We start from the raw sequence: 60,948 nt of genomic DNA on the forward strand, positions 1-60,948 counted from the left end.
TGAAGTGTAGCTCGTAGGAGATAAGCTTTCAATATAGGCTTTCCTCTGCCTTGTAAGGAATAAAACAAATTACAAAAAGGGAAACTTGTGAAGAGTATCACATTCACATACAGAATGTAAATTTTGCAGCAAAAAATAGCAAAATATTTTGAATTGCCACTAATATAAATTCTCTGATGCGCACACTGAATGAAAATAAAATTCAAGTATACAGACAGAACACCTACAACAATATGTTCAGGCAATTAAAGAAAATTAGTAGAACTCCCAGAATGAAATATTCCAAACACGTGTTATTTCAGCTTCTAGCTAAGAGCTGATCATCATTTGGTACTGTGTCTTTCTGCCCAAGCCACCGCTGAGAAGCAAATTCTGTGACAGTAGTGACCTTACCAAAGGGCAACCTGCAGTTGCAACCTGCAACACCTTAATCAATACCACTGTTGTGTCCATTCAGTGCCAGACATTTTTGAACTGGGCTAACAGTGACAGGTGAAAGAGTTTATGAAAGATTTCAGGCAGTAATGAATTTAAGTAATCGTGTACAGGGGAAATATTGTGGGGTTTTTTTTGTGTATGTGTGTGGTTTGTTTTTTAGCAAGCAAGGTACTGTAATTCTAAAACAGTGGATCTGACAGCAAAGAGAAGCAAAAGTGGCTTTGGAAAATAATGCTATTTTCTCTATCTGCCCGAGTGCAGCCTCTGTTCTCTGGTAATGATTACAGCTTGTTGCTTTAGAAGGCTGTATTTCTGCTCCCCAATAATAACCTTGCTAATTGTATAGTGTTGTATATAGTGGAAAGATTTTTCCTGACCCCGCAGGGAACTAGTGCTGTGGAGCATGAGATTTGATTAGCCTTATTATCTTAGCTTGCCCAGTTACCAGCGTTGTAAGCTGCCATGAAATTATCCACCCCTTTTAAAAATAAAGCCATACTATTTGTCTTGATTATCTCCTCCCATGAAGCTGAATTCCAAGTGCAAACAGACCTCAGTGACGGAAATAGCATAGGAACTGATGCACAGTCTTTTAACTTTGAAGGTATAGTCTCCTATTCTTTCACACTGCCTCTCCATGTAAGCCAACACTGTCCTAATTGCTGTGGTTTTGCTCACCCCCCTAAAAGAAAATACTTTTTATTCTACCTTCAATATTTGTAATCATCCATGTGATCGTTTAATGAGTTCCTCTGGGATAGCTTGGAAAATTATGCAGTTTCTTATGAAGCGTAGCTTACAGATTTTGCTGTCTTGGCTGAATCTTTTAGAAGATTTTGAACAACATTTTCTGCACAAAGATGAAATTATGCTGTATACCAACCAACAAAGAAACAAACCACCTCAAAAAAACACTGACCAACACAAAAAAACAACCACCAAAACCCAACCAAGCAAAACCTCAGTTCATTTCCTGGACACAAAGAACTTCATACAGAAAATTCACAGCTTTGATGACGACGAACTTGCATGGAATGCCATTGGGTGCACAAACAAATCATCATTATGAGATTGGTAATAATGGTGATAAACACGGCAAAGAAGCTGATGCTATATTGTCCATAATTTATGTGGTGATTAAGACAATATATTTTAGGGTTTATCAACTAAAGAATTAGTCTGGAACTCCAGCAATCTGAAGGCTGTTCATAGTTGATGATGTCAGTTAGACATAGGTAAACTGCAGGACAAAGAACGCAGGACTTGAAGTCTGCCAGCAATCAGCTTAAACCATCATTTACAAAACATACTGTCTCAAAGTCTTTTGTTTGAAGTACTCGACAACAGTTACCCACAATGGCATAAGAAACTAACTCAAAGAAGAAGCTCTTATGTGGGTACATCTGTTCCTTTTGTCATTAAAATAGCCATCAGAACAGTGATGAAGACACTCGGATTTTAGACCCAGAAACTGTGCAGTCCTTAAGACAAAGCAAAAGCTGGAGAAGTTTACTCCATCCAGTAGACAATTCTTTCAGTAATGTGGTGGTGGCAATTATAGGATATTTGTTTTGTTTGTGTTTTCCATTATGTTTTCCACCCAGAACTGTGATGGGACTGAAAACTACACCACACTCATTCCCACATTTTTTACACTGGAGTGCTTGCTCCTCTACACCTTCAACATCTATGCAGGAACCCCAGCCAAACCAAAAGACTCTGGAGGAACACCTGTACCACGCAACCTGTAGCACAGCAGGGAACTGTCACAATATTCGTAAATCCAGTTTCTGCAGTTTTACTGAGAAGAGCATCAGGCGTCAGAGAAGCCACTTGCTTGAGCAAGATCTGTGTCATCAAAGGCAAACTTCAAAGCTCTGCAGAGTCATAAACCCCATTTCAAGTGAATACCAACTGCTCAGCCCTGAAGCATGAGGGCTGGGGCTGATCAGCAATGCCAAACAGCCTTTATGCTCCCTCAAGACTGTGGCTAGATAGAAACCGAGATAATCCATGACATAAAGCAACTCAGCTTTGGCACTATTTGATAGTGCCTGGCTGCCTGTGACCACTAGTGAGAATTTGCTGGAGCATAGGTCAGCCCTGACCACGGCCACTCCCTCTCTGCCCTGAAATGGGAACAGAATGATGCTTGGCTGAAGCGTGGTAACTACCTGTTGTATGGGTAAAAAGGATTTAGAGTCATTTTGCACCTCAGGAAGGATGTAAAGCAAACAGAATGAACTGCACGACCAAGGTTCTAATGGCCAGCCTTGGGTATAGGATTTCTGTTATGCGTGGCATGTGAACATAAGTTATTAAAAACCTGAAAGATATAATTCCTGCCAGAGGATGAAGTCCAGTTCTAAATTCTCCTTTTAAACAACACATCTCTGTTGTTTTTTGTTGTTTTTTCTTTTTTCTTCCTTGACCCTAATGGATCAAATGGATTAAGTTCTGGACAAGAGGTGGTTTGCAAGCATTTGGGGCACATTCCCTGAAAGGCATTAATAGCCAAATAACAGCTGTGGAGGCCAGAATGGAAGACATTCAAAAAGCTTCAGAGCACTCAAAGTGCTTCGTGTTTCAGTATTTCTGTAATAGCCAGAAAAGAGCTGCCATGTTTCACAGATCTGGACTTGAGCTTTGAACTGAACTGTAATAAGGAACTTCATACTTTTGCAGCAAAGTGATTTTCTTTCATGGGCCATGAAGGTAAAGTCAGGTCATCATTCAAGATGCCAGCATAAATTCCCACAGCCCTTTCTCCTTATCAGGAGAACAGGCAGCCTCCCTAATTGAAGGGACTGAAAAGGGAGTCAACACGATGTTGAGCTGTGAAATGCAGAGCGAGATGACATTTCTGTGTCTTGTGGATCTGGCTCAAAAGTTTTCCCATTAGGATATCACAAGAAAATAAGAGAGGAACAGAAAAGAGAGAAAGATGTGGAGTTATTCTGGGGGAAAGAGGATTTTCTGCTCCTGTCAGTTTTTTTCACTGTAGCTGCTGGGAAATGAACACCAAAAGTATGGTAGGTCGTCACTTCGCTGAGAAGCCCTCAAGTCATGTTCAATTCCTCCTCAGCTTAATGAGAAAAAGATAACTGCTTGCGAGGAATTGTATCAAAAAATACGTTCAACTTGGACATTTTTTTGGAGAAACTGCAAGAGGGCTGTCGTCTCTTTGGACCCAGGGATAGGTAATACCGTGTGCTTCCGAAGCTCTCGGCACAGTGACTCGTCATTGTAGAGCCTTTGGTAGCTACTGTATTTTGTAGAGTAAATAAGAATAATTCATAATTACATGAGGGCGAGATCTTTCTTGATGAGTCTTTTACTCCCCACTGGAGTACTGCATCCAGGCCTGGGGACCCCAGCTCAGGAAGGACATGGAGTTCTCGGAGTGGATGAAGAGGAGGGTCACTAAGATGATCAGAGGGCTGGAGCACCTCTCGTGTGAAGAAAGGTTGAAGGAACTGGGCTTGTTTATCTTGGAAAAGAGAAGGCTCCATGGAGACCTCATTGTGGCCTTCCAGTACTTGAAGGGATGTATAAACAGGAAGGGGAATGGCTGTTTATGAGAGTAGATCGTGATAGAACAAGGGGGAATGGTTTTAAACTGAGGCAGTTTAGGTTAGAAGGAAGTTTTTCACACAGAGGGTGGTGACGCACTGACACAGGTTGCCCAAGGAGTCTATGGATGCCCCATCCCTGGAGGCATTTAAGGCCAGGCTGGATGTGGCTCTGGGCAGCCTGATCTAGTGTTGGTGACCCTGCACATAGCATGGGGTTGAAACTAGATGGGCATTGTGGTTCTTCTCAGCCCAGGCCATTCTGTGATTCTATGATTTACTGGTCAACCTGAGAAATGTTGTTCGCTTTCTGGCTGCTGTTCTGCCATTCTTTATTTATACCCATCCTACGCCGCTTCTTTTGACATCTTTGGCTGTACAGCAATCAGCTTATGCTATCTGGTAGGAATGCACAACTTGAACTGGCTGAAATGCAAATCAACAGCTAGCAGATTTTCTGTTCAAATGCACTCAACCCCCGTGAAGTTCTGGCTTTCCCTTCTCCCCCATGGCTTCCACAGCAAAAGCCAGTGTGAGTTGCAGACAGCTATTATTAAGAGTTACCATATGCTACAGCAGGCTATCACGTATTTTTAAGACAGCATAATTACTGTCGACCTGTAAGCTTGGGTTTAAAAATGTTTGGCAAGTTGGTGAGAGATGGGGAAAGGAGAACAGAAACGAGCTGTGGAATGAGGTATTGCTTCGGATAGGTACACTTTCTTTTCTGGGACAAATTCTGCCCTATGAGCATGCTTCAGCTTCCATGAGAATTCCAAATGCAAAAGTGGGTTTTTGCAGCTCCAATTTCATGAAGTCCAAGAGTATCCAAAGGTGAAAGCCTTCATAAAATCGAACAGAAGCAGAAAGTGACAGCCAGTCTACAATCGCCGCTCAGAGCAAATGAAACGTTAAGGCTACGGCCATGGGAAAACCAGCTTCTCCTGCAGCTCGCACCTTGGTGGCCGGCACTTCCCCTCTTTGGGATGCCTGCTGATCCTGTCAGGCCCAGCTTTCAGTCTTGCACACACACACACACACACACACTTGCTGTCCCTCACACGCACTCTCACGCTGACACACACACACACACACACACACACCCATGCTGACTCTCCCCAACACAAACGCACACTCCCGCATCCGTCCTCACACACACTGCCACGCCAGCCTCACACACCCCCCGTCACGCACACACACGCACAGTCTCACACTCTTAGGATGCACACGTGCACTCACATTCGCACACACATTCTCCCCCTCACACGCCGGTACCCTCGTGCACACGCAGTCCCTCCCAGCTCGGCACACACACGCACGGACAGCCGCGCAGCTCCCCCCGCACTCCCCCACTGGCACGCACACCGGCTCCCCCCTCCGTCACCCCGCGGGGCGGTTCCGCTGCCCGGGGCGGTGTGGCGGTACGGTCTCGCTCCCCCTCCCGCGCTCAGCCGCTCTCCCGGCGGGGCGGGGGGGGGGTTCGGAGCGGAGAGGAGGCGCTCGCGCGCGCGCGCCGCGGAGGCGGCAGGGGGCGGGGGAGGAGGAGCGCGAGCGCGTGCTGCTGGCAGGCCGGCGGCGCGCGCCGAGGCGGGCGCAGAGCGGCGGGGCCGGAGCCGCGGGGGAAGCGGCGGCGGCAGCTCCGGCTCGCGCTGCGCCTCCGCCAACCGCCGGCCGCGGCTCCGTCGATGGGGCTGAGCGGCGCCCGCTGAGGAGGGGACGGAGAGAGGAGAGGAGCCGGTGCCGGCCGGTGAGTTGCGATAGCTGGGCGGCGCGCGTGCGGGCGGGAGGAGGTGGAGGAGAGAGAGCGGCGGGCCGGCGGGGAAATGGAGCGGGAGGCGGGTCCGGCGGCCATCCGGCGCGGCTCGCCGTCCCGGCGGCGGGAGCCCCGTACGCGGGGCGGGCGGAGCCGCCCGCAGGTAGCGGCGCCGGGCGGGCCTAAGGGGCGGCGGACACGGCAGCGCCCGGCGCGGGGAAGGAGGGCTGCGTGCCCCGGAGCGGGCTCGGCCTCCCTTCTGCCGCCCCCGGCCGTGTCCCCGCGAGCCCCGCGCCTCATCTCCCGGCCCGGATTACCCCCCGCCCACCCCCCGCCCGCGTTTTTCTCTCCTCCCGTGGATTACCGGAGCTCCCGCCCCTCCCTGCCCGGGGTCCGCCCCCCTCCCGCGGATTATCCCCCTTCCCGGCGGATTATCCCCCCGCCCCACGGCCGGCCGTGCCCCGCGGATTATCCGCGTTTCCCTTCGGGGTGATTCCTCCCCTCCTGATCTCTGCCCGGCCCGTTCCCCGGCCGCGACCCTCCGAGGAAGTCACCCGTCCTCCCCTTCCGTCCGCCTCTACCCGGGAACGCGGGGGGCAGCGGGGTGGGCAGAGCTCCCGTAGCGCCGTCACCTCCCCGGGCTCCGTACGAGCCCTGCGGGCGAGGAGACGCGGTGCTGGGGCGAGGGGACGTGGTGCTGGGGTGGTACCGCTCGCGGCAGAGTTCAGCGGGGAGATGCGTGCACCTCTCGGCGGTGGTACAGCTGTCGGGGAGATGCCGGCTGGTGGAGCCCATCCGGAGCGGTGCTCCATGGAGACGTGCGTGGCTGGGTGGTGGAAAATCCAGTCTAACACAGAAGCTGCACACACAACAGGAGAAGACCCGGCAGCCTCCGGGTCTCTTGAATGAAGGTGCGGCGTTTGGTTGTGACACTGAAACAGGAGTGGGGAGGTACAGGGATGACATTGCTGCTGCACAAGGGTCAGAGCGCGCTTGGACAGCCGCTGTTGGATCACCGGCCATTGAGCTCCGGCTGTCTTTGACCAGAGGGAAGGTACCTTTACATCAGCTCTGATGCTCGTGTGGTTCATTGCTGTCAGTGTGCTGGCAGGCAAAAAATAACTTCGTTCCTAAGGAGCAGAGATAAGGTTTATCCCGTGTGTTTGGCACTTGCGTACGCTAGAGCATTCTCTTATTATCATTCCCGGTCTTACTGCACAGGAGGAGAGTTGCAGAGCTCCTTGCGGCACAAGGCCCGGGATTGCATCCATTAAACTTCGCCGACTTGGCTTGGGGAGGAGGAGGGACTGTGAGAAATTGTAGAGAGGCTGGGCAGCTATAAATAGATGTGGGACTTAAAGGAGGCTTTGAACAAATCTTACGTACTGCTTCCGAACAGATAGCATCTGTTCAACCTGACAGTCGCATCGTAATGCTTCTTATTTCTGCCAAGGTGGATGGCTTGTAACACTTTGCCATGCGACCGCCGGTCTGCACGTTTATCACAGCATTCTTGAACATGCTGTAAATTCTCATTTAATTTCCACTTTCCTCCCTCGAAATGTTGGGGATGGATGATGTCGCTTTCCTCGTTTCTCCAGCCCTGCACTACAGAGATGGCTTGAGATCCATGTTGTTCTCAAAGATCTGCAGTACCGAGCACGGTGACACCGTAAGGCTGCTCCCGTTGTCAGTGTTTCATTTCTTTTCTAGATGAGACACAGCACCACTCTCTTCATTATTAGTTTTGATGGAACCTTCAGCATCTTGCCTGAAGTGTTGTATATTCAGCTTCTCTGGATTCTGTGTGCATTTTGTTTCACATCCCGCGGATCGCTGCTGTTTCTGTTTGTCAAAGCCGCTTAATACAGAAATTATTGACAAATATACAGAGCCAGCTCAGAACGATGCCTGTTCTGCTGCTAAATTAGTGGGCTAACTGCGCATACCCAAAGCCTCCGAAACGATTGAAAAGCTGTTGCAACATATGTGTGATTGGACCTTTCCTGAACTACCTCTTGTTGCTTTTTTTTTTCTTAAGCAAATAATGGAAGCTGTGCACATAAATCGTGGTGTAATCACATACGGGATTTTAGGTAAAATAGAAATAATGAAGAAAGGGCTGAAAATAGTCCTAGCTAACGTGAAGGAATCTTATGGAGGTCTGATAGGGAGGATGAATCTCAAAAAAGAGGGAAAAAACCCAACTAATTTTTAGGAAGCTGCTTATTTAAAGCATACAGTTTTCATCTTTTTCTTCTTCTGAATATATGCAAACCTCAGTGAGACAAAGAAACCGAAATCTGGACAATCTGACTACTTCTGGCATTTCCACTTGATGCTTAACCACAGTACAAAAGGGAAATCCAAGTTCTCTACCAAATAATTTGGCAGGCTGTATTTCCAGCTGTTAAGGATTGAGTATTGCCCTCAAACACTCAACTTACTCTGTCAGAATCAGGTTCCAGCTTGGTATTAGGTGCTCATGTTGGGCATGGCTACTTGTAGAAACAGAGGTCATTGATCTGAGGGTAACTTCATAGTACCATAATGACGGGCAAAAGAGCCTTCATTGCGAGTCTGTTCACACAGTGACTCAGTCCCTGAATCATACCATTTTTCTAAATGTGTTTATTTGTAGAATACTGCTTTAAAAAAACCTGTCCTTTAAAACTGTGCTCGATGAGACCATCGCAGGCTCTTGTGATGCCCTTTGATGCACTGTGCGGGATGCCGATCTGTGGACAAGCGGTGCTTTCCTTGTGCCCTAGGAAAGGGGCAATTTCCTTTGCTTTAAGAGACAGAATTGCAGCTGGAATCATGGTAATGTTTATGGTAGTATTTTAGGTGTTGCAACGTCCACTCAGATGTGGAATGAATTAAGCTGTCCTAAGATTGGAAAGAATAACAAAGTCACGGAGGCTTAAATTATATGGTCTACGTTCTGTGTTTAAGGTAAAAACAGATAAAAATTGACTCATGCTGGTCTGAGAAATTGACTGAGTAGTGATTGGGTTACAAGATAAGGAAAAGTATCTGCTGCAGAAGAACTGTAGCATGGAAAGATGGGTTCTCAACACCACGTGCACCTGAAACTTGCTTTTTTACTGCCTGTTCTTTCTGTTGCTTTGACTCGGCCTTGAATGAGATGTTCATGTTTTTCTCCCGAGGAAAGGAGGGACAGTAGAGGAGGTGATGCGTGAGGAGAAGCCAAACAGCTCACTGCAGTGGTACACAGCCTGTGTCGTGTGAACTCAGTGCCGTGGCAAACTGAAGTGTGTTTGGCCTTGTACAAGTGGTGAAAAATGACTTCTTAGAAATGTCCTGCAACCAGAGCGGCACAGACTACATTGGGGTCATTTGTGTGGAAGGATGAGGTGGAATATGATCACAGGATGAAAAGCGAGCCTGTGGTAATGTAGTTTTAGTGTCCTCCGCAACAGAAAACACTCATAATGTAGGGAAAAAGCGAGCTTGGCTGAGTCTTGCAGGTGAGAGGCAGGCTGAAATACAGACGAGCAGGCCACAGGTACTGCTGGAGGAAGGCAGTGGTTTGTTTTCATAGACATGAAGCTATGAGTGTGACTTTTTTCTTGTCGTGGGACAAATAGTAGGCAGTGATGGTTCCAGAGCTTCAGTTTGATGTAGGATAGAAGGCAGATAGGAGGTAGCTTGGCCAGTCGGTGGCTTTGTCTAGCTCAGTACAGGTGTGACTAAAATCTTTCTAATCTGAGTTCAGCAAGATGCCAGAATTTCAACTTCAGTTCAACTTCAGTTGTGAGGGAGGGAGTTAAGGCCACTCCTAAGTTAAGGTATGATTTGGTTCCCTGATCATAATTGCTAACCATCTGAAGTTCATCTCAGGGTAAGCTATGGTGTTGTGATGTTAACGGGCCATCCCGTGGCTTAAAAATTTCTCTTTTACAGAATAAAGGAAGCCTGAATTATTTAGTCATGGCTGAAGTCATTCTCACAAGAATAAGTGACATGAAAAAGAGAGGTGTTTTTCCTATCAAAGCATTTGCCTTGCTATTTTGTGTTGGTTAGTTTCTTTAAAGTGATGAGTGATTTCACAACCTGTGTTAAATAAGTAAAATAAAACATTGAAAGCTGAAGATTCTCTACTCATGTTTAATTACTGAAGATTGAAAAAATGAAGATTCTTATGTTTAATTATTTCCAGGATCTTTGTGGTCTTGTCCTCCTTCATTTGTTTTTTAAAAAAGACCTTTGCATGTTGAAAATATTACAATATAGTTCATATTAACCACAGTTCTGTGTGTTTAACCCAGTTGACTAAAGAGCTCATCCTAGCATTAGTGTTCAGCTCTCTTGAAAACACAGTGGAAGGTATTGCAAGCAGGTGACTTTTTATTGGCAGCAAACGTTAGGTAAGAAATCACTCGGGTGTGCTATTTGAAACACATTGAATAGGCTACCGTTTGAGAATAGGAACCTTATGAAACCCATACTGACCTTGGGAAAAGTCAGTAATTGCCACAAGGTTTTTTTGGTGGCGGGGAGAAGGGAGCTGGTTCTTAGCATCTCTCTCTAGGATGCTGCTGTGATGGCTTTTGCATATCCGAACTTTGAAGGATCAAATTAGTATTGCAGTTAAATTCACTTTTCCAGTAGGTGGAGACACAGCCGTTGGTTCCAAATTAACTTTAGTCTTTTTCTGTTTATTCCAAACGTTTTTATCAAAATACTTTTCAAATAATGGAAATTAGGAAGTAAGAGAAAAACTTCAGGGTCGTTTCATTTGAGCCGCTTTGCTGAGGTAGTGTTGGCATCCAAGTGTCATTTCTGTAGTAAGAGTAGCTGCTCAAATAGTTTGTTTTTCACTTTCTAATTAAAGCTTTATCTCCACCCACCGGTCAAATGTGCATTAATGAAAAGTTAAAGGGATATCACTTTAAATACCTATACACAGGATAGAGGAAAGTAGATTGAGGGGAAATAGGCAGGCTGAGTAGACTGAGTGTGAACAGATAGCATAAAGCTTTTTCTTACAGCTAATAACATAATGAAGTAGGCTTGTGGAGAATGAAAGGAAAAATGTATAAACCATTCAGACTTTGTTATTATGTACTTCCATTTATATTTTATTTGTTGATATTTGATCCCGTGTGCAACTGTCACGTGAAAGCTTTTGCGTGTGATGTGTTTAAGGCATCTCAGCAGCTTCCCAAGTGGAGCTGTTGTTTTAACAAGTCAGTGGGCCAATTGGTAAGTCAGCCTTTACATGTCTTCCTATTAAAATTCCTCCCCACGCCTTTCCTCATCCACTGCTGGGAGTTCACAGAAGTCTTTTTGGCAAGATGGAACTGCTTATCCAGCAGAAGTTCTCAAACCGGGGAGACAAAGTGCAGCCCCGTGAATGAACCGATTGAAAAGTTTTACACCTTTCCAAGCAATTCTGGCTGAACAGCATCCTGCACTGTTGTGCTGGTTAGAAATTACTTGAAGGGTGCTAAGTTTCCTGCAGTCATACTGCTTCACTTTCTTCTTTGGTGTCGGTGGAAGAGCAGGAGGAGGCGTAATTAACAATTGAAAGTTCAGTTTATGCTTCCGTTAGTAAAGAACATGCTGGCAGGGAGAAACTGTTAAGTGAAACGTATTGTTTATATGACTGGAAGGCAGTCGTCTGAATGCAAATCATGCGGATAGTCGCTTTCTCTTTGTGAATCTGCTGAGACAGTTTTGCTATTTATGTCAGTTTGGTAAATGAGAGCAAACTGGGCCGAGCAGTGGTCGACTTGGGCAGCTCTGAGCAGTGAAGCTCTGTATAGATTTACTCAGCGCAGCAGAGAAGTGACTTCCAAAAAGCACTTGATGTAACTGGCGTTTGTCAGATGTGATCCTCTCTCTGAGGATACAGCTCTATTTCGTGTGCACTGCTCTATGCAGTATTTAAAGCAGTCTTCAGTGGAAGCTTCATGCTGATGTCAGACGCTGGTGATATTTGGGCTGGCTCTGTGCTTCTTTCATTTCTGCCTGCAGGGATGGTGTCTGGTTCATGCTGCCCCTGTCTGGGCAGTTTTGAGGACGGGCCATAAACACACTGAGAGAAACATTAGGTAAGACATAGGAGGGCACTGAGTTGACCATTGTGTTCTTTTAGTTTTTGCATGTAATTATGTAGGAAAAAGATCCACCCAGCCCTCAAGGTCCTTGGGATGAAGGCAGCATTCCTAGCTAGCTACTGGAATGGGGGAGTTACTAAATGTGAGACATCTGTGAGAAGGTGAGTGGGAAGATGGTGTTGGGTCGGTTCTGTTCCAGCTCGGAGCAGGAGGTGGGAAGGCCGGCCCGGAGCCCCCGCCGTGTCTCGGTGGAAATGTGGCCCAAGCTCTCCCTCTGCTGGCCGCGCCGTGGCAGCGGAGCCGGCTGGCTGCCCGTGCGCTCCATGCAGGCGCAGCCAGTACTGCTCAACGCACTGAAGAAACGCTCTGTAACCAAAACTTGGTACTTTCCAGAATCTCGGTCTTATTATTTGGATTTCACAAGGATTCTTCCATCCGAGTATTGCTTGGGGAGGTCACTGGGAGCATGCTGGTTTACTGTCTAAGGGAATTTATTGGCTGTGAATTGAAGGATATGCGTTAAACTGGGAAGTCGTGGCAAACTGCTCTGGAAGCAACACAGCCTACGTTAACAGTGGCAGAACATGCTACTACAGTCCAGGAAAGCTGTAAGCAGCAACAGTGAAACTGCTGAATGGAGTTCAGAAAGAAGTACTGCGTTGGTACTAATGAATGGGGAGTGGAAAAGAGAAGGGCTGACTTCAGCAGCTGGACTCTTATGCTAATAAAGTAGAAAATCTCAGATGTATTGACCTAAGTCAAGTGATAATTAGAAAAGAGGTAAACGCTTCCTACCTGATTCAGAGCCTCCAGTGTTGTTTCACATCGTTTCTTTCTGGCTGTCCAAAACTTGAGAAGATTCCAGAAAATCTGGAGTTTTTGTAGATAAGGCATAAGACTGGAACCTTCTTTAAGTGTGCATCTGATTGTTTTCTGTAAAGACACCCAAACTGTTTTGTGACATTTGATGTATCACAGGGGGAATGTCAGAATAGTGCTGTTAGGTCTTGCTGTATGTGGATATGCTGTTGGATTAAACTCTTTGTATCCATTTGTAGTTGACTTGGGCTCTGTGACCGACCCCATTACACATATCTGATTACTGCCACCGAAGGCGGCTGTTACTCAGCATGTATACTCTTGTGTACACACTCAAAATTCTTTTCTCAGTCTTCATGGCATTATGAAACTTCCACACGTTTCAAAATGAGAAAAAGAAAATACTCCTTTGGGCCTCCCCACCCCAGGCGAAAGTGATTTTACTTTACAAATGTAATTACTGTACTTCCAGAAGGTAATCTCTCTGGACAGCCATAGACTAGTTTGAATTAGATTACTCTGCTTTTCTTCAGGGCAAGTTATCACATGGAGTTTTATTTTTCTGTAATTAATTCAAAATTCAGATCACTTTTAATACTTGCCACTCTTCCTTCTTTCTTGACTAGGATTACTAAAGATACTTGCATTTTAAAGGTTACATTAACTTTGAGTTTAGTAGTAGAGTTTCTTAATTTGCAAATATCGGAAACGTGTACTTAATAGTAAATGTTTCACTAAATCTAATATTAAATCAGCTTTGATTTTCAAGAAAGTCTGGCTAAAGAGATGTTTTTCTCAAATCTGGTTCTGCTAAACTGAAGTAGTTTGGTAAGAAGCTGTGTGAACAAATTAAGTCATTTCTTTTTACCTCTATTACAAAGTCTAGGGACATAAAGCTAGTTAGCATGAAATAAATAGAGGTAAAGGGGTTAGTCTTTGGAAAGAACAGTCAAGAAGATGTTTTTTCCCATTTCTGTTTGTGAGCTTCAGCAGGAAGGATAGTTCTTTGCATTTAACTGCTTAACAGGGAACTCCGCAAAGATGAATAGACGTGAACCTTGTTGTTGGAGAATAATGTGCTGTACTGAAATAGGCAGAAGGAAATCTTTGTCGTTCTCAGGTGTGAAGACATTGTGCTGAGTACAGTCAGAATGTAGGTAGAGGCAGTCCATCTTAATTCTGTAGTTGGCACCTACTGTCACAGTGCAGGAATATTATAATGTTCATGTAGGTTATTTTTTGTTAAATGTAACATTAATGGATGTTTGTTACAAACATCACATTACATTTGTTACATACAAGTGTTTCGACTTGTATTGTTGAGTTCTGCAGCCTCGCTACCTAATGCTTGGTTCCATTATCAAATTGAAAGTATTTGCTCACTCTTGAAAGTATTTACTCGCTATTAAGGTAAGTTTTCAAATAATAAAGAGTTTTCATTGGATCAAACCAAAGGTCCATCTAACTCCGTATCCTGCTTCCAACATAGAATGCAACTTCTGAAACCATCCGAATCTTTTGGGAGCTCTTAACATTATTTCTGAATAGTTTTTCCAAAAAGACAAAGGAGAAGCCACAGCACATTTATTTGAGATGTCTGTATCTCTTGATAAGGGAGAGCTGGGGCCAGAACGTCTAGTGTCCAGACAGCCTTAAATTCAGCTTCCAGATAAAGAAGCGTGTAACTGTTCCCAAATATCTGAGCACCATTAGCATCAAACTTGAGAAATTTCTTTATGCTAATCTGCAACAGTGACAGAATACAGAATTGAGTGCGTTTTTCACAACTAAAATAACATCTTATGTAATTGCCCTGGGCCTACACATGACCAGCTATCAAAGAGATGTGATTTGTTTTGGAGGGGACTGGAAACTAAGAAAGGGGAAAGACTGCTAAAGGCACGCAACTGAAAATTTCCAGACAGAAAGTCCACCTAGTGGACAGCAAAGGCAACACATCTGCTGCTCTGCAACACTGCGTGCAAGTAAGCAGCTGTAGGGGTGGGCTGCCTGGGAGGGAAGAATTCCTAATTACTGATGTTGCCCTCAAGAAAGACCCTGCAGGACCTTTCTTCTTTGTTTTTTGCTCCATGTTGTTACCTGTCTGTCTGAACAGGAGGGGATGGTTAAGATTAATAGGCTGGAGCAGTCAGTCTGTTAAATGCTCTTTAAAAATACATATTTGTTACTGTTTGTGTTTGTACACATATGCACACATGTATACATATATAGTGTTTTTTATATAGCATTTTATATGCATATTAAGAATATGTACAAATATATATATGTATAAAACAAGAGAGCACTTGTTTATAAAGAAAAAGCCCAGCATTCATAACCTGTCCAGGAAAGAAACCTCAGGGGAGGTTCAGGTTGGATATTAGGAAAAAAATCATTCTCTGCCAGAGTGGTGCTGCGCTGGTACAGGCTGCCCAGGGAAATGGTGGAGTCACTGTCCCCAGAGGTGTTCAAGAAGCATAAAGATGTGGCACTGAGGGACATGGTCATTGGGCATGGTGGGGATGGATTGGTGGATGATCTTAGAGGTCTTTTCCAACCTTAATGATTCTATGAAAGTATCAAAATGAACTAAGCATACAAGTTATTTTCCCTAAGTAATCTCCCAGAGTCTAGCTTATCTTTAACTTGAGGATGTTTTAAACTGGATTGGGTTTGAGGGCTCTTCATGTTATTTATATGGTATACTTTGACTATTCATGATGCTTCCATTCAAAACTAGTCTCAGCTTCTTCCTGGACTAGTATTCATACATAAATTGCTACTGTGCACTGGAGATCTGTTTGACTAAACATGAGAAACTCTTATCCTGGATTACTCTTTAGTTTCTTTAAATAATTGATATGGATTTTCTTTGCAGCACTTGCTAACTGAGATGTGATATCTGTATCTTTGTAGCCTACTATAAGACTGAGCCTGTACTGGTTTTCATTTTGGTAATAGAGCTGGAGGTAAGTTTGCAGCAGATTAATGATTACCCATATATGTAACTTAAGAAACATGTCAGGCTGACCAAGATGTCTCACAGATTTTGTTGTCATTGACAATTGCTGTTTAAGGACGTGTCCAGTTGAAACAGCAGAAAGACGCTTAGCCTGCAAGTGTAGGAGCACAGTTGCCTCTTCGCATGTTTACCTGCTCTTCAGAAACTTGTCTGTTGCTATATGACTTCTTTCTTGTCAACACATTTGCCACACAGTTGTCCTGTGTGTAAGGTGGCCCTAGCCTTGGCTAATATCTTTGTGTAGTTTTAAAGACTCTCCTGTGCCACTGGTGTGTTTTAATAAACACAAAATGATGCAGTGTGCTGGGGTTAATCCATCGTTTTAGGAGTTTGAGTTTTGGGTTGGTGGAGAGTCCTGCATGAACCTACTGTGCTCAGAAACCATTGTGCTTATAGTGGGTGGTCATCTGAAGCTGAAGGAAAGACCACTAGGTTAGCAAGAGAAATACTGCCTTAAGTTTGTCAGTACTGTGGTCCACAGGGGCTGCAGAGATACCCAAGGCCCATTTGGAAGCTCACCTCTGCGACCTGCTATAGGGAACCTGCATTAGCACAGTGGCTGGGCTCAGTGATCTCTTGAGGTCCCTTCCAGCACCTAGAATTCAGTGATTCTGTGCAACTATAGCAGCTGTCTTATCTTTTACTCACTTCAGTCATTCTGCAGGCAGCTAGCAGTTTGATACGTTCAGTATTGTTTGGAAAACACTTCCATTTTTACAGTAACACATAATGACTTTTAAGATGCCAGGAAATACATTTTTTCTAAGTTCTTGGTTTAGTCATCTGATGCAAGTGAAAAGGATGGAGATAGGAATTCTAGACCATCCTGTGGTAAAGGTGAACAGGAAACGTACTTCGATCAGTGAAATCAGCTTGATAAGAGGTCTTAGAACCCTATCAGAGGCTGCTGTACAGAGTAGAGACATAGTGTTACAAATAGTTTCTGCTACCTGTGGGAATGTGATGACAATGACCCAGAGAGACAAAAAGGGCCTTTTTTTTCTCTTCACCTTTCAGTATTTCATTCTTTTCGTGCTTATTAGCAAAAGTCGGAGTTCTTGTGTTTAATCCCTTCATTGGTCAGTTGAACATGTAAGAAAGAAGCAGCACCCCAATAAATATGTTAGAAAGTATTTTTTTTCATGGTGAGTTTCTTACTGCCTCTGAACAAGAAATGTAGTCACTGGCAAAGCTGTAGTTTGGGATAAGTGGAATATATTCTATAATAAGTTCTCAGCCTTGACATAAGTTGTCGAGTGTATAAAAGTACCAGTGGTTCCATTACCAAGAACAAGAATAGACTTCTTGAAGTGTGCTTTCTCCTTGGGATGAGACATTTTGATTGTGTTGGATAAAACAAATAGTCCTTTTTTTAGTTCATGAATAATAAAGCAACTGAAATTGCACCGGAAGGGCAAGTGTTGCCCTGACTGTCGATTGTCACTCAGAGAAGTGACAATGTTGTATCTAACTTCCATTCTCAAGATCGCTACATTTGATCTGAAAGTCAGGGCCTTCTAGAGGTGTCTTTTCTCTTAGTGAAGTAACATATGCTTGGGAAGGAAGCTGAAGTGCAGTATGCATATACTTCTTGTATAGAAGTGGGGTGAGAAGAGAATGGGAAGTAGTAAAATTTCTTGCCAGCATTAGATTGAATACCATCTCTTCAAGCGAGGCTCAGAAATGCTATCATGCATTTGAAGATGTTGGATGCATCATAAATTTCAGCAAATGTTCTCTAGAATTACTGGGTTATCTGTGATCAAGACTGAAGTCCTAGTAAAGCTTTTATTGCATTGTTTTTAGAGTTAATTGGCAACTTGTGCCTGAGTTAACTGAATGAAAAAAGGCAAAAGAAGTGAAGAGTCATCAGGACTCTAAAAATGCGGGCCATTTGTTAAAGTAGAATTCAAACATGTTCAGCAGATCTCCAGATGTCTATAGCACACATTGTTTTTAGTCAAAATACTCATCCTTCTAATTGCAGCTAAGAAGCCATTTTGCTTTTAGCCTCCACAGTGTTTCCTGAGTATTTAGGTGTACTTTGGAAATAGGAAAAGTGTTTTCTTAGGTGAACAGAAATAAGCAATGAATGGAAGGATGGTTGAAAACATTTTATTAGGCATATATTAGTATGAATAACCTTTGAGAGCCAAGTGTGTTGATCAAGACTTACTTACTCTGTGTGCCATTTCACAGTTTGAAGTTAGATGTATGCAAACACTTCATCAGCTTCTCTTGAGGGGATCTGAATGTAAACCTCAGAACGAACTTTCCATTCAGTAATTCGCTTCCTTCTCTTTTGCTCTTTTTCTCTGACCTAATTCTCTAAAACAACTGTAGTGAATATCTAAACTTTGGAGTCACTGGAACTACGTACCTGCTTGCAGCTGAACGTATACTTCTTCTTTTTCAGTAATATTTAGCAAGAACTCATGCCTCCTATGTGAATCTCACTTCCCAGTAATATTGTCTAAAGACATACATGGAGACAGGTGGAGCAGATGGCAGTCCCATTTGAGTGCTCCCCTTTACAGCATAGCAAAAGCACTCTTATTCAGTGCTAGACAGTACAAAAAGGACAGCTGTGTTTCCTTTGCCATCACTTGGAACACGCCATGTGATACATTTACTTTTTTCCTTCTCAGCCACTCCTTCTGCTGTACCTAGTTTTAATAACTTCATCATAATGTGTTACTTTCCAGTCTTTTTTTTTTTTTTTTGCCTTTTATTTAATAGAATTTGAAATTATTCGCTGCTAAATAGGTGTCCAGGGCTTTGGGTCCTCAAACATTATTTTACTCTTTGTGTTAGAAAGGTGACCAGCTTCTTCTGTTTGTACTAGGGTTTAACTTCTGGGTAAATATTGTAAACACTGATGGTGGGTGGTGGAGTATGAGTGCATGCGTTTGCGTTATAATAGCTTGTATAACTTGGAAATGCACAAAACAGATGGCTGCGGAAAAACACCAGAGATAATCTTACACTAAGTCCAACTTGAATTGCTGCATCCCAGTGATGATCGAACTCAAGAAAATGTTTTCCATCCCTCCCAAATGTCTTATCCAGCAAAAACCTCCAAAGGATTAAGATCAGCCAGCTTTTTTATTAGAAGCTTCTTTCTAGTAGGTATCAAAAATAACACATCTCTTGTTTTGGGTGCTTTTATTGTAGCATGTGTCTTTCTTTGGAATCTGTTTCCCTTCCTTGGAGAATATAGAACACTGTGTGGTACATTAGCTTTGTTGTTAGCATGCTGGACTCAACTGTGGATAATTCGAGCATGTTGTTTGTCCTGAGGTAATCAGTGGATTTGCTAATGCTTAATTTTATTTGAACTCAGTGCTTGTAGGATCAGAGAAGACTCACCTCTTCAGAAGGCTGACACCTTACAAAGAGGTGTAAAATCCATTGGCATCAAACTCAATTTAGCGCTGATAGTAAAAAATCTGAATTGCTGATTGTGAATCATAGTTCACGTAACTAGTCTTGTCTTTGGACATCCGTGTGTCTGCTTTCCACACTACATTCCCTTCCTTTAGTGCACTATATGCCGATAATATAGGCAAGAGGAGCTATATGGTTTACAGATTCTGTCCCAGGCACACGGGACCAAGAAATTGCAGTGCACCTTGTTTTATGCTGCCTGGATTTGATACATTTATTAAGTGTGCATGCACACATGCACACACACACAGGTGTGTGTACACAAATGTACACTCACTCAGAATAAATTTGAGCATGTAAAATTTTAAGTAATTGCATTTTGAATTCCAAGTAATTACAATCCGTTTAAAATATTCACAAGACTATTTAAATTCTCAACCTTTTTGGCCTTAATTTAATCCTATGTCGAGCTGAGATGATGCATACTTGATAGTATCTTTTTCCTTCATGGCCCTTGATGCCCATTGCACTGGACAGGAAGATTGTGATTTGAAAAATGAAATTTTAAATATAGAGACTGAGCTCTTATTTTTGAACCAGTGCTGCAGGAGCTATTTTCAGACCAGTCTCTCTGGTATTCAAAAGAAAGCGTTGATTCCTTCTGTGTAAAAGCTGGCCTATGTGGGTCTGAAAACTTATGCTGAGGAGTGATGTGGTGTTTAAATCCTGACACTGTGTTTAGAAAAACAGACGTTCTGCCAGCACTCCTGCAGCTGAGAAAAGCCTCTTTCATATTTCAGCTGCTTCAGTCACTGAACACAAATTCCTTCTTACGGAATTGAATGCCATTGCTATTTGCTACCATGGCAAGTTTCTATAGAGAAATCCCTGGTGCCATCAGTGAGCTTGATTCGTGGAATCAGTGAGCTTGATTCGTGGAAATGATATTGTATTAATGGGAAAAAAAAAAATAAAATCCAAGCAGTGTACTGTACTATTTTTACTGCTAAATACTCTTTTAAACTGCATGTTATTAAAGGAGTTTCAGCATGACACCCTGCTCCTTCTAATGGCTCCCTGTGTGCAGACAAACACTGTGATGTGAACCAGTAATCCACGGAGCTTTTGGGTGACTGAGCTTGTGCTTTCATTGCAATGCCATTGGATTTGTCCAAGGATGATTTTCTGTCTGTCTTTCTACATATAGTTTATTTATATCCATTTTCTCAAGCTCTGTTTCCCTTCCCAGCTGTGCCGAAAAGCAAACTGAGGTCTGGCTTTGCACACTCATGTAGGTTATGTATCGTATGCCTGCAGCTGAGCTGATGGAATCTGGTAGTTAAGAGAAGTGCAAACTCAGGCTGCTTAAAAATTGCAGCTGCTTTTTGAGGAGGGGACTGCTTGCCTGTGTCAGACTCTAATGTTAGTCTTGTTCTTCCTCCCCATGAGCAGTGCAGTGTGTGAAGGTATGCTGTGGGCCGTGCTAACAAACATGGTGTCCTAAAAGTTGAAGCAGAATCCAGATTTCATAGAATCATGGTATCTGGAGTTGGAAGGGGCTCATAAGGAGCATTGAGTCCAACTCCTGGCTCTGCACAGGATGACCAAATGTCTGGGAGTGTTGTCTGAATGCTTCTTGAACTCTGGTAAGCTCAATACTGAGGAGACTGCCTTGGAGAGCCTGCTCCAGTGCCTTACTACCTTTCTATTTGAGTTTTATTTCTATTTCCTTTACCAGTGTAGAGGAAAATCAATTAAAAATTGCAGATTTTGGTGGAGGGGTTAAAGGGCAGTGGAACCAAAGAAAACCAACTAAACCAATCAAACGGATTGATTTGCTTTTTATGAAAAGGGATTTGTACTTTCTGAAAATGCATAATCTCGTCGACTAGGTTTTGTTTCAGACCTTTCAAAATGATGGGGAAAAATAAGGCCATTTAACTTCAATGCTGAGTTTGTACTAGCCAATGACTACTTCATCTGTTTGATTCTTGTTTCCTTTATGTTCTGTATAACTTGTTGGCCAATATAGTATTTGTTTCTGTTTCTGGTAGCTGTGATTGTTATGAATGACCTTGACATTCGAACACCCAGAAAACATTGAGTATTTTAGTGTTATGGAAGAAGCCATGATTGCCCTTTTAAGTTCACTCAGGAACTTGAGGGTAACTTTATGTTAAATTATTCCACAATCTTAAAGCTAGTTCTGTCCAAAGAACCAGTTTATCCACAGGAGGGTACATTGCTCTCTTTTTATATATCTCTCAGGCCCAATACACTTCTGGTAAAGAGGAATTTAATGGGGAGTATAATAAGCAGAAACTACCGTGGATGGGACTGACTGCTCTGAGAACTCATTTAGTGTGATGAGACAGTCCTCTTAACTGCCATGCTGAAGACAGTTGGCAAAGCAATTACTCTTCTAGGTCAAGACCCCTGGCTTCATAAAACCTTCTTGTGGAAAAGCCAAAACGTGAAGTTATTTATCTGTTGCGGTGGGATTCAAAGATTGGAGATGGAGAAGAGTTGTAGTCCCTAACTGGCTGTTTTTGATTTTGCAAGGGGGGATTTTAGTAGGCTATTTTGGGAGTCCTCTCCACTTCTTTTCTATTGATGGAGTTACATTCCAAGTCATTCTGGATACTGATACTGAAGTCACTTACTGGGCCTGGAAACTTGTGCAAATCTGAGAGATCCCATGGCCAAAAAACCAGTGGGGCTCATCACTCTATGAGGTACTGCTTGAACTAACATTATATTTCAGGGCATGACATTTGTTCTCCTCTTGCTTGCTGCGGCCCTTCCATGACTCTGAAGTGCCAGGTATGTTCTCAGGGTTCTGCCAACTAATATGTTTAAAGGGAGAGCTGCATGGACAGGTGTCTCAAATTCACTGTGTGATTAAAAAACTTATAAATATTTAGTCACAAATTATTTACTGTAAGCCTTTGCTTAAAAGCTCTGTGGTTTGGGTTGCATTTTTGTTGTTGCTTTTTTGCTTTGGTTAGAATGATCTGATACATTATTGAAAATTCAGAAGTGAATGTGCAAAACTTGATGTAACCAAACTTGGTGTTCTGAGGAAATAGAGTAGAAAATTTCAAACTTGTCAGTATGCATCACAGGTACAAGCACAGAGCACTGTTTTGAAAGTACCCTTTGCAGTTTCCATCTCTGCATCCACCTTATAACATGCGGAAAATTGTCTTTCAGTGTTCACAGCAGTAAGTTGCAAAATGACTTGAAAGTGAAGGTGGCGAACATTTGAAACCACCATTTCCTTAAAAATGTGTAGTTCTTAATGCAGGTTGTCTGAAAACCACTAGAAATAACATTTTCCCTCATTGGTGTGCCTAGATATTCTTAAATTGAGCTTTAGTTTCCCCATTTTAATCAAACATTTGTGAACCAGAATAAATCATGATGGTATACTTTGGGAAAGGAGTCTGGGAGTTGAAATGCATAACTAAAGGCAGTGTGACTTCATCTGGTGACTTAATTTCGGTTCCCTTCACAATCTGAGTGTCAAGGTGATCTCTTTATTACTTTTGCAAGGTTCTTGAGCATCTGCTTCCTTGGGCTAAAGTAATGTAACTGCTGAGAATAAGGAATAGTTGTGCAAAGAGTGACTGTGGTTAGTTGAAAGAAAAGGTTTACAGTGGAATCTTGCTGGGAAAATGTTTTTCAAATGGTAGATGCACTTAGGACAGTAATGCGGTTCAGTCATTTAAGAAGCCATTATGTTTTGCCATCTCTCTTGAAGTATGAAAAATTTCATGTGGCGTTCTTCACCATTTTAAAAACATCAGCAATGTCATTCTACAAAAATGTTAGGAAAAGCCATTTTCTATCCAGTACATCCCTGCTAGCAGGGATGGGATGTGCTTGAATAAAGGAACTGTTTTAGTGGACGTGTTAGAGGTTGTCTATTAATAAACTGCAGATGAAACTTCTGGAAAGTATACTGTGTGATGCTGTGAAAGTGAGGTCCTCGTCCAGAGACAACTACTTTTAATACAATAATTCTTACAGTTTTGTCTATGTCTTAAACTGTACGTTCACTGGTTGCTTTGCAGGGGAAAACTTGGAGAGAAATTAAGTAGGCTTTGAATTAATGGAAAATTGCTCCGTACGCCATCTTGCATGGCAGGTCTTTTCTTCTAGAACAAGTGGGGTAGGAATCATATAATAACCATATGTATTTTCTACTTTCAATTAGAATTGCTTTCATTTCTAGATACAAAATGGTATGTTCTAAATCTTTTCTAGTGCACCTTATATTTTGCTTGTTCCTGTTTTTGTTCTTTTATGTATTTGTTGAGCAATTTTCAAATGCTTGTGCAACATCTATAACAGAACATCAAATAGAAGGATTTTAATGTCTGTATAGATGCCAGATTGATTTAAATATTCCAACAGTTTAGGTTAGAAGTAATAAAATTAATTAAACAAATACTTCATAATAACAGAATGTGCAGCAGGTCATGTAATACATGGATATGATGTATTGAAAAGGTATGGGTGTGGATTTTGGAGTGCCTGCATCATAGTGGGACGAGCTGGTTTTGAAAGTGCTGTGTTTGAATGTTTTGTCACTAAATAATGCCTTCTGCTATGAAATAAATCTGAGAATGAGTTAATACAGTTTTACATCACTGAACATCAGAATCTTTCATCACAGAATTTTTGGTTGTTAGATGTCTCCTACTGCAGCTTCAAGCAGGTGGTAGTGTCAACAGCAGCAGTATCTGAATGAAGGATGGTTTCAGTTGAAGTTCCTTGTCTAAGAGTTTGCACAGAAGCTAAAGAGGATAAAAACCAACGTGGAAAGAAAAGCAACTTGAAGCCTGGAGTGATAGCAGTGGGACAATATATACATGTAGTGTTTTGCACCTAAAGGAAAGGACAGTTAAGCTACAAATTAAGGTTTAGAGGAGACAGAAGTCCAAAATGATATTTGACACTCCTTTGTGTCAGACCAGCAGGTTGAGCTTACCATATAGTGTGACTGTAAGTCAGAACAGACCATACGATGTGCCTGTATCAGTAGAAAGGGAAATAGCGCTGGTGTTGTGCAAGGAGCTCATGGGACTCATGTCCAGTTTACTTTAAGCAGTTCTGACTGTTCGTACTGGAAGGAGGTACAGACTGGAAAAGACTTGGAGGAGTTATTCAAGGTTTGCTTCTTGCCTTATAATACAGGAGAGGCTCAAATGCATTATTTATGTTAGAGGAATAAAAGCTGAAGCATTGTCTTCTAGCTATAAACTAGGTTTGGCTTAAGAAAAACTGCTCAAGCTCAGTTACGTGTTGATGAAGATTCAGGAAATGTCCAATGGCTTTTTTTTAATTGAGTGGTAGAAGTCATTAGGTGATTTCATGTGAAGGATTCAAACTTCAGTGAAAACAACAGGATCTCCAGTAATGGGATTCATCATGGGTCTCTGGAGATGCAAGGGCTGGAAGAATCTCACTGTTCTTCAAGTGAACACAGTGTTGTTACTTTGCAGTATATAGAGTTTTATATACTAAAAGATTCCATGTCTTATTGGCAGATTTAGCCGAAGCATGTTACCTAATAGCTCTTGAGTATTGTTCTGTGCCAAGATGTTTACATTGTCAGAGTAACTTAACAGTCCTTGTGAATTCTGGCTTTCACCTTTGGAAGTATGCCTGTGTAGTGGGCCTAGATAAATGCTTCAATAAACATGTTCATAGTAAGATGCAAACTGCCTGTTGAGCTGTTTCTGGAGTGTCCACTCTTAGAAGTGCAGCAGAACTTGCATCTCAGAGCTTCACAGCTCACATTTACCCACTAAGGCACTATTGAAACCAAGTGACAAGATGAAAGTAAGTAACTCACACAAAGTAGAATTCTCCTTTCCATTTGGGAGACCATTCACTCTTTTCCCAAATTTAATGTTTGTTTGAAGAATGAATCTGGTTTAGGAAGAGTTCTTCACTGATTTCCAATTTGCCAGGCCATCGGTGTGGTAGATGGCACTGCACACGTTCAACAGCTTTTCCTTTGAGAAAAGTGGTGCAGTGATCTGAGTAACATATATTTTGTAATTTATTCCTGGGTAGACGTAAGTAAAAAGTAGTTTTTACTTGTGATGTTTGTATTTTGTTGGTTAGTTTTGTGACAAAAATACAGAGATTAAAAAACTTGGATTCCAGAAGGTTGCGCATAAGAGCTGAAAAGTTGAGATAGAAAGGAAAGGCCACACTTCAAAGGATGTACTTTGTTGTGTATGTTATGCTGGCATTTTGAACTTTAGAAATAGTGGCATTAATTGCCTGTGTACGTGACTGCAAGGAAAACACGTTTCTTCATCTAGATGTTTCTTTCAAAATAGTGGGAAAGGCAACTGGTGTGATATTATAAGTTCAGCATGTTCTGTCTGTTAGAAGTGGAGGGAAGCGTATGTGTCCCAAAAGGTGCTGAATTTCTACTGGAACATTGTGTATTAAGTAGGACCTTAGGTTGCTTATCCTCCTTTTTGCCTTCATTTAAAAATAAGTAACAAAATTATCCTTTAGAACCTGAAGTATCAATTGATCTAAGTACTAAGGGGATGTATTCTTTGTTCGCCAAAACTGATATTTAGTCTGGGATGTATGCTAGTGTTCATTTAAAGTTCAGTTGTCTTTGTGTGGCATCATTACATACCTTTCTAAAATCTGTGGTTGAAAAGTAAGAACACTTATGAAAACAAATTAATTTAATTCATCCTTTTGTTGAAGTTTTTACTGGACTTGCTTTAGTTTGTGCTGTAGTTTGTGTTGCATGACTGAAGCTTTTACATCAAATTCAGTATTTTATTTCAAATGCAATTACTGCCTTGCAATTTGAGGCGCAGTGCTAAGGTTTGGGTTTCTTTCCTATTGAAACACATATATTTTTTTTCCTTCAGTGGAGGCTTATGCATATACTGTCCTACTTGTCTAGACTACAAGTAGTGGCTTTCGGAAGTATGGAATATCCCTTTCCTTCCACTGTCCTCTGTGGCCTCCAAAAGATTTGGGTTTCTGAGTTACTTAAGTGCTTGATAGCAATTTCTTCAGTCTCTGCAATATTTGGACTTCCTATCAGTGCAGCTCAGCAGGTTCAAATAAATGTATATGTGCAGAAGGTTTGCTTAAAGTTCTCAAAAAATATTTCATCAAAACGGCAACATATTACAGTGAGAGAAAAAGTCGTTTCTTTTAAGCTATGTCTTATTTTAACTGTGTAATATAAAATGTTGAGGGGGAAACAGAACTGAATTCAAAACGTGGCACCTTTCTAAGTACTGTCCTTCAGGAAGATTAACACGGTCATGAAAATTCAGCTAGAACAAAAGCTGTACAGATTTAGGGCAACGTGTAATCTTCTCCGAAATTTGGAAGTAAATTTATTTGCTGGCAGCGGTGATGTTCAGATATTCAGCAAAGACTCACTGTAGTCATTGCATTTGTAACGAACAGGATTTAGTTGTAAAACAGCATATTGGCAATTCAGTATCATTCCATAAATGGTTTGGAGGCAAAGGTCTGCTTCTTTTTTTTTTTTTTTCAGTGTTGTGAAAAACCTTACGATTCACTCGAAGCCACCAATTGCAGTGCATCTTCTTCAGTGTCACCTGAGATGCCCTAGGGAGATGCAGGCATCCATAAATGAGCCAAACTGGGACCTCTTATATCATGGAGACAGCGGAGATTTCTGTCTTTCAGTGTAGTTATCAGTATGAGTTACCAGCATTTATTTGAAGGTAGTATCTCCAGGGATGGTGATTCCATAGCTTTTCTGAGTTGCCTGTTCAGTGTTTGAGCACCCTCACAGTAAAAGAATGTATTTTCTTGTGTTCTGTTATTTTCCTGAACATACCTCTGGGGAGAAAAGATTTATTTTTTTGTCATCATTTTTTGTAACTGTTGTTTTCAAACATTCAGATATGTTTTAATTCATTGGAAAATGCTGCTTATTTTTGGAGGAGATTGGAAGCTATGTAAGCAGAAAAATGGAAAAGTGAATTCTCTTTTTAAATAAATAATTGCACCTCCTGAACCTTTCAGAGGGTATCTTCTGCCTTCCTACCTCTTTCAGTAGCAAAAAATGCCGTAATAAAGAAGCAAATTCAATAGGTCTTTCTCTAATGAGTATTATCAAGTTTTCTGGTGTTACTATCATTTAAACACCTGTATGGGCTTATCATTGAAACATCAACATCAGTGAGCTTCACATTAAGGCAACTGCCTTTGTACTTTATGATTGAGATGATTTCTTTACAGTTCTTCACAAAAGGTCCATCACAACTTGCTCAGTACTAAGTTTATCTGTTGACAGTATCATGTTGTTGGTCATGATACTTCTCTGCAAATGGAACATAGCCTTTTTATCCAGCTGGGTTTGGAGGTGTGATGCCGTGTGTGTGCCTTTTTTTGTCTTGACTGAAATAATTTTAAAGTACTGCTCTTCTGTCCAAAAGCTGCAGCTGTGAGGTCCATCTGTTCATCAAAAAACATGTGCTTCTTCATTTTGTAGCTGAGCTGAATAGCCCAAAAGAAGTGGGGCTGTAGTATTTAGGAGGCGCAAGTGTTGTTTCCCCCATGACCTGTGACTGTAAGAGCCATGACAGAAAGTGAGCAAGTAAAATGTACTTGAGCTGGGTTTGTTAAGGGTATGGGCTTCTTGAGCTTCTGTTTCTAGTTATGCTAAAATAGTTTAGTCTCTGCTTGTCAGGTGATGCTGAGGAAATGAAGTGAAAAACAAAAGCAAAAACATCTCTAGTCATTTGTTACTTCTTTTCTCCATGCAAAAATTCAGTGAGTGGGCTGTAAGTTTCCAGGGGAGCATTCAGTCTTAACGATTAGATTGTTCTTTCTTCTTTTCCTAATTCACTGCCAGATACGCTATTCGTTTCTCTGATTCTGCAGTCATGGTATGCATGTTGCAGACGGCAGCTTCCTTAATTAAACAGCCTGGCTGTGTTTCTAGAGGAAGTCCACTCGTTACTGAATGAAGAAGGGGTCCTGATTGGAAAACGTGCCCACATGATGTTACAGCAGAGTGCTGTCCAGAAGAACTTCAGTGGGTTATCAGTAGGGTTACAGCCATGTTAGTCCAGTGCTACCTGCCTGGAAAACAGCTCATGCTGGTCTTGGATGCTTCAGAGCATCACTGTACCCTACAACAGTAACAGCATAGGCATACTTTGTGTGGCATTGTGTAACCGATTTGTACTGTAGCAGAGAGACCAAATTGTAGTTGTATGTTGTGTAGCTCTTATCTTGTTTCTGAATCTGTTCTCTGCTTGGTGTGTGTGGCTGCTGGCTGTGGCAATGAGAGCACAATGCCGTGTGCTCACTGCACAGTGCTGTCCTGGAGATTATATCTTACCCTGGTTTCTGGACCTTACCCTGACAAAGCCCTCTGTTTCTAGTTAATATTTCAGGTATTCTTAATGAATAGTCTGTTAGTGAATAACTTGTGCCAGTTCAAAATGTTAGCATGTTCAGTGGTATTCCTATGGGGAGAGAAGCGGACAGTTCAGATAACCGAATAACCTGCAGTATAAATCTTCTTTCTTGTTTCTTTTTTTCCTGTGCATATTTGGGTGTCTTATGAAACTTTTCTTTTGGATGTATCCCTCTTGAAAAGAATTTCATTTCCCCACGAGAAATTGTTTCCAAACTTGTATATGTGACAAGACTTCAATCTAACTTTCTAGATTTCCACCGCTACTCTCACTAATAGTCCTTGAGGTATTTATCATACCTCCCTATCCAAACGAGTGGGTCATGGGAAAATAATTATGCATACATTTATTTAATTATATTACACAATTTCCTTTTAATTCCCCGTTCGTTTGTTAGCTTGGAGAATAATAAAATGAAATTAAGCTAAAAAATCTGTGCAGAGTATTCATTCTGCAAGGCTTTCATTTTCCCCAGTGAGTGACACATTTGTCTTCTGTCTGCAAATCTGGAAAATTTATTTAAATGTATGCTTCCTTTTTCCTCTACATAGACTTAATCTAGTCAAGAATTAGGCACCAAAAGATAAAGTAAAAATCAAATTTGATGGAAGAGTCACACTTGAGAGATTGTTGAAAACCTTTTTTTTTTCCTTAGGAAGAGTTTGTCACAGTAACTTCTACTTCTATTTGATCTGAATTTACTATTGTAAGGTGCAGCATGTAGATTAAGCCTTTGAAGCGTCTGCCTTTGGTTATCTGAAGAGCCATACGTGAATTAGGGATGAGTTAATTCTGGTTAGTGAATTCTGTATTCATAAGTTAATTTTCCTCGTTCTTAGACATGCGGATGCATGGTAACTACTACAAAGATCAGTTAACACACCTTCTCTGTGCATCTCCTTTTCCCTTTTTGATACGGGGTTGAATGACAAACTGGTTATTTTGAGCACGGACTCATCAGTTCAGTAGGAATAAAATGTTCAGTGCATGTACACGATGGAGTAGTACTCTCCTGCTGAGTCTTGCTTCAGGCTTTAAACTTCCAGTGTTTATGAAAATGTTATTTGAAAAATTGATTGTGGGAATTAGGTGTGCATGTCTTTTCCCTGTCACTAAGCCAGGGGCTGTAGCAGAGGATGTCCCATTGTAATCTCGTTTTCTCTTAGGAGTCCTATCTCAAGCTCTGTTCTGTTGGTACTTTTTCTTGAGAGTCCTTTACTTCAACACCTTGTCTCAGCTGAAAGCCTCTTGCTGCTGCTCAGTTCCGATGCTCTGTCTGGAGGCTGCTGTCAAGGTGTGTTTTTGTAATGTCGGTAATCCTTACTCGTTTCTTCTTATTACCAGTTATCCTCACAAAAGCAAATCCTTTGTTGTGGTGAAAATTTAAGGTTTTACCCGGATGGCTCTTAGAATATACAAAAAGGTTGCTATTTGGAGGGATAAGGAAGTAAACAGTACAGCTCTTAAAGTTAATATACCAGTTTCCTTTAAAAGATGGAATGTGAGAGACAAGAGACATAGTTAATATATCCCCCAAAGGAAAAGCAGACACTTCTTTTTTTTGTTGGACACCAAAATATTCAGCAATGTGGAGCACTCCTGAGAACCTGGCTGATGCAAGTTGACGGCTTACCAGGCTTTCTACTTGTTCGCCTTGGTTCTTGAATGCCTGTCTACATAGAAGTTCTACTCACCTTTTTTCCCTGTCTCCCCCACCTCTCCCAGCAAATAACCTGTGTCAGCATTTCAAGGGCAGATGCACAGCATGAGGAGAGATGGGAGGCTCAAAGGCAGCGTTTGATAGGATATCTAGATTTGGTGATCTCTAAATTCCTTAGTTCCACCTATTTCTCAATATCTCCTAACTGTAGCTTTCCTTTGTGATTATTTGCCTTCAGCTTTGATTCCTGCTGCTCCAAAGAGAAGATACTTTTCTAAAAGAACTCAGGTGTCAGTTAAGACTGCTGCTTGAAATTCAGTGTGTACCTACATTGCTTTGAAAGGTCATTATAATTAACCTTGGAAACAGTGTATCTCCTGTTGATTGTGGATTAATAAGACTTTTTCCTAGAAATAAGTTGACAAAATGCTGATAAATAGATACATAAAAAGGAGCTCTATATAAAAACATTTATCAAAGCGTCTTTCTATTTCCTCTCCTCCCTGCTCTGTTTATAGATCGAATTGTTTGAAAGTACATGTATGAACATCTAAGGCATATGAAGGAAAATATGTTGCTTAAGCTCTCAAAGCTATTTTCATACATGAGCAAATGTTATCATTCCACATGGAGTGTGTTGAAGTTGGTCTATGACTTGTATAATAATTATTGAAAAGATGAGATTAACGTGCTTCTTCTGGTCCATCACAGAAAGCCTCTGTGTGCTGTTGCCTTTTATATATATCAACAAACAAGATTCCTGCTGGAAGATGCTCTTGATGACAACATTTGCTCATGTTCTGAACTTTTTTTACCAGGTGAATGTAAAGCAGTAAAGAGTTAACCTTATGAAGACTGGTATCTTGTTACCATTAGTAGATAGCAGGCACAAAATCTCTGTTGTGCCTAATACTGAAGAATCACTGTTGTAGCTAAGAGAGCTCTTACCATTAGAGAGCACTAGGATGAGAAAAGGCAACCATCAGGTTCATGGCAATGTTTTGGGTTTTGAGCACCTGGAATGCAAGTCTGCTTTTGTGGATTATTGTATATAAAGGTGTCTGCTGCCTTCCAAGAGCGCTAAAGGATGCTTTGGCAGTTTTGATGGTAGAGTTTGTGAAACCATTATTAAATGTAATATTCACTTGAAAATATCCTGCACAAAGGCTGAGAGTCATTCTTGTGAAGCATGAATGATGCTCTGAACAGCTTCTACTTGATGACAGTGTTTTAGTAGAGATTTTAGTTTTAAAGTTGATCATCTAAGATTGGCTGAATTCTGAAAGGCTTACATAGGAAGCAGTTTATTAATGTGGAGCTATATAAGGAATGCCTTACGCATTGGTAACTAAGTTCCTCAAGATATAGGACATACTTGGCCTGAGGAAGGCGGACATCTCCAGGTTGGTTTGGTGACTTTATCCAATGTGTGATCACTAACAGCACTTCTCCTATTGAAACCATAGGAATAGTATTGCTTCAGAGTCTGAAAGCACAGTCTGTGTCACTTTTCTTCCTACTCATGGTTTCATGGAGGATTCATGTTTTGGAAGTGAGAAGTGTGGTTAAAGCATTAAAAAAAAAAGAAGTCTCTTTGACATTCACTGCTGTACTTAAAATGCACCATACAAGATGATTTGATTGTTGAAAAGTCAGCTCTACTTGAGGGAAAGTACGGCCAGAAAGTATTTTCTTGGAATGGAATTGTCTATGAAACATTCAAATTAGAAAGTAGGTGTTGAGAAATGCTGTTGTTCTCTTACTTTGCCGTGTTTCATAATAACGTTCATTATAAAGCAGTGAGGAGAGCTAAGGGTGAATTCTTGTGTGGGAGAGGGGGCATATAGGCTTTCTGATTATCTTGACATATGCTGCTACGCAACATGCAGAGAATTGAAGTTAACAGTATTTTGTTCTAATACTATTGTTGGGGAGTTAACAGAAAATTTTTTAGTAGGCCTTTTTTAGTAGCCTTTAGTATGTGCCTGTCTGAATATGCAAACAGAACTCTGCAAGAGTTTGACAGTGTAGCAGTAAAAACAAAACAGTGTAGGTATTTCACTACTGAGGTAATGCTAACAAGATGAGTGTATTTAAAACTGTGTGTTGGAAAAGGTAAAAAAGAAATGATTTGCCTTGTGACGGACTTTATAATTTTCTTCAGTGGTGTCCCCTTTTGTGCTGAGCCTGATCTGGCATACTCCTGTCTCTGCAGACTTGAAGTTAGCCTAGGAACTGCCTGCAAAGGGCTACTGCGCACATTCTGAAATGCATGAGAAGTCTGCAGCGTGTGAATGTGCTGACTCTGCTGTCTCACATAAAGGATCTGTTTTGTTCAATTCTATCTTAAATGAAAGGGTTGAAGGATGCGGTTATACAATAAATTGTCATCACCTCATACATGACATTGTGAGATGGGACAGCGGGGATGGTAGGATTTATGGCACAGAGCTTTTTTTGAGCACCGTTGTTCTTTGTGGGGCTGTTGATAGCCAGGAGTATCTCCATTAGGAAAACCATGCAAATAGAGTATGTTTCAAGTTCTAAGATAACACTTCCTGGTGTTGTGGAGCCAGCTTGGTGCTAGCATTTGCAGCGCTTACTCCTAGTGCCAGAGTGCAGTAAGTCAGAACTGTGGGCTGTAAATGACTGCTGGGAGTGCACACAAGTGTTGTCAAGAGCTTTCTTAGCAATACATTATTGGTTTAAAAAAACAAATAAATTGAAGTTGTGCTCATTATAAAAGCAGTGACATCTGCCTATAGAAGCATTCTAAAACTTACAGTTGTTTGGTGTATGTATGAGGGCTGAAAACTTTCCATGAAGGGGAGCTGAAACCAAACTATCACGAGTTACTTGCTTTCATTGTATTTGGATTTTATGCGTATCTAGTTTATACGTGAGATTTTTCTCAGTCTTTAAGTAATGGTTAATGTTTAATTCAGGCCCAGAACAGTCCTTCAAGTTGATTGTGGTGCTAAGGATTTGGATAGATATCTTATTTTCATCTTTCAAATAAAAGAATAGTAGTTGATCCATTCTGTCCCCTTGCACTCAGTAGTTAGCTGTTTAAAATCTTGAATTCTAATACTGTGGTGTTTTCTTGAATATTTGCTATTTATCCAAGGCTATTTTACTCAATTCTTAGCTGGTTTTGTCATTTTTTTTCTCTTGTCAGCAGCCATGCAGCAGGTACTGGATAACCTTACTGATCTGCCGACGTCGACAGGCGCTGAAGAAATAGACCTGATTTTTCTCAAAGGAATCATGGAAAACCCGATTGTAAGATCGCTTGCTAAGGTATTTCAGCTTCCTGCTTTGAGTAGAATATGAAAATACTGTAACTGGTAATGATAGGTAGATAGGTAGATAGATAGATAGATAGATAGATAGATAGATAGATAGATAGATATAGTTATAGATATAGATAGATACAGATATAGATATATAGATATATATAATGTTACATGTACACTGAGTATGGATTGAGGTGTCAGCTGTGGCTTTGATGTATGGTCTGTCTTGTTAGAAGGCTTAAAGGTGTTCTTGAAAACAGAGCATATTTGCTATAATTTCTGCGTACAATGATTTATTGATACGTGGGAGATCTACGGGAAGGAGTAAAATTCGGAGACTCTGGTAGTAATGTGTTAAAATTATTTATGAAAACAATGTTGAAATACTTGAAATCAGAGGTATTTGGTTTCAATGGTGTTGTGACCCCTGTTGCACACAAAACGTATATCCCTTGTCTTCTAGCACTTTTTCCAGAGACGAAAAGTGAGAGCAATAATCCTCTTTCCCCCATGGCATAAACAAGTCATCTTTATGGCTCGGAATGACTTTCTGATCAACCCAGTGAAGTATGCTCTCCAAGCCCTTTCCTAGATCTCAAAGTAATAGTCGGGCCTTTGATCGGCAGCAGTGGGCTAACCGTAGTTGTGGTCTTACATTACAACAGCTACTTTATTCATAGATGGTAGTATTCATTTATAAGTAACTACGGTGATGTTGACAAAAATTCTTTGGACCGTAAAGATAAAATATAGCTTATTTTATCATAAGAAATATCAAACAGCACTTGCATTCTTTCTTATTCTTCATAAAAATAAGTTCCGTACATGAGAAAAAACAGTTAACTGAAATATAGCTGTCTCTTTAATATGAATAAACATCTGAAGTGATGCCCTGTGGGCAGCCAGGAAATAGTCTGTGAAGCTGGAGGATCATTGTGTACAGATTTTGCTCTATAAAAATCTGGGAAGGAAAACATAAGAGTTTGTGTAAGAATTCACTTTAGTTTAACTGTTAGTTGCAAACAGATCACAACTCAGAAGAGAGAAGCAGCAATCCGTTTATTGATATGAAATAGGGATTTAAATAAAATGGGGATTTAATGGGGTTTGTGATTTCAAGGTACACTTGATTATTTAATTCATAGAAGATAAGGTTAAACACACTCGTCCAAGAAAATCTTCCATTGAGTCTTGAGGTTCAGGGTGGATCCCCTAGTTTTCTAAACTCCTTGAACTACAGAGGTAAGGAATCTAGGTGTGGCTGAATTCATTCCTAGCCCCAGTCTTTATCAGTGGTTTATGTGTGTACAATCAATCTATGATATAAACTTAGCAAACTGCCCTTCACCTACAGAGGGTTTGTAGCAGCAAGGAATCTCTCGATGCTGTGAGGGGTCTCTGCAGCAGCGGTACCCTCCAAAACTGTCCCTACGTGAAGACAGATCATTTCATGCAGCCAGCTGCCATGCAGGAGGGCTCAACAGGCTCTTGGGCTGCTCATTATTTATGGAGTAGAATGACTGATTACTCATATTTACATACTGACTACAGATGTTAGTTTCTTTCAGATTTGTCTTGAGTCAAACATAGACTAGCGCAGTTGTTGGGTGGGCAAATAGCTCAAATTATCCCTTGGCTATTTTGTTTTATTTCCCATCAATGTGTTCTCAGCCAGATGCAGCCTTCATAACCTGTTTCATCCATCACGATTGCCACTGGTGGACATCTGCTGAAGTCAGATGCAACCATCACAACCATCCATGGTGTTTATCACTCAAGCAGGGGTAGGACAAATGAAAGTCAAGTTGGACAGGGCAAGAAGAGCACGCCGTCGCACTGCTCTGAAACATTGGTTACAAGTTGAAGAAGTCGCGTGGGAATAAAAATAGAAACAGTGGAAGTGTCTGTTGGTGGGAGAACTTCAGAGGGGAAAATTTGTGTGCTAACTTTACTGGAGTTAAGTTAAAGCATTTTGCCAGTTAGAGTTGTTTCCAGCTGTAGAATCTGTTACATACTTCATTTATAATATTTGTCATGAAGAAAACGTTCACTGCAAAGAATTTGTAGTTTTCCAATAATTCCCAAGAGTTTGTAATTGTCCAATTATAATGTAACATTTAACTAGCAGGAACTTAACTGGCGGATGTTAAAATAAAAAAGTGTTTGTAATGGGAGCAGACACGATCTTAACTATAAACTGGCTTTCTCAAGAATGATGAAGTTTTAACTGAGTCCATATGGCATGACCACACTCACATTCTTTTTTAGTGATTCCTTCTGCATTAAACCCCAGACTTCCATCCCAGACAGTAGCAAGCATATCTGACAGGTGCTGCTTATAAAGTTTGTCATGTCACATTGTTAAGGACACAGAATCCTTCAGCAGTTACAAAGACAAAATGCACAGGTTAGACTACGTGTAATTGTTCCTGTTTCCCCACTGAAAGGGGTGCACCAAGAAATTAATTAAAAAGTTTAAAATTTAGAAGTACCATTTACTTGAAACTTAATTACGTTATTGTCATAGGTTACCCTAAAATCTACCGGCACCCATGACAGGGGTATAGACGGCCTGCAGGGCCGCTATCCCAAAAGGAAAAGAAAACAAGGAAAGAGAAAATAAATACAGCGGCAGCGATCTAAGGAGGCACACTATTTTACTAAATACTATATCGGAATACAGAATAACACAATATAATGCAATATAATTGGAATTAAGGCTAACAAATCAAGTAAAATAAGAGAGAGTGAGTCCCGAAACCGAGAGGCCTACTGTAACTCTAGGCGAAACGGCTGGAACGCTCCCACACGGCTCTCCCCCTGGCTGGCAGGATCCAAGAGCGCGAGTCCAGCACTGAAGTGAGATTATATAGTCCTGGTCATATGACTGACCGTGGTGCTCCCTGGGACATGTAGTCTTCTTTCTGTGAGCAGCAGATTCGTCAAAATTATCTATGCTTAACATGATGTTATGATGTGGAATACTGATAGCAAAATTACAAAATTGCAAAACCATGACATTCCACCCCTTATTCTACATCATTACATTATGCTTATTACACACACACACACACATATATAGTTGTGAGTAATCAGCAACCTTATTTTCTTAACAACTTATATCTATTTCATGCAAATCCATAAGCTGAAAATAAAACTCCGTAACTTAACACACTATTATTTACTAACTCGAGAAAATGGCAAAACTGCCGGAAAGAGGAACATGATAACGGTGGAGGGAGAAAAAGGGGAAAGGCAGCACTAGTGGGGCCTCCCCCACATCAAGGTGCACTCATCCTTTCCCTAAGCTACAGGGCTGCTGCACGGAGGACTTCTCGGGACTGTCCTCCTCTGTCTACATCAATCTGGATGTCAGGCAGGAGCCCAGAGCATAAGCAGAGGGGAGAAGCAGACCAGCATCACTGCTGGTGGTATGGCCATCCTCCAAGTATCTGTTCCCTCCAGTGGGACAGAAACATCAAGGAGAGGCTCATCAAGAAACTCCCCAGCAAGTGATCATAGTATCACAGTATTGTGCGAGTTGGAAGGGACCTTAGAGATCACTGAGTCCAACTCCCGGGATTCGAGACTTCTGTGTAGCAGAGCGGCACTTCTACCACTTGCGCCACAGGGAATTTGAACCCGGACCTCCGGCGTTGCAAGTAGCACTTCTACCACCGCACCACCGGGGCACACGATAGTGCCAGCAGCTTCACATCCTGGCCTGGAGAGTTCAGCTCCAAACCCTCATAGGGGAACAGTGAACCCAGGCCTCGTGGCTGCGGGATGACCCCCCTCACTGCGGGGTGGCTCACTTGGCACATCCACACCATCCTCACCATGAGCTCCTGCTTCTTGCCCAGGTGACAGGGATAGGAGTGGAACTGCTGGGGCAGTGTCTGGAGTACCATGCCTCCATAGAACTTGCTTCTCCAGCCCTAATATGGTATTTTGGGCGGTAGCATGGGGTACTGCGTATGTTTCAAGCCACCCAGTGGTTGCCTCCACCATGGTGAGCACATAACGCTTACCATTGCGAGATCATGGCAAGGTGATATAATCAATCTACCATGCCTCCCCATATTTATATTTTTGCCATCGCCCTTCCCCCCAAAAAGTTTTCATCCTCTTGGCTTGTTTAATTATGGCGCATATTTCACAGTCATGAATGACCTGAGCAATAGCATGCATAATTAAGTCCACCCCTCGGTCTCTGGACCACTTGTATGTTGCATCTGTTGCTTGATGGCCTGAGGTCTCATGGGCCCATCGAGCTAGGAATAATTCAGTCTTGTTCTGCCAGTCCAAGTCTATTTGAGCCACCTCAGTTTTGGCAGCTCGATCAACCTGATGGTTATTTTGATGTTCTTCAGTAGCCTTACTTTTAGGCACGTGAGCATCTACATGGCGCACCTTTACAACAATGTTTCTTATTTGGGCAGCAATGTCTTTCCACAGTTCAGCAGCCCAAATAGGTTTACCTCTTCGTCGTTGCCAGTTGTCTTGTTCCCACTGCTGCAACCACCCATAAGGCATTTGCCACCATCCATGAGTCAGTATAAAGATGAAGCATTGGCCACCTCTCCCGTTCAGCCACATCTAAGGCCACCCCTCATGCCGGACAGCCGGGCCTAGCGGGCTGGATGGGGGCAGCGCGGCATAGCGGCAGGTGCCTGCTCAGCCCGGAAGCGCACCAACCCCTTCCAGATATGGAACAGACCCACCGGGGGAGCCGAGACCGGTGTTGTCCGCTTGGGATTGCGCTGCTCCGCTACAGGCTACCTTGTCTGGGCTTGGGAAGGAGCCTTGCTCTGACCAGAGGTTGTTGCGCTCGGACTGGAGGGCGTCGTGCTCAGACTGGAGGGCATTGCACTCGGATTGGAGAGTGTCATGTCCAGACTGGAGGGTGTCACACTCAGACTGGAGAGTGTCACGCTTGGACCAGAGGGCATCTCGTTCAGACCGAAGGGCGTCTCTCACAGACTGGGGTGCGTCTTGCCTGGACCAGAAAGCATCAAGTTCGGACAGGAGGGTGTCACGCTGATATAGGAGGTCATTTCTCTCAGCTCTGAGACTCTCCATCTCAGCTCTGAGACTCTCTCTCTCAGCTTCAAACACTGTTTCCCTCTCTGCCTTTTCAGATCTGAGACTCTCTCTCTCAGCTTCAAAATTGAATAAGGCCCAATAAGCATTAGCCAGGCCCCAAGTCATTTGTGCCTCCTGAGATCTGCCTGTGCCGCAACATTCCTGCCTCAAATATGCGATCAAGCTCTCAGGATTCTTCAAGTGTTCAGGAGTAAAGTTCCATGACACTGAAGATGTCTGCCTTTTTAAAGTCTCCTCAAAGCCTCTCCACACTCCCTGCCACTCAGTATTCTCTGGTTCTGGGGAAGACTTCCTCAGAATGTTATAAATCCAGATACTGAGTGAGATTAATAAAATAACCAACAGTATGTTCAGGGAAATTAACAGTGTGGTCAAATGGGCATTCAAAAACTGCATAATGGATTCAGGGAAGGGACAAGGAGCATGCAGTCCCCTGAAAAGCAATTTTACAAGCAGTTTTAACAGAGCACACATTTTTTTTTTCCTCTCTTCAATAACGAGATAGCAGAGCTAAAAGTTTACAAAATATTCTGGGGTATTGGCCGTCCGCCTGGACATTCAAGGTCAAGCTCCCAGGTGCAGAAACGTAAACTTCAGATAGCTCCTTAACGAAAAAAAAAAAACTCGTAGCTCTGTAAAAAACTAAAAGGACAGCAGGAAAAACAGCAGCTTTTGCAGTTTTTGCCCACTTTTGCCCAAATTATGCCCACTTTTGCTGGCAATCTGCCCGCATTCTCCACCAATTATGTCATAGGTTACCCTAAAATCTACCGGCACCCATGACAGGGGTATAGACGGCCTGCAGGGCCGCTATCCCAAAAGGAAAAGAAAACAAGGAAAGAGAAAATAAATACAGCGGCAGCGATCTAAGGAGGCACACTATTTTACTAAATACTATATCGGAATACAGAATAACACAATATAATGCAATATAATTGGAATTAAGGCTAACAAATCAAGTAAAATAAGAGAGAGTGAGTCCCGAAACCGAGAGGCCTACTGTAACTCTAGGCGAAACGGCCGGAACGCTCCCACACGGCTCTCCCCCTGGCTGGCAGGATCCAAGAGCGCGAGTCCAGCACTGAAGTGAGATTATATAGTCCTGGTCATATGACTGACCGTGGTGCTCCCTGGGACATGTAGTCTTCTTTCTGTGAGCAGCAGATTCGTCAAAATTATCTATGCTTAACATGATGTTATGATGTGGAATACTGATAGCAAAATTACAAAATTGCAAAACCATGACAGTTATAGTCGTATGTAATTATTTTATCTTACAGGCTCACGAGAGACTAGAAGATTCTAAACTTGAGGCTGTCAGTGACAACAACCTGGAGCTGGTGAATGAAATTCTTGAAGACATCAGTCCCTTAATAAATAAAGATGAAAACATTGCAGAATTGGTTGGAATACTCAAGGAACCCCATTTTCAGGTGCCTCCTTTTTACTCCTTTTCACTTTATACAACCCACAGCATTACTGTGCGCATACGGATCTTAGTATAATAGTGAAACTAAAACTGAACTATAGCCAACTTTAATGTAGGATTTTACTCTGAATGCAGGGAAAAGAAGTGGTCATGTGGAGTTAAGAATGGACATGATTTTAGTCTTTAATGCTTCAAGTATATCTTCATTCATGGTGTTGTCTCTAATGTAAGTCTGCCTGTGTACTGGAGGTTACTCCAGTGCTTTATTTTTAGCTTTTCCAGGTGGTCTCAGTTCCTGATACATTCTGCATTTCAGTTCAGATGTTGCATTCATACACGTGTCAGATGTACAGTCTGCAGAGTGAATGAACTTGGTTCTCTTATGCCGTGTAATCTACACTGAGCTTAAGTTGCATCTTTACATTGTTCTCACTTAGCATAATTTACTAAACATAAATTAAATTTTGCCATATTCTTGTTTTCCCATTTCTGCTACTCTTATTACCAGTTTCCATACTGGCCCTTAAAGATTAGAGCTTGTTAATCCTCACTGGATTCTGGGCTTTCTAGACTGGCTTCAGCTTGTTTTGGTACTTTGCAGTCAGTCTCCTGAGTAAAAAAAAATAGCAAACCTTTTGCCACAGCATAAACACATCTTTTCGTGGACAGGTATAGAGCCATATATACATTTTTTGTTGTATATGTTAAATCACGTTTGGTTGGTTTTTGTTTTCTAAATTTTTCAGTTGTATGCTATACACACATAGTGGTGTGCGTTACTGCTTAACATGGATAGGTGATGGAAAGGCTGATAAACTGTGCCATGGCCTGTTGGAACTGGGGAACGCTTCAATACCTCAGCTTTCAGTGTTGTAACTGCTGTGAATACTGTTCTGAAAAGCAGTTCGTTGGCCTCCTTTGTGCTTTTATTTGTGCATCATTACCAAGGGACCAGAGGCTTTGATTTAGAAACTTACTGGTGAGTGACCCTTGAAATCAGCCTTTAATCTTCTAGCGAAAACTGGGACTGGAAAAGGAGAGGATGAGTTTGGAGGATCTGGTAATTACAGTGCAAAAATACTTCGGTCATTCTGGTTTTGTTGCTGTTGTGTTTTCATTTGGAAACTTCTAATTCGTTTTGTACCATTGTCTGATGTACAGTTATACTGCTTGATTCTTTTTTGGAAACTGATTTTAACAATGCATGTCACATTTATTGCGTGTTTCTAAGAAGATTGCATCTTCCTTCTTACACTGTTCCATGGGTATCTAAGAGAAATAAGCTATTTTTAGGGCTCCCTGCCTCATTTGCAGCAGAAACTGGATGGTGCACAAAGAATCAGGTGGGAATCTAAAAGAAAATACTACTTAATGGATATGGTAGTTAAATGTCGCCTTTTGAGAACTAAACTATCACTCACTTTGTCAGAGTTCAGCAGTTCAAAATTACTGAGTTCACTTAAAACAAACCAAAAAAAGCCAGTGTAAAGCAGCTTGAGATTGTGTTTTTCATATTGTGCGCTGTCATTTGCAGAAACAATAAGCATGCAGACAAAACCAGCTACTTATATCTGATGTGATTCAGTTTGGAAGCCTGAGTTCCACCGTATTGATGGTTTCCTATCAGGGCAGTGTGCACAAAAGAGCCATACATTGCATAGGAGAAGCTACAGTAAGTGTTGACAGTAGTTGGAGAGCAGAAGTGGTGAGAGAATTTGCCTCAAGGACAGAGCGAGGAGTTGGAAGAACCGCACTGTTGGGGAGCTTAAACATGCAGAAAAATCACTTCTGCTGTTTATGGAAGAGCTCATTGAGTTACTTTCACCTTTCTCAGAGTTATGGAAAAAGAGAGCCTTGGATGCTTAATGTTACTTTGTTCACAGAATTTAGAACTATGTTTTTCTTTTTAACCTGGCAAATAAGTGCAGCCACGGAAAACTAAAGAACATGTTCCAAGTTTGTGGATTACTTTTTGACAGTATCTTGCAGAAAGGAGCCATGCTGTCTGCCACAGTACTGTTTCCAGTGCACTGTGTCTCTCGTGAAGTGCTGAGAATTCTTCTAAGTGCCTTATTCAGGCACCATTGCTATTGTTTCCATGAGAACCTTTCCACGGTTACCCAGTGTTGGCTAGTTACTGATGCTGTTTATTTATAAGATACTTGGGAAAATTTGAATCATTCATGGATGCAGACTGTTCAGTCCATGTTGTTTTGCAGACTTTGCCTGTGGTTTTATAAATGTTCTATCACCAGGGTGAGAAAGGTTAGATTTCAGGGGAGCTTTGGAGTTGCAGGAGCAGAAGGTATCTCTTTCTCAGAGACCATAGGAAGGAAAAAAGTCAAATCCATATAACCGTGTTTCTCCAGTCACTCAACTATATTACTAAAATAAGAAAGTAACTGTGATCAACATAAAATGTTGGAGAGTGCTCCGACAATATTTGCTTGGCCTCTCTTGCCAGGTCACTTTCTCTTAAGTGTTCCTCAGGACTATACGTCGTCTTGATGGAAACAGTCCTTTAAACCCGATATAGAATCATAGAATCACTGAGGTTGCAGAAGACCTCCAAGATCATCTAGTCCATCTGTCCACCTACCACCGCTATTTCTCCATGAAACCACGTCACTTATTACAAGATCTCAATGTTTCTTAACACTTCCAGGGACTATGACTCCTCCGTGTCCTTGGGCAGCCCGTTCCTGTGCCTGATCACTGTTTTGGAGTAGAAATTTTTCCTGACATGCCGCCTGTGTTTTCCCTGGCACAACTTGAGGCCATTCCTGTTAATCCTATTGCTAGTTACGTGGCAGAAGAGACCAACACCCACCTCCATAACCTCCTTTGAGACAGCTGTAGAGAGCCACAAGGTCTCCCTTGAGCTTCCTCTTCAGCAGACTGTCTATTTTTGTGTTTTGGGAGTGAGAGTTAATTATGGAAATATAGTAAATGAACTATACGGGGTTGTTTTTTGGTTTTGTTTTGAAAACTGATACATTTCTTGTCTCAAAGAAATCATTTTGTAATTATGGGCAGCAGTTTACAGTCCCTGATAGTCCTTCTGTGACTCAGCCATCATGGAAATAGCAGGGAAAAGATTTAGTGATTGACAGATGGTTAAGTAGCAGTTGAAAGAACTCATGCTTGTCCACGAAATGGAGTGAATAAATAGGATGGAATGTGAGCGATGAGATGAGTTTTTAAGAACTGAGGAGTGTTACGGAGCATGTTAATTTGATAAGAATGGCACTGCTTGTCTAGTAGTTGTTTTTTGGCTGTGGATCCAATTGTAATCCATAAATTGGATAACTGTTATGGGCAATGAGCTGTACAGCATGCTTATGTGTGAGCTTCATGAGAAACCGAGTGGTTTGTGGCCAGAAATGCTGGCAGCAATTGTTTTCTAGTGTGTGACCAAAAGAGAAAACTAGAATTATCGCACGGGTCCATCTACTTTGTTTGGTCTGTGGTAATGTGTGAAAAGACACAGCTGATACTGGTTGGGTTCATTTTGGAAATGTAAAAAGGATAAAACGTGTTGCATACACACACGGACAAATGGAGATCTCCTGTTTTTTGGACTGGACGTATCTTGGATAATGAAGAATTAGAAACTGCTACTATCTGATTGCTGCGTGATTTAAATAAATAATTGTCTTCTCTATTTCATTTGGTTTGGTTTATGTCCAAGATATCAGAGCAGCCACAAGCTTTCACAGTGCTGAAGGCAGGAGCAAAATTAGTAGCAGAAGTAGTAGCTCCTCTAATCTCAAGTTAAAACATCAGCGGGGTCATTTTGTAGTGGGCAGTGTGAAGTTGGCTGTTCACAAACGGTACCTCGAGGATCTTCATGTTGAGTTTAGCACTGCATTAACGTGGTTGAACAGCTTTTTTAAGTTAGAGGCTGCTTGTAGAAGAATGGAACAGGCTGCGTAGCAGAATTGTTAAATTCAAAGGCCTGTCCTCCTGCTCTATTTTCTAGTACTGTTTGCTGATTTCCTCTGGCATGTGTGTCATTGCCACTGATGGTCCCTATGGTGTCCTGTTCTCTGTGACTTCTCTTTATCTACTTAAATTTGACAACAGCCAGTAATGTAACTTATGACCATATCTCATCAGATCGCTGTTTGAAACAAGGCTGTTTACGTTGCTTACGATAAGATAGGCCTAAGAGCCATCTCTCCTGCTTTCTTGTTTTCCTTCTGCTGTATGGGTCAGAGAGACTGTGCATCACAGGACACTTCTTGCTGGACTACATTATGTGGTTGTAGTGTGTCCCTTTTCTTCTTTAACATAGAAAGCCTCTGCCATCCAATTCACAAGTTTAATCTTGCTTTACCTCTACATGTTTTCTTATAAATATTTTAATAAGAAAATAAAATCTAAATTTCTTAATCTTCCAAAGATGGTTTTATTTGTTTGGATCTCCTCCTTTATGTCAGTACTTACACATGTGAACTGGTGAAAACACCATAATTTATAAGATCTAAGCTCTTGCTTTCCAATAGTGAGTTCTGTCAACTTGCAGATTGCTAGAAATTCTTACATACCTGCAATTATCTTTAATTTACCCTTACTTCCAAATTAATGTGGAGGAAATCTTTTTTACATTAGACACAAGTATCTAATAATGAGTCATGTTCATCTTTTTGCAGCTGCTTGTTTGTTTACTTCAACCATTTGCTTGAATATTGCTCCATTAGGTGAAGCTCTGTTGTAGGTATTTCTTCTTCTTCCCAATAAGTTCACATATGCCTCCCACATAATTTCCCCTATAAGAAATCATATTTCTTCTGTGTTTCCTTAAGAAGAATCATTTGTATTTACGTAAGAGAACATATTTGCCAATCTAGTGGGGCCATCAGGACATGTGAGTGCTTCTGTTTCATGCTAATATAAAAATTGATTTCTGGTGCATGCCATATGAAACGTGTTTTAACATCAGATTCTAAAATGGCAGTTTCAGAGGTTGTTCAACACAAAACTCTCTTAAAAAAATAATTATTTCATTATTTTAAGAAGAGCTTTTTTCTGTTCCCTTGTAGTCACTCTTGGAAGCACACGACATCGTGGCTTCAAAATGTTATGATTCCCCTCCTTCTAGTCCGGAAGTCAATAATTCTTCAGTGAACAACCAGATCGTTCCAGTAGATGCTATTCGTATTCTTGGAATTCACAAAAGAGCAGGAGAACCTCTGGTAAGTGATTGAAGATGAGTAAGTCTTTAAATTAGAGTGTAAGTGAAAGCATTTGCATGTGCCTAATTTCTCGCATTAAGTTTTAATTCTTAGCTTTATTATATTATGTAATTTAATGGGTCATTATTGAGAGGTAGAACTAGGGAGATCTGTGCGTTCTCTACCCTGTTCTCTTTAGGAAATTACAGCCTAACAAACAGGCAGTCACTAGGCAGATTTACCTGCTGGCATAACTGACTAATGCAATGTCTGGTCCTCATACAGAATGACAGGACTGCATGCAGTCAAGAAACAATGAAAACCTTGTCTGAAAGTACTCTGCCAGTTGATACTTGCCTGTACTCTACTTTTATGTTGTATTGTTGTCTGATTTCACTGGGGGAGACAGTGTCCCATAGATGTGTATTTTTTTGCTTGAGGTGATGGTAAAATGCAATTGAAATTCAAACAATGGTGAACTGGGTGTTACATCTTTCAGGGTGTTACGTTTCGAGTTGAGAACAACGATCTGGTAATAGCACGAATCCTCCATGGTGGAATGATAGATCGACAGGGTCTTCTGCATGTAGGTGACATTATTAAAGAGGTGAATGGCCACGAGGTTGGAAACAACCCAAAGGAGTTGCAGGAACTGCTGAAAAATATTAGTGGCAGTGTCACTCTGAAGATTCTCCCCAGCTACAGAGACACGGTTATTCCTCAACAGGTCAGTAGAGACATGGTTATTCCTCAACAGGTCAGTAGCTCTTTTCTAACACTTGTGTCAGAAGATCTTCTGCTTGGTAATTGAGTGAGTAAGATTAAGAGCAGCCATGTTTTGAGATTTCTATGTGTGTACTTAGTGCTAGCAAAAGGGGTAATACCTGTGTTTACTTTTATGTACATATTAGAAATGAGATTATTCACTATATGAGATGGCATATCTGCTTAAAAAATTATCAGTATCTTAGACTGATAAGCATTTGTATTTGTGCAAATCAGTTTCTTTCACCTCTGACGACTTAGCCACAGTCTCACTGAACTTCAGTGAAGTGCACGTGTTTTTAACGTGATCCGTGTCCAGGTTCCATGGAATTCAGATACACATATATGATACATATACATAACGAGAGCATTTGAAATATCCTGTAAGACTCCTTCAGGTAGTGGGTGTTAATGCCTGTGAATATAATAGGTTGTGCTTACATTCAGCATACTTTGTTTGTCTTAAAACGTTGAGTTAATAGCAAACGTGATTCTTAGGATCAAACAATCCTTGAGGACAGTGTTTGAGCTTTGAGAAATGTTTGTGTTTCTAAGTCAGAGTTGGATTAATAATTAATTAAGTGGCATATACTGAAGTGAAAACGCAAATACATTGTCTAGTCTAGCAGTTGGCTTCTTATTTTTGTCTTGAAGCTTCCTCAGCTAAGGTTTGCACTGCAGGTTATTTCTGCTCTCTCAGCTGGCGTGCTCTTTGTCAGTGTTTTCTCCATAACTTGCACCTTACTAGCAAAATGCAAATTTGATCATGTCGACCTTGTTATGAATCATAGAATCACCAAGGTTGGAAAAGACCTAAAAGATCATCCAGTCCAACTGTTCACCTATTACTAATAGTTCCCTCTAAACCATGTCCCTCAACACAACATCAAGCCTTTCCTTGAACACGCCCAGGATCAGTGACTCCACCACCTCCCTGGGCAGTCCATTCCAGTGCCTGACCACCCTTTCTGAGAAGTAATACCTCCTAATGTCCAGCTTGAATCTCCCCTGCTGTAGCTTGAAACCATTCCCTCTGGTCCTATCACTAATTACACGAGAGAAGAGGCCAACCCCCAGCTCACTACAACCTCCTTTCAGGAAGTTATAGAGAGCAATGAGGTCTCCCCTGAGCCTCCTCTTCTCCAGGCTGAACATTCCCAGCTCCTTCAGCCTCTCCTCATATGGCCTGTGCTCCAGACCCCTCACCACCTAGGTAAAGACATCACTTCAGCTCGACAGATGAGTCAGTGAGAATGTATTTTGTAATGTTTAAGCACTGTAAATTTTTCCCACGTTTCAGGTTTTTGTGAAATGCCATTTTGATTATAACCCGTATAACGACAACCTCATCCCATGCAAAGAAGCGGGGCTGAAATTTTCTAAAGGAGAAATTCTTCAGATTGTAAACCGGGAAGATCCAAATTGGTGGCAGGTTGGTAAATAAATTTATATATATAAAGTTTATGTATATACTTTATATATATACTTTATATATATATAAAGTTTCTTTAATGTCTTTGATAACAAACTCTTTAATTTAAACTACTTAACAGTAGATAGAAGAAAAATATTGACATGGTAATCCAGCTTCACGCTCTTAGTATTGAAAGTGAGAATACAAGCAATTGCAGTAATGAACATTGAATGGTATAAATTGCATATGTAACACTGTGATCAGCTTGTAACTTGTGGCTCTCCAAGAGCAGTAGATCCATTGTGCTCATAAACACCCTTGATGAGAGGCAAAAGTGAAACATCTTAAACAAATATAAGAGTATTGTTGCAGGTTATGCCACTGGGAAAGAAAGTTAGGCTTTTCCTTGGCCATTCTATAAATGGCAGACCATTGCTGGGAATTTATGAACTGTGAAAAATCAGTGAGTCACTAATAGGTAAAAGCATCCATCTTGAAAAGCAAACAGGTCTTGTTAGCAAGTGAGAGGCCAGCTAGCTATGGCAAAGTGTAACTTCTCATAACTGTGTGTTTGTATGTGTTGAGCTTGCAGAGAATTGGGCCTGCCATTAAATTCAATTTTAGAAATTCTTAGCCAAGCTTTCATTACCAAGCATACTTTTGTTACTCAGATTTAAATCTCTAGTTATATAGTACAGAAGCTTGAAGGCGTTGATGAGATCTGTTCTTAACATTCCCAGTTTGTAAAATGACAGATACTAAGCTATGCTGAAACCTGCTTCAAGTTGCTCAAGAATACAAAACAAAGGTACCATGTGCTACAGAGTCTTGAGTTTTGTCACTTGAGAGCTGTAGCTATTGAATTCCATTTGGGATTGCTATGCTGAAAGTTTACGGCTGGCTACAGGAGGCTAACAGGATGGAAACCAGTTACTTCAGAGCCTTTACCACTCAGAAACACGATCAGCATAAAAGTCAGGCATCAAGATGTCATGAGAAAAATGCTTCTCACACATTACCTCTGATTCTTTCTATTTTTTAACTTCCAGGCTAGTCATGTCAAAGAAGGAGGAAGTGCAGGGCTCATTCCGAGCCAGTTCCTGGAAGAGAAAAGAAAAGCTTTTGTTAGAAGGGACTGGGACAACTCAGGTGAGATTTAAGAGGTTTCAGAGTTACGCTTTGCTCTGATTCAGTTTGTTTTGCTTTTATTTTACTTTCTTCTCAGATACTTGAAAATTGTTGTATGGGAATATTGCTGAATGCCTATGACTATGTGTGTATGGTTTTGGCTTTGAGTAAAGGATGAAAACTATAAAATACATGCTTAGTCTTCATAGATACATGAGCCAGTTTTACTACCCGCTAAAGCTAAGTGAGGTGGGAAGTAAGGACTGCTCTCTTTTATTCAAGCTGATTTTATAAAATGCATTGAAAGTTAATAGGTGTTTTTGAAGGATTTTTCTGGGATTTTTCTAACTTTCTTGGAAAACTTCTGTGTTCTGTTCTTACTATACTCTGTAATGTATATGGAAGTAGATGTAATGTCCTTCCCTAGAATACATGAATTTGGAAAAAGGAAGGTTTGTTTATTGAAAATAGCCTTTTTAAGTGCAATTAATGTAAACTCTCACGTGGTCTTGGAAATCAGATATCTAAATACATTCAACAAAAATGTAGAGCAAGAATGATGATTTTGTCTTGATTTTTATTTGTAGGGCCCTTCTGTGGAACAATAAGCAGCAAAAAAAAGAAAAAGATGATGTATCTTACTACAAGAAATGCGGGTATCTTTTAATTTTGTATATCTCTATGCTTTTAACCTTGAGTTAGCCTGTGGTATCCAAAGCTGAAAGATTAGCGGAGAAATATTTGGCTATATATTTAATAGGTCAGGAAGGTTTGTTGTTTAAAAGGAATTGAGGTCAGTGTAGATAAAAATGATGCCAAGTACATGTTTCAATAAGTGGAAGTCAGAGAAGAACTTTGTGTTAAAAGAGTGAAAAATGTATAAGTTACCTGCCAAGGAACTGAAGGAGATGGTCCTTCTCTTCTCAGCTCTGGTGAGGCCACACCTAGAGTCCTGTGACCAGTTCTGGGCTTCATAGAACAAGAGAAGGATGGAGTTAGTGGAGAGAGCTCAGTGAAAGGCCACCAAAATGTCAGAATGGAACAGCTCTCCTGTGAAGAAAGACTGAGAGAGCTGGGAATGTTTAGGCTGGAGAAGAGGAGGCTAAAGGCAGAGGTGTCATCAATGTGTAGAAATACCCAAAGGAATGTGCAGAAGAGCCAGGCTTTTCTCAGTGGTGCTCAGCAAAAGGAGAAGAGACAGTGGCACAAAATGAAAGGGGGTTCTGAGCAACAGGAAACACATCTTTATGCTATGAATGATTAAATGCTGGCACAGGCTGAGTGCTGGTACAGAATGGCTGTGGAATCTCCTTCTTGGAGATACTCAGAAGCCACCTGGGCATAAGTGGCTGTTAGTGGCTCTGCTTGAGCAAGGGGATTGGACCAGATGGTCTCCAGAGGGTCCCTTCCAAACTCAACCATTCAGTTACTCTGTGACAGCTCGCTAATGGTTAATCACAGTTTTCCCATTCAGATCACCCTAATAATTTCTCCTTGGAAGGAAAAGCAATAATCTGACATTACGGTTTTCACAAATATCTTCTATTCCCATATGAATTTAAAGCAATAAGGCTTATATCAGACTTTGTCATTTGACTACTATTTGTATATCCATTTTGATCTGTTCAGATACAGTAGAACTCATTTTTTTTCTTACGTTACTGACTAGGTATTAACTATTTTTTTGTTTTTAATATAGAATTTGATCGTCATGAAATCCAGATCTATGAAGAAGTAGCCAAAATGCCTCCTTTTCAAAGGAAAACACTGGTCTTAATTGGGGCCCAAGGAGTGGGACGAAGAAGCTTGAAGAACAGGTTTATAGTACTGAATCCTACTAGGTTTGGAACTACAGTGCCATGTAAGTTGTCAGCACTCCTGTTGTAATACCATGTTTTGAGTCTCATCTGGAAAACATCTAAAGTTGATCCCATTCTTTGGTGGTAGAAGTAATTTCTCACACTCATTGAAACTTGTTAATATATTCCAGAGTTCAAATGAATTAAATGCAAACAGTGGGCAGTAATACAGCAAAGTAGGTAATAATCTGGTATTTTGTTTCATAATGTAATTTCCACATTCTTGCTTAAATAATATCTGTACTGTAAACTGTGGGCTGATATCTAAGCCAACCACTAATGTTTTACTTAAGTGTGGGCTTTAATTGCTCTGCAGTGAATATTCTTTGCTGTGAAGGGTAAATTGTCCTGGAAAGTAGCATCATCTGGCCTCCACTGAGTTTCTCATTGCTGTGGCTGGGTTGCTCTAGTATTGGAGCTAACCTTTCCCATAGCTACCTCAGGTGATTCTGCCTTGAATAACAGTGAGTGACGTATGTGATAATATTTCTGGGGGGGAGGTAGAATGGGGTGGGTCTTGCTGTGTACTCGGTTAGTTTTCGAAAGTCAATTTGCCATTTGAGAGTTCCATTTCACTGAAGTTCCATTTCATTTGCAAGTCATTTAAATAATTATTTTCAGTCGGTAATTAAGAAGATGGTATAAATGCATATTGTATGTGGTCTGAAGGAGTAATGCAAAGGAAGAATAAGTATCCAAGGGTAAGCAGTGTATAGGAAAGAACAGAAATAATGTGAATGGGAAGGGCTGTGCGCAGATCTGGAATGTATGCTAGAATAATTGATGAATCTGTACATGGAACCATGAAAATTACACTTTATTCCTTATTATCATCTCCATAATTTAAAGGCAGCCCAGTCTTGCACATGTGTTTCAATTATAAAGAGATTAACATTCAGTTTGTATTTTAAATGTTTTTCAGTTACTTCACGAAAGCCAAGGGATGATGAAAAGGATGGACAGGCATACAGATTTGTGTCACGAGCTGAAATGGAGATGGATATTAAAGCTGGCAGATACTTAGAGCATGGAGAATATGAAGGAAATCTTTATGGAACTAAAATTGATTCTATCCTTGAAGTTGTTCAGACAGGAAGGACGTGCATTTTGGATGTGAATCCACAGGTAGATCATTCGTAATGTTACACTCAAAAAGGTGGAGTGTAATGTTAATGAGGCATGCCTTTAAATCTGAAGGCCTCTTACCTGGCTGAAAGATTAAGCTGCCAACTGGATTTGTGTGTTTGTGGAACTTAGCTGGAGTAAGTTGTGAAGATGGTGGGGAAAAAGCAGAAAAGGCAATGTAGGAGTTTCTGAAATAGAGTTAAAAATCTTCACCTATCTTGTATTTCTGCTGACTGTAACGTAATAGTTTTCAGTGCCCCTTAAGTGAAGGGGATGTTTGAGCCATTCTCATACTGTTTTTTCCCCCTCTTTTTTTGTTGCTTCCAGGCCCTGAAAATACTGAGGACTTCGGAATTCATGCCCTACGTAGTGTTCATTGCTGCTCCAGAGTTGGAGACTTTGCGTGCTATGCACAAGGCTGTGGTAGATGCTGGAATTACAACCAAACTTCTCACTGTAAGTAGATTATTTCCTATTTCCTTTGATTTGAACGGGATGTTCTGAATTTATTTTTGATTTTAGATAGATTTCTTTTTTTTCTTGTAAAATTCTAAAGTCTTCAAGAAAAGTAAGGCAGGATATTTGCAGATTGCTTACTGGTAATGAATCAAACACTATGTGTAAGGCAGGGTGCTTCTTCCTCAAAAATAGTCCTCTTACAGACAGCGTCGATTACAGGAACTACTTGGAATGTGTTCTTTGGGAAGTGCCACCTTTGATTATTTACAGTGAGTTATAGCAACCTGGGTGGCAGGAGATGTTCTCTTATGTAAGTGCTTTTCCTTCACTTCACCACCTCACCCCCAGCACAGTTGTTATATCAGGTTTGCCTTTATGTTGGAGGTGTGCCTTAAAAACGTAATGTGCAGTCCTTAGGAAGGACACTACAGACTGAAAAGAACAAAATAGGATCAAAATAAACAAACAAAAAAGCCAAACGAAGCAGCCGGCATTCAGCTGGGCCTCATTTCATTTCCACTGCTGCAGCAGCACACGCTGCACCAGAAATGGCTGAGAGCTGCCAGAAAAAGAAGCGTTGAATGGCTTCTCCTCCCGTGATGTTCTTTGGACTTGTCATGTAAAGCAAAGTGGCACATTTTATTCCTCAGGTCCTGGCTCCTTTTCCAAGACCCAGCAGAGGCAAGTGAGAGGCATAGAGAATGATGAATGTTCTCTATGGCTTTGAATTTTCCCACTGCAGGACTGGTGCAAAGATCATTAGAAACAATCAGGCTGGGCAGTAAATGAAATCATTCTGTGCGCTCAGCAGCGCATCTTCCTCTTCTGAGAAAAGCCCTGGCATGCTGACAACCCAGCTGGCGTTGTGTAACTTAGATGGTACTGGTACCTTGTGTGATGCTGATGGGGCATTCCAGGCTATAAAATGGGAAGTGATTTTACTTATACTGAATTGAATATGGGATTTTTTGGCTTTTTTTCTCCTGAAACCTTTGAGATTCCGTTCTGTTAACAACATGAGAAGCTGTCCAGCCCTAGTTGTGGATTCAGGTTGTGAAGGATTCTACTATGTCTGTGGGTGCTTTGTGTTTCCTCCTTCCCACAGACACTGACTTTTGCCTTGTATAATCAAGAGACAAGATTAAGACGGCCCAGACAAGTATAAAAGTAATTTCCTGCACTTCCTAAAATTTGATTCCCTAAGGGACATCCTTGCTTTTGTTTTACTTCCTCTGTGAATAAGAAAGAGGATGGTTGCATTTAAAGTATGCATGTTATGAATCTATGGATTCCGCATTGTAATGTTGGACATCTTCAGCTTCCTGAACAAACAAAGAAGAAATGTGCATTTGAAGTATTGCGTGCATCGTTTGCTAGTGGGTCTGTCTCAGTTAATCCTGGCTTCCCAGTCCTTTGCAAGAACTCTGGCTCCTGTGGTGCTGCATTTGCTTGCCTCCTTCTCGTGCTGTGAAGGAAAGGCTACTCATATAGTTCTTAATTTTGGCTTTTCTATTTACAACTGCAGTGGCGCTTTAAAGATCTGAGATTCATCCACCAATGTAGCTTTGGTGATGTTTTGTTTCACACTAATTTAAATCCTTGGGGTTTTGGTGCTTTCTGGAGGGAAGAAAAAAGAGGCATAAATAAGTGCACATAACCAGTCAGATTATTCCCAAATGTTAACTATTGTGATTGACTTGCCAGTTGCCTACACAAAGCAGCGGGCTGTCTGTTGGGCATTCAGGGCCCCTCTCACGTGCCTATATTGACTTCCTTAAAAATGGCAAGATGTACAATATTTGGTTTCCATATTAAACATCGTTGACGCTGAGTATAAAATTGTCGGTCCCATCAGTGCATTTTAGCTTGAGGGTTTTGTGGATTCATTATAGATATTTTATCTTTTTAATGTGTAGCGGTAAAGGAAGCCATTCATCCTACGTCACCAACCGGTACTTGTTAATTGGTAAGGATGTGACAAGACTTGCATTCTTAGTGATTTCCTAATGCTTCCAACAGGACACTGACCTGAAAAAAACAGTGGATGAAAGCGCCCGGATCCAGAGAGCGTACAACCACTACTTCGATCTGACCATCGTAAATGACAACCTAGACAAAGCCTTCGAGAAGCTGCAGACTGCTATAGAGAAACTGAGGCTGGAACCGCAGTGGGTCCCCATTAGCTGGGTGTACTGAGATTGCTGAAGATGAGCTTAAGTAACAAATAAAATCAACTGCAGCAACCAAACTAACGTGACAGGATGTGGTGTAGATAGCGATGATAACTGCGGCGCCTGCGCATTTTTACTCTGTGTATATTCAGAAGTACACTGCTCTGACTTTTTGTAATAACGCCGAAGGGAAAGTGTACTTAAATATGTAATTTATTTTAATTTTTCTAACTTTTTACAGATAACCTTTCTATTCATATCACACGAAGGAAATGCGTTTAAGCATTTTATACGTTTTGATTTTAGTACCTTTGCCTTTTTCATCGGAGAAACTTTCAGTCCTTCACTTTAACATTTACATCTCGGTCTTACATTTTCACTGTGACTAAAAAGAGGATACTTGAAACAATTTTTGTCGAACTCGGTCATGTCAGTGTTTAACCGCTCAAAAGTCTGTCGCTCTTATTAGGGAACAACAGATTTGTTTTTCTTTTCTCCTTAAAAAGCAATGATTTGACAGGAGTAGAATCTCAAACGCTAACAGCGACAAGCGGCACAGCTCCATTGCTCCAGCTTCTTTCTGCTGAACGTTGAAGCATTCTTGATGTTTCACGAATTCCTGACGTCTCTTGATTTAGGCAACTGTCCTGTAGGTTCCCTTATACGTCCCTTGAAATCACACGAAGCAATACCTTGCAAGCTGCTCATCGGCTGTTCTTGGGAGCCAGCCCGTCAGAAGCCTCTCGTGGTGGAAGTACCTGCAGCAGGGAGCGTGTCTGCAAGGTAATTCAGTGCAGTGGTGATGTAGCCAGAGAGAACCTGATAGCGGAGCCTTGTAGAGCAAAGCTTAATATTCAGGACTGTTGTATTCGTGCGTGTGGAAACACATTGATTTGAAAAACAAAACAAAGAAGAACCCAAGCCAGCATTTTCTTTTCTTAGGACATCATTTGATGTTTATGTAGTGATCTGTGGCTTAATTTCCTGAGAGATCTAGCTGAGTTTTGTGTTCTCTTTTGGAAAACTTGTATTTTTGAGTGTGATGTAATGGAATTTCTGTGCTCTTTGTTGCGTTGTGCTTTTAATTGATTTTTTCATTAGATAGCTTGTGAATTGGAAGCCTGCTGCTAAAAAGCCACCCTGTTCATCATTTTCGAGCTTTACAACGTACTTCTTTTTGTGTTTGGTGACAGTTGTCCCCTTTGTAGGCCCATAGACATAAGTCATATTAGGTTCGTCGATCAAAGCTTATGCTAATGTAAGTTTCTGCTTGACAAGAACAAAATGAAAATACAGCCTGTCACCGAGACTCGCTCTTTTTGTGATCACATTTTATATTATCCTGTTAGCTGTTGTATATAGCAACGTTCACCATCGCTTAGCAGGCTAAACAGAAGTCATCTATATTTGCTTAATTCCTCTTCCATCCGGTGACGGGCACCTCGCTTCTGAATTCTTTTTCAGCACCAAAGTGTGATACAGAACACTGCAAAAAGCAGTTCATCCTGTTTCTGAAGGAAAAGAGGCCTGCATGCTGTAAAGCAGCATTGGCTCCTGGGGCTCTTAAAGCCTTCTACGTGCAGAGCAGAAACTGTTGACATAAGAAAAGCTTACATCTCAAAAAGCAAAACCACCCTACCTGTATGCTGCAGGTGAATTTTAAAGCTGATGGAGTTGGTTGTTTGGCAGGGGGCAGCTTAAGATCACAGTGTGTTTGGAAGATGTTTGTCAGAGCTGTGTGAGCACGGGGCATCTTGGCGGCTCTGAAGGCTGAGATCTCAGTCGTATGGAGGGACTCTGGAAGTGTCAGAGGAAAATTTGTGCCACTGCTTTGCTTGCTTGGTTTTGTTTGTTTGCTGTGGTTTTATTTATGCTGGGCAGAGCTTTTAAGTGCGGCAGCATCAGCACCAGCCCTTTACTTGCTTTGCCAAGAGATGTGTTCTGTGATCCTGTCACTCAGAGGCTGCTCTGAGAAATAGATGGAGTCTTTGATGGAGCAGCAAAGACAGCAGAGCTGTTGCTTAACTAGTTCAACGATTTTGTTTTGGCATTATAAGCTTAACGTGACGGGATCGTGTTTGTATCCTGTGTCATAGAAGACCTACACGTGCTGTAAATACGATGTGCTTCCTGGACAGATGCGATGCCTTTTCATTACGAGTTTGTGATGCCAAAAGTGGGCTGAGCTCACTCTCCCTTAAGGAGCGGAACGAGATGATTCTTCACTTTCCACCCCACGGCAGTTCATATTGCAAACGTTACCTCTTGTCATCACTTTTCAGACATGTACTCAGCCAAAAGAATCCCACAAGAGATGGGCACCAAGGTTTAGTCATGAAAACCTCGCTACTCCTATTTCCATCTCAGAGATCATGCTGTGCAAAGAGCCCACATAGTAAGCAGTCTCCAATTTGCCGTGTATTTGCTGAAGCCTGAAGCTTTTAGCTTTTGCTTAAGCTCCACTCAGTGCTTAGCAATCAAGCACATTTAAGTTAGCACAGCGGAGCCCAGCAGCTGACCCTTTGCTGCGGTTAATATAGATGCTAATGAGAAGTACAATCTGAAGCAATAAGCACTGGGTTGCTAAGGTTGCATTCAAGGACCGTTGTCAAAGTGAGCGCAGGTTTTAACTGGATGGTCACATGCCAGTTTAAAGGAGGAAAAAATACATTCCTTGCATCTGTTTGTTAGATGGTACAAATTGAGAGTCCGCGTTGGCAGCTGTACCGTGTTTGGGAATTACTTCTTTCATCAGCTATTCCGCTTAGATTGTTGCTGCATAGTTGGGTGACTAGGCTGAAAATAAGTTACTTTTATTAAACCAAAGCATTCCTGGAGAGAATGAGGATGCCATGTTGGTCATGTACACGGTGGTGATGGATTCCGCCTGTTACAGCGTGCTGGGTCAGGAGTTGGGCAGGGAGCTGCGCATTGCGCTGCGAGGGAAAAGATGGTGTGAAAGGCGAGTTCTGAGCAAGGGAAGCCATTTCGTATAAGAGCTGCTTGAAGCATTCCTGGGGGATAAATAGCTTGGATGTCACGTCTCTCATTCTGTACTGAGCATTCATCTTCCAGATCACAGGAAAACTTGTCACATTGACTGTTAATAACAATAGGCGTGTCTGAGCGAGGCGAAGATGCTGCTAAATGTTTAAGATACGTGGTATGTATCACAAGGTAAATATTTAAGTAAGTAGATTAGAGAAGTGAATTATCAAATAATTGTCTGTGTATGTGTATGTATGTGGATGGTGAAACAAAAATGCTCATGTCTGCTACCACATTGCTATCTCCCATGACTTAATCCAGAAATGTACCTGCATGTGAGACTTTAGAACTGGTACACTTCAATACCTGGTTTATTGTGTTTACTAATGTATATTTTTCTAAATATACAGATATTTCAATCTAAAAATTCTATATTTATCTGTAATTTCTATGTTTTAAACAGTGCATGGAGGTGCTGTAAAAATCTGTACATATAGAGAGACTTATAGAAGAAACACTGTAGTTGCCCTCTGTACGAAAAGTTATACATAAGAACACAGTCAGTATGCCAAGACCTGTAAGTTATTTCCTTAAATGCACCAAAAATTCCCCTAACTGTACACCAGTCTCAACCTTAATGTAAATACTTTGGTGCATTTATACCCACGCGATTACCTTGCTGTCTCTGTTAGACCTGCAGGTCTACTTTAGGTTCTATGTCGCAACAACACGCAGTCGATTACAGTTTGCTGTAATATGCCATCTTGCATAGACTTACAAAGGGCTTTAATAAGGATCTGCAAGCATAAAGCGAAGGTAAAATTGGAGCAGTATCACCTACTGACACAGGCAGGGGAAATAAGCCTACACCCAATGTGGTACCAATGTGGAACTCTCAGTCTGCAGAGTGCAGTGCTGTGCGCTCGGTCATACAAAAGCTGCAGGGTAGCAGATGGGCTCGTTCTGAGTCTGTGTTTATATAATCTGTTGCATCCTTGCTAGGCTCAAAATGCAGCTTTTTTTTCCCCTTCTGTCCTAACTCATCGTGTCCTCTGAGATCCCACCTGAGTGATTTGCTGTACAAACTGCCGGCAGCTCAGGGTTCAGGAAGTGCTCCATGGTTTGTTCGTATGTTTCTTTTAAGAGTGATTCAGATAATAAGTAGGACATTTAACTTTTGAAGACAGAAAATTCCTGGCTAGGGACCCTCTGAAGCCAAGTTTGCCTCTGCTGTGCGTACGAAAGGACCAGTGGAGAACGGCAAGTAGAGCACAACTCCAGAAATCTGGATTGCTGGGCTGTCCGTTTTTACATAAGCTGTTACTGTGACTGTGATCCAACCCAAACTTCTCTCCCTATTCCTTGGCTTCCCATCCAGTCCTCATCTATCTTCATCTTTCCCACTGAACTTGGAGGCAGATGCCAATTCTCTAAAGATCTGTCGTGCCTGCTGCAGTAGCTTCCCAGTCACTCTGTGCCTGTAGGTACAGCTTTAATTACAGCTGGAAGTCTGTCGCATCTATCATGCTTATACGTAGGGAGTATTTGCTTCCTGCGGGGTTTCTTGCCTCACGCAAATTCCGAAGGGTTAAAGCATTGCGTTGTTATTGCCAAATTTAACAGCACTTCTTCTGCAATAGTGTTCAGAGACCAACTCATCCACGTTTAGGTAGTGGTTAGCCGGTACAAAAGACTTAAGTCTGCCAGACCTCTTGCCTTAAGTATCCCTGTAGCTCTTAGAGAAAACCTCTCCTGGGCCATTAACGGGATTTGTTCAGCACGAGGTTCTGGGGTTTCTCTGTTGTGCTGCCGTTCTTGAAGATGCTGACGTTCTGGCCCTGTTTTGCTTGTTTTTTTCCCCACCCTTTTTGGTTTTCACATTCTTAACAATCTCAGGTGAATGGTCTGGGATTCTCACCTTGCCTCCCTCAGAGGACACAGCGGTCAACACAAGCACTGGTCTTTAACAGCAGTGGGACTTGCTGTTGGCAGTCCTGCACTGGATGCAAAAGTAAGAACTGCAGTGCATTAAAAAAAGAAGTCAAATTAACAAATGTTCAGAGGCAGCTTTGGCTTCCAAATAGTAGAAGTGTACTCACACACAAAGCGATAGGCATAGAGAGATAGAGAAATAGAGATTAACTTAGAATTAATATACTGAAAGTTAATAGAAGAGTATTTACTAACTTACTTGAATTCTCCACTTTGGCCCACAGTGGGATCATGTCCCACAAACTCTCATGTTACACTGCTGAATTCTTCGTTCATTTCCTGGTACTGGAGCTGGAATTTACTCACTCACATAGAAGTTCCAGCTTGGTAAAGGCTGTGTAGCAGTTGGACCTCCAAGTAGATTTTTGTTCTTACTTTTTTAAAGGAGTTTAGCAGTATTTAGATTGTATAGGATACAGGGCATTTAAAGTCAGTAAGTAAGTGTGAATTCTGTTCTCGATATTCTTAACCTTTTCTCATGCTAGTCGGGTATGGATTTTCTTTTGCTGCTAATGCAGAGGTTGGATGGGGAGTAGGACCAACATGCAAGGCTAAAAGGGCCTGGAAACATCTCCCATTTGTTCTCTTCATGTCATGAACTCCACGGTAATGCTGTCCGTACAAGTTTGGCCGTCTTCACAGCTGATGCAAGTCATCACCCCGTGGGTAGGCAGCACTCACTGCGGTACGGTGAACCTCCTCCAACAGCCCCAGTAACTTCTCAGTCGGTGACCTCTTGTGTGATACACAGAGCAGCATTAATGACACCGCGCTGTACAGTTCTGGGAGCGGCAGCAAAATCATTGGCTGCAAGAATTGCTGCGGGGTTTTGGTGTGGGTTTTTTGATGGCTTTGTGTGGGTTCCTCTCCTGCGATTCTGTACGGAGAGAACTGCAGAAAGGGAATTCCCCCCACTGAAAATGCACGTTGAGCTTTCTCTGCCTCCTGCAGTTACGCATCTCCTGTACGTAACACTGGAGTACTTTGATGTAAGGGGGAACCTCTTTCTTCCTTAGGTTTTAAAACAGAAACTTGGGCACCCTCTCACCCCGAGATGGGCTAAGACCTACCAAACCTTGTTGAAGTGTTTTGCTTTGTGTGTGTGTGTTCAAAGCGTCAGTGTTACATTTCCAGCCTTCGCTTGTTCTCATACCAGTTTTTCCCTCTTGGAAGCTTTGCATGATTTTTCTTTTTCTCCTTCTACAGAATATTAAACTAAACTGGATTTGAAACTTGTAAATGTTGAAGACGTTCTCTCCTGTAAAGAAATACTTTCTATTAGCTGAAAATATCCTACAAAACAACCGTAACTATTCATTATACATTTTCTAACGTGATACTGAAGCTGAGTTAGTAGCTACCTGTGGTTTGAATGCAGCGCTTTAGAGCAGGCCTGGGAGGTGGGTCCCAATAGTGCGCTGCCTTCCTATCCAGCAGTTGCCACGTAGGACGTTTTTAAAGTGTAGCTTGTTTTCTAACCCCCCCGTTGTGTTTTTCACAGCTGATATTTTCACAATAAACAAACACAGCCAAGCGTAAAGATATTAATGTACAAATTGTGAGATTCTGTTAATTCCCAACAAAATATTTTTGTATATAATAAAGATTTAATATTGAAAAACTACACTTTGGTTGGTTTCTTTTTGGTCGTTCTGTGACTTGCATGAATTAAGAGATGCTGGCTGGAGGCTGTGAGGGCTCACCAGGAAGAAAGGGCAGGCAGTGCTGTGGAATTTCCCCCTGCCCTCCTCATACAGGTTGAAGGGCCGTGCTCCTGTGCTAAGCCCCAGCACTCAGCTACAGGTTGGAGGGTGGGAAACGAGCAACATTCAGCGCTGGTA

At 41.5% G+C, this 60,948-nt stretch overlaps 1 protein-coding gene across 3 annotated transcripts; it reads left to right on the forward strand.

The window, feature by feature from the left end:
* The first annotated feature begins 5,594 nt into the window (after nucleotides 1-5,594).
* Nucleotides 5,595-60,718, forward strand: PALS2 (protein associated with LIN7 2, MAGUK p55 family member). 3 transcript variants are annotated; one of them, XM_072327965.1, is made up of 12 exons: nucleotides 5,595-5,757; nucleotides 33,377-33,498; nucleotides 39,881-40,033; nucleotides 45,075-45,227; nucleotides 45,706-45,933; nucleotides 47,272-47,403; nucleotides 48,435-48,534; nucleotides 49,101-49,169; nucleotides 50,213-50,374; nucleotides 51,295-51,497; nucleotides 51,825-51,953; nucleotides 53,976-60,718. In XM_072327965.1, exons 2-12 carry the CDS (start codon nucleotides 33,382-33,384, stop codon nucleotides 54,150-54,152), a joined length of 1,623 nt encoding a protein of 540 aa, XP_072184066.1. In that variant the 5' UTR covers nucleotides 5,595-5,757; nucleotides 33,377-33,381; the 3' UTR covers nucleotides 54,153-60,718. The 3 variants fall into 3 exon arrangements, with proteins under 3 accessions (XP_072184066.1, XP_072184065.1, XP_072184067.1); XM_072327964.1 differs by having other exon boundaries at nucleotides 33,380-33,498; XM_072327966.1 differs by lacking the exon at nucleotides 5,595-5,757 and adding an exon at nucleotides 29,725-29,832 and having other exon boundaries at nucleotides 33,380-33,498.
* Nucleotides 60,719-60,948: the final 230 nt, after the last annotated feature.

This window comes from Excalfactoria chinensis, chromosome 2, assembly GCF_039878825.1.
Source record: "Excalfactoria chinensis isolate bCotChi1 chromosome 2, bCotChi1.hap2, whole genome shotgun sequence".
Lineage (NCBI taxonomy): Eukaryota > Metazoa > Chordata > Aves > Galliformes > Phasianidae > Excalfactoria > Excalfactoria chinensis.

Coding starts and splice junctions, on each gene's coding strand:
- PALS2 (XM_072327965.1), top strand. CDS start 33,382: ATGCAGCAGGTACTGGATAACCTTACTGATCTGCCGACGTCGACAGGC. Junction 49,170..50,212: donor TCTTACTACAAGAAATGCGG/GTATCTTTTAAT, acceptor TTTTTAATATAG/AATTTGATCGTCATGAAATC. Junction 51,954..53,975: donor TTACAACCAAACTTCTCACT/GTAAGTAGATTA, acceptor TGCTTCCAACAG/GACACTGACCTGAAAAAAAC.